Source organism: Amia ocellicauda, chromosome 12, assembly GCF_036373705.1.
Source record: "Amia ocellicauda isolate fAmiCal2 chromosome 12, fAmiCal2.hap1, whole genome shotgun sequence".
NCBI classification, from domain to species: domain Eukaryota; kingdom Metazoa; phylum Chordata; class Actinopteri; order Amiiformes; family Amiidae; genus Amia; species Amia ocellicauda.
The window spans coordinates 29,067,501-29,122,625 of NC_089861.1; the positions used below are offsets into that span (position 1 = coordinate 29,067,501).

The 55,125-nt window shown below is 43.5% G+C and overlaps 1 protein-coding gene and 1 pseudogene across 4 annotated transcripts in view; both read left to right on the plus strand.

The window, feature by feature from the left end:
* The window catches only part of ncam3 (neural cell adhesion molecule 3), a 14,953-nt gene extending 2,422 nt beyond the window's left edge, over positions 1-12,531 (plus strand). The window contains exons 2-16 of one of the 4 annotated variants that reach the window (XM_066719225.1): positions 2,615-2,692; positions 2,824-3,036; positions 3,588-3,731; positions 4,152-4,289; positions 4,412-4,526; positions 4,625-4,779; positions 5,279-5,409; positions 5,656-5,800; positions 6,156-6,320; positions 6,648-6,767; positions 7,959-8,086; positions 8,249-8,426; positions 8,732-8,945; positions 9,764-9,871; positions 10,959-12,531. In XM_066719225.1, the coding sequence (XP_066575322.1) occupies positions 2,615-2,692; positions 2,824-3,036; positions 3,588-3,731; positions 4,152-4,289; positions 4,412-4,526; positions 4,625-4,779; positions 5,279-5,409; positions 5,656-5,800; positions 6,156-6,320; positions 6,648-6,767; positions 7,959-8,086; positions 8,249-8,426; positions 8,732-8,945; positions 9,764-9,871; positions 10,959-11,013 (2,087 nt within the window). In that variant the 3' untranslated portion in view covers positions 11,014-12,531. Of the gene's footprint in view, positions 1-2,614; positions 2,693-2,823; positions 3,037-3,587; positions 3,732-4,151; positions 4,290-4,411; positions 4,527-4,624; positions 4,780-5,278; positions 5,410-5,655; positions 5,801-6,155; positions 6,321-6,647; positions 6,768-7,958; positions 8,087-8,248; positions 8,427-8,728; positions 8,946-9,763; positions 9,876-10,958 lie in introns of those variants that run through there. The other 3 variants (XM_066719227.1, XM_066719228.1, XM_066719226.1) reach the window with 3 other exon arrangements.
* A 19,710-nt stretch (positions 12,532-32,241) lies between these two features.
* On the plus strand, positions 32,242-54,127 carry LOC136764050 (von Willebrand factor A domain-containing protein 7-like; annotated as a pseudogene).
* Positions 54,128-55,125: the final 998 nt, after the last annotated feature.

Consider the following 55,125-nt stretch of genomic DNA (forward strand, 5'->3'; position numbering starts at 1 on the left):
GTTTTTTTTAAGCTATGTTTGTACGTTTTTTAACAATTGTTTTGGGGGAATACAGTTCTGTGCTTCATAGTTCACATTCTCACACACATTATTTTCATCATTAATATGTGTACTCTCAGTTCACATAATTTCTAGATGTTTTTCCTCTTCTCTAAAGATGAAGATTAGTCATGGCTCCTAGGGTTGGGGTCAGTTGTAACACATATTACATTTGACCCCATACATTTTTTGAATGATCTTGTTGGAAAAAAATAAGTTTATTGTATGTGTAAAACAATATATCAATTAAGATTTTAATTTCTGAGTTAAATATATGGTGTATCTATTTTATGAATTCACGCAACTTTTTACATTTGACCCTGGCTACTGTTACACCTGACCCTGGGCATGGGGTCAATTGTAACGTCTGACTCTTTAGGTTTGAAGCAATATTGCGGTCTGCACATTAGCTCTAAAAACATTTAAATGGTGTGAAATCGTAGCAGACAGATGTAAGCTGATTGTTTTAAAAAAAAGTTGTAATGGAGCAAATGATAAAAAATGTTGCAACTGTCTCTGGTTTCCCCTACTTAAGGTTCCATCAACAGTGTAAGTCCACGGGTTTATACTGAATAAATATATCTAAGCTATAGATTTATTATTATTATTATTATTATTATTATTGGAATAAAAGCATGATCTTCATATATTTGTGTGGACGTAGTTGCAAATTATTGTATTTGTATGCAGGCATGAATTATATGACCCTACCAGAACACTGGGAGGAGGTCCATGTAGTTAGGTACAGTAGAGCAGGGGGCAGCAAGTCAGTGTTACTGCTTGTGGATGTCAGTCCCTCTGCTCTTAATTGTTTAATTGAAACCAGTTAAGTGGTTGCAATGTCTAGTAATCTGACTAATCCATCTGTGACAGCGTTCACACATCAAAACTTTGACCCACCGGCTCATATAAAACTGTTCTCAGTGGTGGCTTTAGTTTTTCGACACATGCTTTTCTCTGTGTGTATCTATGTGTCTGTGTGAGAGAGAGGTGTGCGTGTTTGTGTTTGTGTGTGATTCTAAATGTCAGTGTATTTGTTGTGTTTTGATTGTGGTCCAAAGATAAATTGCAGGTTGTGCAAATTAAGTTATACACATTGGCATACAGTACGTATGTCCATCAGGTTTCTCTGGGCTTTTATTTAAAATGCATCAAAGTATTAAATTAGAAATCGAGCAACTAATTAATCACATTCCTCTATGTTGACTTCCTACAAAACTACCTTGTTATACAAAACCTGAAAAAAACAGCCAAGTCTATGTCAGTTAGCTCCTGTGGGGCCCTGTTTTTTAAATTATGAATGTGATTGAGCAGTGTCTCTGATTCCTGATATCAAAGCAAGTCAAGAAATCAAGCTCCCACCTACTGTCTCAGCAATCAAATTACATAATAACTGACCGCTTGCATAGAGCAGGCCTCACAGTCTGCAAAGTGGCCAGCTGTTGATCTCAATACAGGAAGAAATTGAGTGTTCTACAGGAAACAGGTGATAGCCATGGTCCTCTCAAGAGAATCCACATCACCCCCCCCCCCCATAAAACACACCACAGCACATTCAAGTGAAGCCAAGACACATCCTGCTATTTATAGAGGCCTTTCTTTGATAAAGAGATAAAGACAGATAAACACAGAAGTCCCAAAAACAATAGTGTAGGAATTGTTTATAGGTGGGGGAGAGGACGGGGGGGTTGAGTGGTTCTCTATATAGGCTTGTCTGTGGAGTTTTTTTCTTTTTCTTTTGACAGCCTTCTAGAAGGGACTGTGCATTTTTCTGCTGTGTGCTCTGCTTCAGGGAACTCCACAACTGTGCCACAGCTGTCTTCCCAGTCTGCCGCGTTATTCCAGATAGCGAAGTAACGTTATGGGCTGCAGCAAAGTGAACACAGAACAATTCGAAGTGTGCAGACTCCCAGGGATGTTGTAAAACCTTTTGTAAAATAACATTCTATAATGACATGGATATACCAAATACATGCCTGACAAATAACAAATGCCAAAATGACATTTAAATACATTCAAACAACAGTGTTGCCTGACCAGGTCCTGACCCTTTTTGTCTGGCAGGGTTTGCCGTAGCACTCGGATTCATAAAGGGAAATTGACGCCTGCCGTGCTCTGAGCAGTACTGACTCCTGTAGTCATAACATTTGATCACAGGGAATAAAAACACAATGATACTAGAATGTAGAGAGTTTTTTTCTGTATGTGAATGTATGCGTGCATCTATGTGCATGTGCGTCTGTGTGTGTTTGTAAGTTATGGAATCATGCCACTATGAAGCGTGTTCTGAGAACAACCCTGTGGGGCAACAGTAGGGCATAGGCAGGACAGAATCAACCAGGGCTGGCCTGTGTAGCACTGCTGTGGTTTGACTGAAACTGGCACCACCAACAAAGCCAAAGGGAAAATTGCAGCAGTCCAGGGTGGGCTGAACTGGGACCTGGACTGGAAGGATTGCGCAGGACAGAATGAGTGCGAGGAAGTGAAGAATGTATTCTGGAGATGTCTATCAGTGGTGAAGGAATGCTGACTAACACACATTCTCCTCTTCCCTTCTTTCTTTTGTGTCCCACAGCGGCGAGCAAGAAAATCGAGATCATCACCAGCAATGTCAACATGGAGCTTGGCAGCAATGCGCAGCTGCTCTGTCGAGGTGGGTAGCAGCCTCTGTCCTCTTCCAGGCTGTGCTGCAGCTGGCGACACTAGGAAGGAGTCTTGGTCTCTCTGTGGGTGGGCCATCTAAACACTTGTGTGTGTCTTTGTGTGTCCGTTTTCCCTTTCTAGCAAGCGGTGGCGAGGCTGAGATAACATGGATGAAGGATGATGTCGAGTTAGAAGCAGACTCTGACGATCATTACATAGTGAAAAAGCATGACGAAAAATCCTCAGAGCTCATCATAATGGGAGCCACAATAGAAGACAGTGGTGTTTACAGATGCAGTGGGCAGTATGAGGATGGGGATTTCAAACAGGCTTCGGTCGATATCTCCATCATCCGTGAGTGGAGCCCAGCATCTTCCTAACTTCTCTTTTCTTGTTTTCTTGTATGGATCATACGACCATCCCTTTCACCACATTCATCCACCATTCCTCCATCCCTCCAGTATCACTAGCTGCTTCACCCAGTACATGGGATGCACTGCACAATCCATGGAGCACGAGGCAGGGCACACCTTGAATGGGACCCCAGGTCATCGCAGACCTGTATTCAGTCACTCAATCACAGTCACTCTCACACACTCACACACACACATACACACACTCATACACTCACTTTCACTCATTCACACACACACTTACTCACATGACTACACGGTAGTTAATCAACCTAATCAGCCTGTTCCTGTACCCAACTATTTTTCTCCATATGACTCAGGAGCTCATCTACTGATTTTTCTGCTCCCTTGAACTACAGTAACACTGAAGAGAAAATGTAAAGGGAAAAGTCCATTAACCATTAACCAATGACCAAACAGCTTCAATCCTTTCTTATCTTCACGTGTTGATTCATCTTTCTCACACATCATGTCCCCCTTTCTGCCCTGCAGAGAAAGTGAATTTCAAGAACATTCAGAAATATCAAACTTTCACCTCTGGTCAAGTAGCCACCATCTCCTGTGAGGTCGCCGGCATTCCCCAGCCCACCATGACCTGGAGGTTCCACGGCAAGGAAGTGAGCAGAGACACAGACGGTGAGTGAGACACCACACTCTGCTCACTGTCAGCATGAGGGCATGAGACCACAAGAGAGGAGCCCTTGCACTTGACCATCTAACCAAACAACTCTTTGTTAGTGTTGCAATAAAGTGAACTCAGAACAATATGGTTTTGTTTTGTTTGTATTTGGGTTTGACAAATATGGCGTGTTTAAAAAAAATGTTGCAGGAAGATGTTACCCCTGAGTATATATATAGTATTTATACATATTTTACTTCAGCATGTTTTGTTCTTTTAGATGTTTTTCTCTTGAATGTAGTAGGATACGTCTTGTTTTAATAATGTTACTTTACCATTTTTTGACACGAACCCCTGGAAGTCGACCAATTTGTTTCAGCAGAACGTCAAGGTTTGATTTATTTTTTGTTGGTCTTTTTTGTCCTGTGGCCCTGCAGAGCGAGTCACCATACTGCCCGGCCAAGGCCTGAGGATTGTGAACGTGAGCCGTTCAGACCACGGCCCCTGGGAGTGCGTGGGCAAGATCAAGGAGAGGAATGAGGAGAACGTTCTGCAAATCTCTGTGGTGATCAATGGTGAGAAATGGAGACCGGAGATGGGATAAGGGGATAAAATCAGAGATGCCAGTGTGGGTGATGGCAGTGGGGCCCATCTAGTGACTCAACCAATAATAGCCTCTTTTGGCCCCCCTCCCCAGCTCCCATCAAAATCCACTTGCGTGAGACAGAGAAGAACGTAACCGTGGGGCCCACTAATGTGTCCCTCTCCTGTCCGGTCTCTGGATACCCCGCCCCGGAAATCAACTGGACTGGGTATGCAGTGACCTCTTTGTGTCTCCCTCTCTCCCTCTCTCAGACTCAGCACAAGTTAATGTCTGTACTGACTCCCTCCTCTCTCTTTATGCTGCCAGTCCACAAGGCTCTGACTTCAGCCGCTACCAGTACAACTCTGACCGCAGTGAGCTGACAATCCTCTGGGTGGGCAAGAGCGACGAGGGCAATTTCACCTGTACTGCCACGAATACGATCAGCAAGGACAGCGCCACCATCAGGCTGAGGGTGTCAGGTACACTCTAATATGCTGTTCATACCTCATTTAAGGGGGAGAGCACCTTTGGCCTACCTTTGGGCACATTGTCCATTGTAAAATAACATTTGTATAACCGCATTTCCATCGAAATAAATGTTTGTGAGACATGAAGGTGCATGGAATGGAAAATACATTTAAAATAAAGGAATTAAATTAATAAATATATGAAATACACCACATATAGTCATGGAAAAGGATTTAGTTTTTTCACTTGATTGAAAATAAACAGCTCATTCTCTGTATCTGGTTATCTGGGAAAATATTAATCCTTGGGAATGTAGTTTTAGAAATGTGATGTCATAACATTGACAATGTGCCCTGGAGTCTACAGCGCTGTGTCACCACAACATCATGTTGTTCTGTGGTCGCATTAACACCACGCGGCCACAACGTTATTAGCTTCCCTGGGAAGCCTGCACCTGAGTCCCATCTGCTCGTCTCTGTGCCAACTGGGTTCCTCTCCTGTCTGTTGCAGTGAAGCCTGGCATCCAGCTAGAGGAGAAAGCAAAGGCCTTGCCTGGAGAGAACGTGACCGTCACCTGCCTTGTCACTGGTGACCCATCCCCCACAATCCTCTGGAGCAGGAAGAGCTCTGGAGAGCAACTGGTGAGAGGCCCACTCCTGTCTCTGCCTCTGCCTTTGATTGAAGCCTGAAATTATGACAATAATAATAATAATAATAATAATAATAATAATAATAATAATAATAATAATAATAATACACAATACAAAATAAATACAAAGAAATTGGCCAATTGTGTCATATGAAAGACACAAGGATCATATATTACCTACCCATGTTTTCACTCTTGCCTCTCTGACCGTGGGTGCTCTTGCTGTCCCTGTGTGTAGACCAGTGGTGGCCATGTGCAGATCAGCGCGGGCCCCATGTCCTCCACCCTCACTGTGCGTGAGGTGGTGCCCTCCGATGGCGACCTGTACACCTGCACCGCCAGCAGCCCAGTCGGCCAGGACTCCAAAGACTTCAATCTGCAGAGTAAGGGGCCACTCCATAGACACCCACAATGGGGGCAGCTCTGCAGTCTCTACTGTACTCTACCATAATCTCTCCCTTTCCATGTCCCTGTTTCTGTTTGAAATCGAAAAAACATTAAGCTGAGAATATCCAGTTTTTTCAGTTTAAACTCCTGTGACTTCATTGTTTTTTTTCAGTCCAGTGCTTCCAAATGTGAATACATGTTCTTTCATTTCTAACACTTTTTCTTTCTCTCTTCCTCATCTTCCTACTCCCTCCTGTCTCCCCACCCCCTCCTTCTACCTTCTCTCACTCTCTCAATCTCCACCCCACCTCTCTCTCCTATGCTCTCTTTTTCTCTCCACCCCTCCCTCAGCCCTGCCAGGCACTCCAGAGCAGGTGAAACTACATGTGGGCCCCAGTTCAGTGCTGTTCTCGCTGGGCCCCATGGCTGACGGAGGCTCCCCCGTGACCCAGTACCACCTACAGTGGAGGAGCCAGGGGGAGAGCGAGTGGAACAAATGGGTCATCGCAGCCAGCGGTGAGTCTCTGTGTTTCCCTCATGACCAAATAACCTTCATGGCAACTTTGTATTGAGGAAAGTCAATGAGAAACATTAAACTCACTATTGTGCACATGCAAGCAAGAGGACATATGTTTCTGGTGTCTTACTTGTCTTGTATTTGAATACATCTTCACTGCCCTTTTACTTCGCTCTTCACAAACTGTTGGCCTACTGTAGTAAATATGTCTTAGAAACATTGATCATGGTAAAACCACAGTGAAACTTTATAAAAATTCTGACAATCCTATGGTAAATTTACCGGGTTGACAGTTCCACTCATCTGCTTGTGCTATCTGTGTGCAGAGCCCCTGGCCATCACATCTCTCCAGCCCTACTCCACCTACATCGTAAGGCTCTCGGCCGTCAATGTGGTCGGTGAGGGGGGCTTCTCGGCGGAGCAGGAGGTCTGCACATTATCCAAGCGTGAGTATCTCAACCCTCGCCGTCCCCTACCCCAGCTCTGCCCCCAGCTAATGTTGTCACTCTTGTGCATATGTCAAAAGTTGTGTGTCAGTAACTGTTACACCCTGGAGCTCAACTTGACTAATTTGGTTTCAAAGGCATCTGTGAGAGTAGGGCTAGTAATAATAATAATAATAATAATAATAATAATAATAATAATAATAATAATAATACATTATTTTACTTTTCTGCCTTAACCACTGACCTCTCAAACTGAGGTCTTCAGGAGAAATTGGAAGCCTTTAGCCACATACAGGTCATGCTCACCATTAAAATTAGATCCAGAGTGAAAAACTCCATTAATGTGAGGTGCTCTCAATGAGCCCCGCTTTTCCCTCTAAGAATTATGATACCAGGCTAGCTCAGTATTCCTCAAGGGGGGCCACGGCTCCATTGCTGGTTGTCATGTAAAAAACCAACAGTCACGTGGTACTCCATCAGATCCCCTTGATTTCAATGAGAAAATCGGACATGGAGTTAAGAATGCAAAGTACAGCCTTAAAGGAAAGTAGGGAGAGCACTAATGAAGGCCAGAAAGTACCGCACCAAATCATAATCCCATTTGGGCAAAACAAATCTACAGTAACAAACACGGTCATCTGCATTCTGCAAATCCAAAAAGCAAAGAATTTTATAATATGAAAGGCAGTGAGGCAAACTAGGCTTTCAATGCATTTTTCTGTCTTGTCATTTAATTTTTGGGTTTTATTGTCAGTTTTATGCTTTCTGTCTGTCTGTTTGTCTGTCTGTCTGGATGGTTTTGCCATGTGCATCCCACCCACATCTCCCATTCGCCCCATCACTCCCGACCATCCATATGACCTCATCCTTTCATCTCATCCCCCCCACCCTGACGATGTTGTCGCCCATCGCCTCATTCCATTGGCTACCGCAGAAGGTAACCAGTGTGCTTCATTTGGCCTGTGTCTCCACTCACTTCTGTCTCTCTCTCGCTCTCTTTCTGTTAATGTACTGTACGTGTCTGTCCTTACTTCCCCCTTTCTCCTTACCTCCCTCCCTCTCTCTTTCTCCACTTTTCTCACCTCTCCCTCTCTCTCCCTGCTTCCTCTTTTCCCTCTCTCTTTCTGTTTTTGTACCACAGTGTCCAGTGTGTCTGTCCTCACCACTCCCTCTCTTTCCCTCTGTCCCCAGGGGAGCCTGACAGACCACATGTGAAGTCAGATGGGGGCAGGCCAGAGGGCAACTCCTATAGGATCCCCTTTAAGCAGCTGGATGACGGGGGCAGCCCCATCACTCACTACGCTGTGCGCTACAGCATGGTGAGTAGAGCCCCGCCGAGCCACAGCACCTGGTGCAGGCTGTACCCTACTGCAGGTGGTGTGAAGTCGAGGGTCTTTGTTTCTGCGTGCGTCTGGGTCTATCTGCATATATGTCTGGGTTTATCTGCCTGTGTCTGTATTAATCTGCAAATTCCCACACAGGAGTCAGGAGATGAGTCCTGGCACAACCTGACGTTGCTGGCCGATTCCCAGGAGCTGCTGTTGACAGGGCTGGAGTTCGGCCAGAAGTACATGGTGGAGATCAGCGCTGTCAACCCCAGCGGAGCCTCCTCCCCTGCATCCTTAACCTTCACCCTCCCAGAGCCCAGCCCCACACAGGGTGAGTGCGGCCCCCCACCGGCCTGATCCTCTTTCAGATTGTATAGTTTGTTGATGTACCATGATGGCCCCCACGTCCTAGTCACCGAGTGGATGAATGACACCGGGATATCTCGCACACTTCCACTGAACTCTGGCGTCCAAGCCAGTCCTCCCTCCTGACCCTTGGCTGTTAACTGCAAACTCTAACCCCATTCCCTAGCTTTCACCTTTTGTATGCGTCTAAATCTGAAAATTCTACCTCTTTCTCTCCTTCACTACTTCTTCCTCTCCCCCTCTCCACCCTCTCCCTCTCCCTCTCAGCAGCAGTGAGCGCGATCCATCAGAAGTCCGGCGTGGGTACAGGGGCCGTGGTTGGCATCGTCATGGTGATCTTCCTGGTGCTACTGATGGCTGTGGATGCCACCTGTTTCTATACCAACAAATGTGGGATGCTGATGTGCATCGCTGTGAACCTGCTGGGCAAGAAACACCCTGGAGCCAAGGAGCTGGACCCCGAGGAGGCAGAGATCTCTACTGTGTAAGTGTCTGACCATCTGCATGTGTAGGACACTGTGTGAAAGACACTGACTGTCTCTCTCTGTGTCACACTGTCCTTGTCTCTCTCTGTCACACCATCTCTCACACACAGAGCCTATTAATCAAAATTGATAATTTTTTTCTGTGCCGCCACCCACTTAGACTTGGTCACTTTGTCTTTTGAATTGCTCTTCCACATACACCAATCCCCAGACAAAGGACAGGAAAACACTCGTAGTAATATAGGCTATCAAGATAACTGTGGAACACAAGATGGCGCCCTGCAGTGTACTATTGAGACCCATTAAGACGCAGTGATATTGAACTCAGGGAACTATATGCTATAACTGGCAAACCAAATCCCACTACAATCACTCTTAAAGTAAATTAATTAACTGGTTTAAACTGTTCAAACCCTGAGTTCTGGATGCAGCTGTTATTTTAGGTTTCTTTAAGGTAAATATATCTCCATTCTGTTTTACCCCAGCTGAAGGGTCCATATAGACCAGTCCATACATCTCACATTTGCATCTCAAATCAAACAGCACTGGGTGTATGAGTCCATCCAGTCTTTTAAGAGGGGGATCCTGACAGAAACTAGCACAGCAATTAAATACCATATGGGATACATGGATGGAGGAATATTAACCCTTTAAGGGAAAGTGTTCATGTGGTGAATGTAGGGTCTGAGTTCGGTCTTTACTCACAGAAGTGTATGGCCCACTCAGGCAGACCACCACACCCTACCCCTGCCTGCGTTCTCCAGGTGCTGACCCTCTCTGTGTCTGTGTATGTACATGTGCGTCCTTTTCAATACAGTGACGTCAAGCTGAAAGGTTTAAGCGCGCCCGGAAGGAGCGTCCCGAAAACCCAGAATGGGGTGCGGTCCGAGGTGACATGCGACAAAGCGCCCCTCACCAAATTCGAGTAGGTGGCCTGGCAGTGTCCAAGAAGGCAGGGTGGACGCAGTTTCTGTTTCTGTGCTCCACAAAAAATGGACAGGCGGGGTCTGGGACCGCAGGGGAAGGATGGGGGTACTGGGGGCCTCCAGCACTGTAGCCCGAGGGACAAACAGTAGTACCTTGAGGAAAAATCAACTGAGCAGCAACCGAGCTTATAACAGTAATGTTGTGGCAACATTGTAATGATCAGGATTACTGTGGAGCAATATCACCACCATGTGGTCAGTGTGAAATGTTCCCCCAACACTTGCCTCGCATCTAATATGACAGAACTGAAATATGACCAAACCACAACATTGCCATAACAATGTGTTAACTGCATATACAATATATATGTGTGTTTATATATATATATATATATATATATATATATATATATATACAAATAAACCTACAGTAACAGAGAACATGACAACCAGTGATTGACTCACAGTAAGGACATAAACAGATCACCTTACTCTCTGATTGTCATGTTCTCTGTTACTGTTCATCCTCTTTGTCACTCCTTTGAAAGAGCCATGCTGCTACATAGTGCTGTGCTGCCCCTGCAACCCCTCCCCACCACGGAGCAGTGACCCCTGCCAGACATTTTTTGATACCCAGATTTTTAATGCGCTTCTTACAGTGACAGTGGAGAGTAAAGCTGCCACGCCATCACGAGACTTAAAATCCACTTGTGCCATTTGGGGGGGTTATTTCTCAGTAATGCATAGACCACAGTGCAGTGCTTCTGGTGGAGAGTCTGCCTGAATGTCTGTCTGTTTGTCTGTCTGTCTGTCTGTCTGTACAGGGTGGTTTTCTTATTCACAAACCATTTCAGTCGCTCATAGAATAAAACCAGTCAGTACAGATTAATGTAGCGCCCAAGGTTTGTGACCCAACTTGTGGCAAGTCTTCTGAAGTGTTGGTCCCCAGACTGCAGGTGATAAGAAAGTGTACGCAGCTGGATTATCAAGCAAAAAAAATCACCTGGTTCTCGAACAGCAGTTTAATTGCCCAGTGTCCCTTTTTAAGACAGTGTTTTTTTTGGCCCTTTGTTTTTCTCTCTGCAGGAATGTGCCACAGAAGAATGAGCAGCCCAGTGCGCCCTCCTTCACAGAAGCATGATAGATTCCATGGTCTGCCCACAGCCATTTCCACTGGCAGTTGAAATATTTGTAGCATTGGGTTGTCAGTGTCACTGTGGAGACCCAAATTGTGATGCACTCATCCCTCCTTTCGATACGGCATCTGGCGCAGCAAGGACAGCGAATGGGGGGGATGTGGGGCAGGGATGGGAAAAGTCCACTCAATTCAAAAGGGATCTTTTTGAGATACAGGGTTAACATATTTATGAGTCAAGTTTGTTTTGAAAAGAATAGATTTTTTTTGTTGACTTGTTTGTTTTTAAATGTTCTAGAGGATAGTGGGGACATTGGGGGTGTCTGCATTTTCCAGTTGCTGAGATTGTCCTGTGTTTTCTGGAATGTTACCCTTTTGGATTATTTGGAGCTTCTAGGAGTGTTTACTGCACATGTACAATAGAAACAATCAGTCCCGCTTTCACGGCTGCAAACTTATGTTGGAAAACAAATGTAGGAAAAATATTTTCCATCAATTTCCCAAAATCAATGACATTGACTTCAAACTGCTGGTCTTTACTCCCATGTCAGTCGTTGACCAGCTGTGGCATATCGGAGGCACAGAGTGTCCTAGTGAAAGACGCCATAGGAAGTGGTGTCAGAAACGGCTGACAATGCCGACTAAGGCCCCCACTGCTCTTCTTTCAGTTTGTCCAGTTCTGTCCTGATCACACTTCCTGTAATAAAAATGTTGTAATTTCCTGTGAACTTTACCGAAGCAACCTGTATATATCCTGTACATATCCTTCTGCTGAGTCAACCAATCCATTTACCCAGTTTTCAAGTCCATTTCCTGGCATGACTCTCGGATCTGGCCTACTGTACTACTTGTCTCCCACTCCATTGTTACCAGCTTCATGTTAAGAGTATTTTTTTCCAGATTTGTATAAGGATGATTATTTGTTGTGTCTGAGATATGGAAATGTATTTATTTATGTGTAAGTGTATTCAGAGTCAAGTTCTAGGCATTTTACATTATATTTTTTTCTCTTTCCTTTTTCTCATTCATTTCTGCTGTGTTTTAGCATGCAGTATTTTGTTGTACGAGTGATGATTATTAGTGTTGCACACAGGGCCCTGCAGCCTATCACTCAAGCATCATTTTATCTGCCTCTCTGTATATGCAGTTGAATTAAGTCTCAATCTATTGTAGTCTATTAAATTGTATTGTCTATTGTAGATCCAAATTAACAATCCTGTAAGCTGAGTTTCTGTGTTTAATCAGTACCTGTGTTTTTTCTTACTAACTGCTTACTTTGTGTGCGATTTTGCGAGCTGCCCTGCACGCAAATTTGTGTGCTGATGTGTTGATGTGTTACGAGTACATAGCTGAACTTTACATTTGTACAGATGATATTTGTCAGTTTTCAAATGCTGCACTGTACATGGTCTGTATATACACTACTGGTCTGTCACCAGCTACCTTTTGTATAAAACTAAACAAAATGTTCCCTCGTTGTGTAGTACTGATACTGAAATAATAAAGTGCCGGTTTAATATAAAACCAGCCTGTGATTCCATTCCTTATCGCATATGCTAGATAAAGCAGAGAAGGGAAAAGTTTTCTTTGCCAAATTAAATGGTATTGGGAAATATGGTTGCAATACCATTTATGTGCACAAGGGACTGTGTAAACATAATGGAAACCTATCTTCCCATTTAACTCAATGCTTGTGAGGAAAAGTGGGATTATCTGAACTGTTTTGTGTGTGGATTTTACAATCCCGTATGCTTTATAATACAACGGCAGTTACTACTTTCTCCTGAATGCAGGCAAAAGATAAGGCTGCATCAGTCCCTTAAGACACCCCAGTGTCCCTTACAACACACCCCTGTCTCCTAGGACACCCCATTGCCCCCTTGTTAGGACACTTCAATGATTGAATGACTGATGCGCAGATTGTATTTGTATAGACAACTTGTTTCACTGTAGTAAACCTGAGTACTGTTAATTCAAAATCATTAATTAGGCTGACTACTAATATCAGTTCAGACAACTTAAAGATTCAAGTAATGTTAAGTAGTTGATAGTACTCAAGAAAGAAAGTTTAAGCACCACATTACTAGGAAAATACCAGGGAACCAATTGCCTTAACATTTTTACTGAAGAGTTCAAGTTGTTGAAACAAAGAGAGACAACACTCATAAATTAACAGAGTAACAGTTGTTTATTTGTACTTTAAGACAATAAAAATATATATTGTGTTTTAGTCTTGTACTCAAATGTGCTAACTGTAGAAAAATTCTTAATCTACAATGTAAAATGCCGGACATGTTGCCAACCTCAACTAAATTCTATGACAAAAAAGCTGTCTTAATATGTCCTAATCTTTTGCATCATCAGAACTAACTAGTTTTGGTTTTAGTGATTAGTCTCCATGCAACTGGAATTTCTCTTATGTGAAAAATTAGGTTTTTATACACTCCCCACATTTATGCCCCTGCCCCACCCCCACATTCTGAAATGTGGGAGTAGGGGGATACTTGGTCTGAGTAGGAATACAAAATCTCAGAAAATATTGACAATTATGACATATTCTGGAACCAGACAATCTACAGATCAAAACAAGACCATCCATGTTTTGGTAGAAGCAACACACACCTGTAAAGAGCTCAAAATGTCAAGATGGAAAACTCTGTTTACAGTGTACTAATACACAATGATTTTACATAATTGGATCTGCAACTTCTCTGAGTTTAATAGAACTTCAAATAATATATACTGAACAAAACAAGCCTATTTGCAAAGAAATCCGATCGAAACTGAGTGATCTGTCACCGTCTGAATGAGCCACCCCCTCCCCCCCCCCTCCCGGGCTCTGAATGATGGCGGGCGACGCGGAAACTGTAAATCAGATGTGTTTGACAATGAAACACACTGGTACCCAAGAGAATAAGCTTTCAAACGATGTGTGCATTGTAGGAATACAGTGTAACTTCTATGCACAGGAACTGCATGTAACGCTGCCAAATAATGCTTAAGAGGGTGAAGTAACACAGTACACAACTCTGAAATGTAAATTATTTTTCAGTTTTTAGTAACCTAAACTTGTTTTTTTAACCTCTGGCAATTTACCGCTTACCTTTGTACCATTTCAGTTTATTCACTGGACTTGAACTGTTTAAATTTCAATAAGAACTGGAAAAATTGGGGTGTTCTAAAACTTTTGACCGGTAGTGTAGGCACATGGCATATGGAAAATTCTCAAGGTCATCCATCATCAAGTGTCATCTCATATCTAAGGTAAAAGAAACAGACATAACCTATAGGAGGAGGAATCTGTCTGCTGAAGCATTATATATTCAAGCAAAGGAAAATGGAAAAGATAATAAATGGGTAAATATAGATTGGAATAGAAATATAGACTGCAACTTTCAAAGGGCAAAATAACATTTGAGTACAATAATGAAGGCCAATCTGGCACAGCAGAATGTAGAAGGGCCTGAGAACAATGTTGATGCAATAGTATCACAACATGGACTGAGGAGGTTCGTGATATAATGGGGTATCAGTGGAAAGTGTACATTGAGGGGAAGCTGTAACATGTGGTAGTGTAATGCATGCCTAGGATGGTAAAACTGAACATCTGACCACAGGGTTAAATTGAGGATAAGCTGTAGGCTACTGAGGCAATGAAATGGTACAACAAGACAATAATAAGGTGAGCATATAGGATGTTTCAATAGTAATTTAGTGTGGTGGAAAGAATTAGGCATGCGCAGTTCAGATGTATTAGATTAGATCAGTACATTTAGATTTAGAGACTGAACAAAACTATAAAGCATATCATATATAATATTTCACCTACAGCCAGTATGCAAACAAGCTACTGTACAGCAATAAAAACTAAACATATTATTATAATTTTTTTATTTCTTGGCAGACATCCTTATCCAGGGCGACTTACAACATAAGTGCAAACAAGTGCAAAAATACAGAGAACATAACATAACCAAATAATTTGAAACTACCTTTCTCTTCTGCTTGTTTTTCTTCCATTTTTTTTACATTTTTCTGCACCAGAGATTGGAGTGTTCCTGATCTTTTTTTCCAACATTATAATTTGGTCGTGTGGCAATCCTAACTTATATATGTTTTTCTTTTCTGTCTCACCCAAAACATTAGGAGGCATAAGCTATGGAATCGCAGATCTATGGCAGATTTCTAGTGCAAAAACTATGATGTTTGATTCCATGATGCTCTGGACAAAACTCACTCATAAACAAAATCTGTACATTATTTGAAAACTGATAAATTATAATTTTATGAAAATCTATTGAAAATATCTTCGATTTAGCAGCCGGGGGCCCTAAGCGGCCACTTATGTCGCTTGATGCCTAGAAACTGCACTGATTGTTTATTTTCTTTTAAAGTTTACTTCCCCAAGTATGCAGCGAACACAATCAGAAATGAATAAGAACACCAAGAGAACTAGTTTACCACACCTCTTTGTTATTAAAACAAATGTGTTAAATTTTTACAAAATAGTATGAATTAATCATAGTATTATGTATCAGGGATAATCAAGGCATTGTTCCCATTATGTTGGAAAAATCCAGAATTTGTTGTTTCATATTCAAATTGAGCCCAAAATTACTTGAATGGACAAAACAGTGCTCAAAGCCTCCGATCAGCCATAACATTAAGACCACTGGCAGGTGAAGTGAATATCACTGATAATCTCGTTATCATGGCACCTGTCAGTGGGTGGGATATATTAGGCAGCAAGTGAACATTTTGTCCTCAAAGTTGATGTGTTAGAAGCAGGAAAAATGGGCAAGTGTAAGGATCTGAGCGACTTTGACAAGGGCCAAATTGTGATGGCTAGACGACTGGGTCAGAGCATCTCCAGAACTGCAGCTCTTGTGGGGTGTTCCCGGTCTGCGGTGGTCAGTACCTATCAAAAGTGGTCCAAGGAAGGAAAAGCGGTGAACCAGCGACAGGGTCATGGGCGGCCAAGGCTCACTGATGCACGTGGGGAGCAAAGGCTGGCTTGTGTGGTCCGATCCAACAGACGAGCTACTGTAGCTCAAATTGCTGAAAAAGTTAATGCTGGTTCTGATAGAAACGTGTCAGAACACACAGTGCATCGCAGTTTGTTGTGCATGGGGCTGCGTAGCCGCAGACCAGTCAGGGTGCCCATGCTGACCCCTGTCCACTGCCGAAAGCACCTACAATGGGCACATGAGCATCAGAACTGGACCACGGAGCATTGGAAGAAGGTGGCCTGGTCTGATGAATAAAGTTTTCTTTTACATCATGTGGATGGCTGGGTGCGTGTGCGTCACTTACCTGGAGAGCACATGGCACCAGGATGCACTATGGGAAGAAGGCAAGCCGGCTGAGGCAGTGTGATGCTTTGGGCAATGTTCTGCTGGGAAACCTTGGGTCTTGCCATTCATGTGGATGTTACTTTCACACGTACCACCTACCTAAACATTGTTGCAGACCATGTACACCCTTTCATGGAAACGGTATTACCTGATGGCATTGGCCTCTTTCAGCAGGATAATGTGCCCTGCCACAAAGCAAAAATGGTTCAGGAATGGATTGAGGAACACAACAACGAGTTCAAGGCGTTCAAGGCCTCCAAATTCCCCAGATCTCAATCCAATCAAGCATCTGTGGGATGTGCTGGACAAACAAGTCCGATCCATGGAGGACCCACCTCGCAACTTACAGGACTTAAAGGATCTGCTGCTAACGTCTTGGTGCCAGATACCACAGCACACCTTCAGAGGTCTAGTGGAGTCCATGCCTGGACGGGTCAGGGCTGTTTTGGCTTATTGGGGGCCTACAGGTGATATAGAAAGTATACAAAGTGAGGTGAAATGTGATGTTTAAGTAACTGCCAGTAACAGCTGAGGGCTGTTGAGGTAGGCTGAGTGATTGCCACAGCACAAGGTCTCCATAGAACTCCCCAAAGAGTGTGTGTGAAGGGGAGAAAATAGTGAAATGGACAATGTTATGTTCAAGCAGTGAGAAACACACAGTAGTAGTAGTGTAGTAAAACGTCGCACTGACACAACAGACAACACAAGGGCTTCCCGTCAATTGCAATGATGCGCAGTTCGGGAACGACTCGTTCTTTTTGAGCGACTCATTTTGGTGGCCGATGGGACTCGGATCAGTGACGCAGTGAATCGGCTCTTTTGATTCGCTGTGAGCAGCAGCGGCGCTCAGGAGCCGCAGACCCGCCGTCGACGCCCCTTCAGTGACTCTGACTCTCAGTCCGGCGGATTCGTTCGTCCTGACGAGTCGCTGATTGCTATGAAACTGAAGACCGTGTGTGCCATTTGCTTCCCAATTCCCTCTTGCTTAGTGCATAAGAAAGACCTCTGTATGAGCCAAAATGGCGTCAGTTACATCATCCAGACCGAGTATAGACTACTGTCAGAAAACGAGATTAGACGTTTAAGCAAAATATTATATACTGTACATAATGTGTGTGTGTGTATTAAAGTCCGTATTCATTGGGTACATCTGCCAAACAAAGCAAAAATATATAATACATCGCTATGAGGTCTGTTTTTGTATTGTTTTATACACATAAAACATTTGCACAAATTATTATTAATACTTGCAAGTCATCTTGAGGTAAATCAACAAAATGACCTATAATATTATTGAGATTAATAATAATTGAGATACACCTATGCGTAAGACATGTATGTAATGATATTATTATTATTATTATTATTATTATTATTATTATTATTATTTCTTAGCAGACGCCCTTGTCCAAACAATATATTAAATTTAATTAGATTAATCGTGTTGGCTAAAAAATGTTAATGCTTCAAACTGTTGTTATCTACAGGACCTTAAATATATATGTGTCCTGGTTCGGGCTGCATTGTGCGAGTCACTGAATCAGTGAACGAAATGAACAAAATTAATTGATTCACTGAACTGAACTGAATCAAATGAATCGAGTCACTAAAAATAATCGAACAGCCCAGCACTAGTCAATTGGATGGTGCGAACCAGCCCGGCAAACTGGTGCTCTGGGAGGTTGGAGAAGGAACGGGTCATTTAAAGGAAGTGAATGCCAGGAAGCAGGGGCGTTGCTAGACCCTATTTAGGGGGTCTAAAGCCCCCCTGTATTTTCAGTCAGCTCCTCTAAAAGTAACACAACAAAAGAATCCAAGAATGAAGTAGTAACTCTGCAAAAAACTGTCAGCAACCCCCGCCCCCCATCCAGGCCCCGGCTCTTATGCTGGAAAAAAACACCATCATGCTTCATGTTGGGCACTATATATATACATCCCCTATATTAAAATTGATAGTTCAATTATGTATTATTATTAAGTATTATTATGTATTATTAATGACTGGCAATTATAAGGTTAAATTATAAAGGCAAATCATGCCAAATATCACATCATGAGAGCTACAGTTCAGTAACCGCTCACAAACTGCAGGGTTACAATACTACAGGGAAAACTACAGTCTGGCTTTGGATTCAAACTGGATTCGGAAGGAAACATTGAAGAGAAAGGAAATGTTTTCTGTTTCGTTTGCAAGCAATGCTTTTTTTACAAGTGCAGTGTAAGTAGTGTATTGTATCATTTGCAAACAAAAACATGTTTTTTTTTATATAAATTTGTATTTTTTTTACCATTCCCGTTCAGCATTGTTATACGGTATCAATGCCTACTATTTATTGAAGTATTACTGTGTGGCACAACCACTTGACTGTTATGGGTTGTATTTGAAAATATAATCTCATTTGTACATCACAACTTATTAGTCACAAAAACAAAGATGGTCTAAAATTACCAACACTAAAGACTCCAATTGAAAGTAAATGTAGAGTTGCACAAGTCTCTACCTTCTCTGTCATGTTAGTGCCACATACACTACAGCATGAGTTCTCAAACTGTTACTATTGACGACCCCATTTACAAACTGAAAAATTTTCGCAACCCCACTTATACACACACACACACACACACACTTATATATATATATATAGTAACAGTTTAGGAAAGTTACCAACCCTTGTGGGTCCAAACAAGGAGTCAGACACCAAATTCAGGCAAACGTACTCTTTATTTCTACAATGTTCGTTTACGCTCCGCCTTTGCAAAGGTAGAAGGACAACTGCTAATAGGCCTACACAAAAGGTGGGGAGGGCTGTTTCCAGCCCAGATGAGAACACTGTGGGGGAAAGAGAACATTAGACAGGGGGACACACACAGTGGGGGAACATAGGGAAACAAAACCCAACACACAAATAAACATTCCCCAAACCCCAAACACCCCATGCTGTCCTCTTTAATGTCCAGTGGGCTGCCTTTGCACACGGCACACATACTACTGTGCCTGGGCGCTCTTCCCCCCCCACCCCGTGGCCGTTACTAATATATATATATATATATATATATATACACACCGATCAGCCATAACATTATGATCACCTGCCTAATATTGTGTAAGTCGCCCTTTTGCCGCCAAAACAGCCCTGACCTGTCAAGGCATGGACTCCACTAGACCTCTGAAGGTGTGCTGTGGTATCTGGCACCAAGATGTTAGCAGCAGATCCTTTAAATCCTGTAAGTTGCGAGGTTGGGCCTACATGGATCGGACTTGTTTGGCCAGCACATCCCACAGATGCTCGATTGGATTGAGATCTGGGGAATTTGGAGGCCAAGTCAACACCTTGAACTCATGATTCATCAAACCAGGCCACCTTCTTCCATTGCTCCGTGGTCCAGTTCTGATGCTCACGTGCCCATTGTAGGCGCTTTCGGCAGTGGACAGGGGTCAGCATGGGCACCCTGACTGGTCTGCGGCTACGCAGCCCCATACGCAACAAACTGCGACACACTGTGTGTTCTGACACCTTTCTATCAGAACCAGCATTAACTTTTTCAGCAATTTGAGTTACCGTAGCTCGTCTATTGGATCGGACCACATGGTCTTCGCTCCCCACGTGCATCAATGAGCCTTGGCCGCCCATGACCCTGTCACCGGTTCACCGCTTTTCCTTCCTTGGACAAGGATTCATCCTTGGACCACTTTTGATAAGTACTGACCACTGCAGACCGGGAACACCACACAAGAGCTGCAGTTTTGGAGATGCTCTGACCCAGTCGTCTAGCCATCACAATTTGGCCCTTGTCAAAGTCGCTCAGATCCTTAAGCTTGCCCATTTTTCCTGCTTCTAACACATCAACTTTGAGGACAAAATGTACACTTGCTGCCTAATATATCCCACCCATTGACAGGTGCCATGATAATGAGATTATCAGTGTTATTCACTTCACCTGTCAGTGGTCATAATGTTATGGCTGATCGGTGTATATATATATATATATATATATATATATATATATATATATATATATATATATATATATATATATATACACTCACCTAAAGAATTATTAGGAACACCTGTTCAATTTCTCATTAATGCAATTATCTAACCAACCCATCACATGGCAGTTGCTTCAATGCATTTAGGGGTGTGGTCCTGGTCAAGACAATCTCCTGAACTCCAAACTCAATGTCTGAATGGGAAAGAAAGGTGATTTAAGCAATTTTGAGCGTGGCATGGTTGTTGGTGCCAGACGGGCCGGTCTGAGTATTTCACAATCTGCTCAGTTACTGGGATTTTCACGCACAACCATTTCTAGGGTTTACAAAGAATGGTGTGAAAAGGGAAAAACATCCAGTATGCGGCAGTCCTGTGAGCGAAAATGCCTTGTTGATGCTAGAGGTCAGAGGAGAATGGGCCGACTGATTCAAGCTGATAGAAGAGCAACTTTGACTGAAATAACCACTCGTTACAACCGAGGTATGCAGCAAAGCATTTGTGAAGCCACAACATGTACAACCTTGAGGCGGATGGGCTACAACAGCAGAAGACCCCACTGGGTACCACTCATCTGCACTACAAATAGGAAAAAGAGGCTACAATTTGCACAAGCTCACCAAAATTGGACAGTTGAAGACTGGAAAAATGTTGCCTGGTCTGATGAGTCTCAATTTCTGTTGAGACCTTCAGATGGTAGAGTCAGAATTTGGCGTAAACAGAATGAGAACATGGATCCATCATGCCTTGTTACCACTGTGCAGGCTGGTGGTGGTGGTGTAATGGTGTGGGGGATGTTTTCTTGGCACACTTTAGGCCCCTTAGTGCCAATTGGGCATCGTTTAAATGCCACGGCCTACCTGAGCATTGTTTCTGACCATGTCCATCCCTTTATGACCACCATGTACCCATCCTCTGATGGCTACTTCCAGCAGGATAATGCACCATGTCACAAAGGTCGAATCATTTCAAATTGGTTTCTTGAACATGACAATGAGTTCACTGTACTAAACTGGCCCCCACAGTCACCAGATCTCAACCCAATAGAGCATCTTTGGGATGTGGTGGAACGGGAGCTTCGTGCCCTGGATGTGCATCCCACAAATCTCCATCAACTGCAAGATGCTATCCTATCAATATGGGCCAACATTTCTAATGCTTTCAGCACCTTGTTGAATCAATGCCACGTAGAATTAAGGCAGTTCTGAAGGTGAAAGGGGGTCAAACACAGTATTAGTATGGTGTTCCTAATAATCCTTTAGGTGAGTGTATATATATATATATATATATATATATATATATATATGAATGTAACTTGAAAACATCCATGCACTACAGTGTCTTCATTCCCATGACGTGCTGGCCAAAATAAGGCAAAAATATATAAAGAAAATTTAATTTTATAGCTGCACTCTCACTTATTTGGTTTTTAGACAAGACATTTGTATAATAAAAGTATAATTTTATTGAATCACATCATAACACATTTCGACACTACTATGTCTCCATCAGGTAGACTTTACAATTACCTAACAGGTGTCTTTTAACTAACAATTAAGAAGTCAATTAAGAAATCAAACCCACCCTCTCCCAATAATTACATTCTATCAGATGGTCAAGCTATTTTAATTACAGACAAGTGCAAATCAAAATAGGCTAACTCAATTATCAGATATATAATGGCCCTATCACAATATATTAATCATACCATTCTTATAAAAATACTTTCTTACCCAATCATGTCAATAAATCAGGTCAAATACCAATATCCATTGTAATTAAGGCACAGACTGCATACTTTTGATATATTGATTCTAATATTGGAAAGATGATGAAAAAACATTAATATCAATTACATCTCAACAATAATGGCAATTTATTTTCATGTAAACATGATCATATAAACCAGGGGTGGGGAACGCCTGGCCTCCGGGCTGTAAACGCCGCTGAGGCTGTTTGCTCTGGCCCTAGAGTCCATTTGAAAAAAAAAATAATTTCTGTGACATACACTTAAAACTAAAAGCGCCGAGCTAATGTAATAAACATCTCTACTACATTTAGTAGTGCATAAACACGAAAATTAATAAGTTATAAACACATTTATCTAGAATAGCCAAAATCGGGTTATTTTCACAGGTCGTTAAAATACATAATAACTCAAATATAACCCATAATCCTGCCTGCCCTTTACAATGGAGTCAGTCTGGCGTTCCAGTGGCGATCTCTACCTGTCTACAGTCTTTCATGTGCTAGAAAAACACACCCATTGTACAGCATTACAGGTGTTTTCTTACAACTGTCGTCAGATTGAGTGGATACAGTGATTACCCACAAATAAACATGGATTGAAGAGAGCTCGTTTTGGACATGCCGTGTATGTGAACATGTCTGATTCAGGGGCATCAGTGATACTGGCAATGACAGATCACTCGTGGGTTTGTGCCAGTGCTGTGAAAACACTGCGAGTGAAACGCCAGGTACAAATGGCACTGATTGCTTTTACTCCACTGATCAATACGCGATGCTACTGCAATACAGAGTGCAATAGTGCAGCACATCCACCAAAATAATGATTCACGGACATTATCAGAGCAGGAGCATTTATTACGATGCTATATATTCGTGGAGTAAAAGTGTCACCTGGAGAGGCTGTCAAAATGCAGTGTGAGGGACGAGCTCATGCAGGGAAAGTGCAGAAACGTGTCCTGTGTGACTGTACGAGCTGTCAGGTATGCAGGCTAAATATATAGTAAATAGTTTATTGAAATACACTGATTTTATTGACTGTAGCTTAGTATGTTGCAAACAAAGTTTACACATTGTTGAAAATGTTTACATTAGTGTACAATTATGTTTTGATAAATGCAATAGTGATTTTTGAACTATAAAATATTGCTCTTGAGCATTATTCCAATATTTAATTTACACTTGTTTCATTATCTTATTGTATGCCGTTTTTGAGCTTTTTGCTATTGTAGGCTATATAGTTATTTATGTTTTGACTGCAGTGTGTGCGTTTAGAAAAAAGTGATTTGTTCTTGCATTAGAATGTAAGTTTCATCTGTATTAATGTTTTGATGTAGGTGTATTAATTAAGGTTTGGCCATGAATATATTTGTGAACACTCGAATGGCCCTTGATATGAGAAAGGTTCCCCACCCACGATATAAACAAAATAAGATCCAGAGTTTCCTTTAACCCATATGGTTCCATTGTTTTTAAAGTAAAAATCCAAAACGCTTCTCTGTTTAGCAAATGTTTAATGATATTCCCTCCCCTTAATTGAACTGCTATTTTTTTAATTACCACACATTTCAAAGTAGAGGCTGATCCATGATTAATTTCTTTATAGTGTCTGGCTATAACATAATCCATATTGTTATTGCGAATAGCAGCTTCATGTTCTGATACATGTATTTTTAAATTTCTCTTGGTTTGTCCTATATATGCTAGCCCACAAGGACATTTAAGCATATACATTACATGAGTAGAATTACAATTAATACAAATCTGAATTGAGCATTTATGTCCTGAGTGTGGATGTGTAAAATATTTAGTAGTGTATGTATTAGAACAATGAGTGCCACAAGGATAATTCCCTTTTCCCACTCAGCATAGGTGGCCAGGGCATCGAGGAGACAACTCTATCTTTACCATTACTGCCACGCTTCACATACAATCTAGGAGTAGAGGTCATAAAGGATTTTAGTTGAGGATCACATTCCAGCATTTTCCAATGCTTTAAAATTATTATTCAGTTACAAAAGTAATACCTTGTTCCCTTGAAACTCTAGTTTTTGATGCTTCCAAAAGTGTTTCTCTTTTTAAAAACTTTGCTCTATTAAAAGCTGTTTTTAATTCTGTAGATCATTAGCTTTACATTCATAATCAGATTCATTGCTACATATTCTTTTAATGTGTATGAATCGACCATAGGGAAGTGACGTATGGCTAGGACCACGGCCAGGAGCTCTTGGCGTGTTACACAATAATTCCTCTCAGCACGGCTGAGGGACCGGCTGCAATAGGCGACCACCCTCTCTTCGGCTGACCCGCTCTGGGACAGAAATGCCTCCACCCTGGTGTTGCTAGCATCAGTGTCCAGGATGAAGGGTGACCCGGGGTCGAGATAGGTTGTACGGGAGCCTGGGACAGGGCCTCGCGGAGCTGGGTGAAAGCAGAGGTGCAGGCGTTGTCCCACTGAAATTGCTGTCCCTTTTCAGTGAGGCAATGGAGGGGGCTGGCGATTTGAGCAAAGTCCTGGACAAAGCAGCGATAGTAGGAGGCTAGCCCCATAAAGCTCCAGAGTTCAGTGACGGAGGTGGGGGTTGGCCACTTCCGGACGAAGGCCACTTTGTTTGGGTTGGTGGACACCCCTTCTGGTCTAACGACATGTCTCAGGAAGGTGACCTGCCTCTTCAATAACTTGCACTTCTGGGGTTGAGACGGAGGCCCGCCCAACAGATGCTCTCCAGGACACGGCAGAGATTGGCCAGAGCTCAGGGGCGTGTACCAGGAGGTCATCTAGGTATAGGACACACTGCGACCAGGGAATGGGAGACAGCACCTGCTCCATAAGGTGTTCGAACGTGGCAGGCGCATTACACAGACCAAAGGGCATAATGGTGAACTGCCACAAGCCCTGGACTATGGAGAAAGCTGTCTTAGGGCGAGCTTCCTGCATCACTTCCACCTGCCAATAGCTGCTGCGGAGATCAAGGGAGCTGAACCAGGTGGAGCCCGCGATATAGTCCAGTGCGTCATTGATAAGCGGCAGCGGATACAAATCCTTCCAGGTGACCTGGTTCAATTTCTTGTAGTCGACGCAGAATCGCCAGGTGCCATCTTTTTTCTTGACCAGCACCGTCGAGGCTGACCACGAGCTGTCTGATGGCTTGATCACCCACGCAGCGGCCATCTCCTGAATCTTCGCTTCTGCGGCCGCTCTCTTCACCCAGGGCATGCGTCGAGAATACAGATATCTTGCTGGACTAGGCTGGTTCGTGTACTGTCTTGTCCCCAAATATGTCCCCCAAACTCCCCCAGAAGTTTCTCCAGCTGCTCGCCTCTGCCCCTCGCTCAAACCTTCGCTGCTGCGCTGGAGCAGATCTCGGACTGCCTGTTCAGTCTCTTCTGACACTGCAGACAGGGCTCCCTTGGACTTGCCATGATCTGTTCCGGGGGCAATTGGCTGCTTCCCCCAGGGCTGCTTCCGTTGACCATCGCTGGCGTTCTGGCGAGCCAGCGTGGCAGGCTTCAACTTGCAATCATCTGCTTCAGGAGAGGCGGGGGACCCTTTTCTTCGTCTCCTCCGGCGCAAAACTCTCGCAGCTGTAGAGATGGTGGCCTGCCGAGAGGTTCCCTCCTTGCCGGCGCTTGGAAGGAGGGTGACGGTACCGCTAGGGAATGTGAGCCGTGGTGCTTTGAAGTCCAGCTTTGCCCCCAGGTTGGTGAAGAAATCTAGCCCGAGGATGCAGGCCTCATGGATCGGGGCCAGCCAGAAATTGTGCTGGAACCGCCGGATCTTGACTTCGACCCACATCTGCTTACTCCCTTGCATTTGTGTCTTCTGTCCTGTCATGGTCCTCAGGTTCAGCAAGGTCGCTTCCCATGTCGTTTCTGGAACAGCGATGGCACCGGGGCATAGCAGAGAGATGGTGGAGCTGGAGTCAATGAGGCCCCTACGTATTTGTCCCTCTATGGTGCAGGGGAGATACAAGCTGCGACCCTGTCCGATCCGGCCCACTTCTGCAGCGTCATCAAGTGCGACAGTCAAGTCATAGGGAGTGTTGTAACAGGAGGGCTGTCCCTCTTCTATGCCCTCCCGCTGGAGTTTCCCGACGGCTTGCCTGGAGGCTGTGGTTGCAGCGCCCAGCAGACCCGGGCTATGTGTCCTCTTTTCCCACACCCTTGGCAGATAATGTCCCATGTCTTGTCGGCTTGCTCCTCATCATCGCCTGACTCGTCTGTTGCCTCGGTGTGGCGACACGGAAGGGTTCGCTTGGGTTGCGTTCTGGTGGAGCCAAACACTCCTTCTGCATGGGTCGCCAGCAGTAAGGCTTACCTGAGTGTGGTGGGCGCTGCCAGCCCCACATAGCGATGGAGCTCTTCTGGAAATAGCGCCCAGAGGAAGGCCTGGAGGGCAAGTACCGCTTGGACTGAATGTTGGCTTCCTCTTCAATGCCGTCAGCTTCTCGAGCCAGGCGCTAGCTTGATCCCTGGCTCCGAATCGCTGTTGTAGAGCTGCGACGAGGGCCCTGAAGTCTTGTCGCTGATCTTCTGGCACGTCCAGGAGGGCCTGTCGAGCTCTGCCATCTAATGCCATGGCTAGATGTCCGGCCTTCTCTTCTGGGGTCCATTGTCCAGCCCATGCTGCCAGCTGGAATTGGGCCTGGTAAGTCTCCCAGTCCACCGACCCGTTATAACACGCCAACCGGATCCTTGCACCCTCTGGTGGAACCTTCTGCTGCAGTCGTCGGGGCGGGTCTCAGTGTCGCTGATCATCTGAGGTCTCTGTCCCGTGGCCCGGCCGCGCACTCCGTTGCAGTCATCAAAGCGGGTCCCGACGTTTACACTCCTCTGGGACCTCACATTCTGGTGGCACCCTCTGCTGGGGACTTCCAGGCGGGCCCCCTCATCAGTCATTCAGGATCCCGGTCTTCTGGCTGGCTTGCTCCCCAAGGCTGTTCCGAAGAAATATATTGCAGAAGAGCAAAACTACAGCCCCCCTACAAACGCCGTCAGCCTAAACACCGCGCATGCCTAAACACCGTCAGCTCCCCACCACCGCTACTGAGAACTAAACTTCGCCACAGCGTTGAAGATAGGATAGCCCCCCTCAATTTGCCATGTGCCCCCCCTGTGCCACCCCGTTGAACAGTGTGTGTGTGTGTGTATATATATATATATATATATAAATCAAATAATGTGAAACTTGTCATGTTTGACTCTCTCTCCTTTTTTGGACAAGCCGCATTTTTCTTGCCCAGAAATTGCGCAAATATCTAGACCATTATCACACAGTACTGAACTTTACTGGAAGTTGTGGCTTTGCACAGATCTCTTGAATTTCTTCTAAAACATCCCATCACAGAAACAAAATCCCAGAAAGCCAAGGCGTGGCAACCCAAATTGTATACACACCCTCCACACTTGAACTTGAATCAAGTTTCTCTCTCTGAAGTGGAATCTGGGATTAAACAGACACTGGGGAAAAAAACTAAAGCAAGAAAAAATGAAAAATGTATACTTTAATAAAAAAGTGATTCAATTAAATGAATCACGAATGCTCAAATAAAGTGTGTCTATTTGCAACTATATATCTATGGATCATATCATTATAAATAAGTATAGAATGGTAAATAAGAATGTGTGCGATGCAAAATACATTAGTAGAATCAGAACTGAAAGTGAGTTTGAAATGGATTTACGTTCAATTTAAACTGATCCATGGGTCACAATAAGGTACTGTGATTCCTCATGAATGAATATATGAATACACAGGATAAACACATGAATATGTCATGCACTTAATCTGAGTTATTATGTTAATCACATGTATAACAGGGTTAGGGTTAAGTTTTAGGGCTAGGGGTAGGGTTGGGGTTAATGTAAGTGTGGGTTCATTTGCTCAACATCAGAACTCAGATGATGTTCATGATGTATTGATGTTTAAATCCTATGGTATTCATATATTAATTAATGAGGAATTACAGGACCTTATTGTAAAGTGTTAATGATTCATTTTATGAGAAACAAGCAAATGTATTTTGCTGAACTCCTAATCCCTGCTGCAGAGTAATCAGTCTAGAATGTGTTTCTAATGTACGTCACTCCCACCCACCCACCCCTTCATATGATTTTAAAAGCCCCTGTTATTTTGTCATCTTGCTGTATTGAGGATTGGATGGCTTACCAGAACTCTCCCACACAGACACACGGCAAGAACAAAAAACAAAGTCTGCCATCTCCACAACTGCCTCTGGTTTGAATTGTTCTCGTTCTTCCACTTCTTTTACTTCTCCAACTTCTATTGTATTTGTTTGTTGTTGTTGTTTGGGGGGGTCAGATTGGCCTCTTTTATCTATTCTTCTCACCCCAGTCTTATTCCATTCTTTCTCTGTCCTTTTAATCTTCTCCTCCTGTTTCTATCTTCTCTTCATATTATTTATTTTTGTATTGTTTTCCAAGGGCGTTTCCCAGATTCTCTAACAGGATATGCTGCCCTCTTTGGAAAATGTTTCATGGCAGAGTAATAGTGAATACAGAGGGAACCATTCACCAGAAAACAGTTTAGATTTTGGTTTAAGTTGCAATGGTGACGTTGAGGGTTCATAACTATGTTGGATACACCACTGCAACTCCTGGACCCCTGGTTATTGTCCAGACTTTGTATACACTGATTGCATCTGATTATTGTTTTTGAATTTTATAACTTTAGGCTTACTTTAACTGTGTTGTGTATAAAGGGTTGAAAAAACGTAGTGTTTCTGTCCTAATTTGTTTTTCTGTTGGGCCAAGAAATGTTAACATCCGCTTCATTCCGCCTGCAGGTGGAACTCGGGGAATGCCATGGCGACATTCAGCGTAATTTTGGTGATGCTGTTGGTAGTTCAGCCACCAGATGTTGTATCTTTTAGTAACACCAATGTGTCTCCCAAGGAATTCACCCATGCTAAAATCACCCAACGAGCCATCCTGCACAAAACTGCAGAAGTGCTATCCATCTTGGCACAGAAACAGGGCAAAGTCTTCAACCTGGCACCCAAGGTATTATATTACCCAGTGCATAATTAAAAAAAAAGTTGCAGTGCTATCAGTGGGACTGAAACACAATTGATTTAATGGACAGGTGTTGAATTCGTTTTTTATCTTGCACTCTGAAATAGATTTTATTCATATTATTTAATATGTTTGTCCTTTCCCTTTTGGTAGGTGTCATTGTTTCATCCCACACATCCCGCAATTCCCAAGCTCACCACCAGAGGCCATCATAACCAGAATACTAGCTCTCACATTCCCCAGCAATCAGCCACTTAACATTCCTCGGCACCATGTGTGTTTCCTCTATCATCCTCAAACTCCCATTCACTGCCCTCTGCTCCCCTCTACTACACATTTAAACCCCTCTGTGAGTCCTAGTCAATGCTAAGTCTTGTCTCCTCTTCAGTAGGAAGTTTACCTGTTTACCTGTTTACCTGTTTGATCCTCCTGAACATTACTGTTTGCCGGCATTTTCCCTGGCCTCCCCCCCCCCCCTCTCTCTCTCTCTCTCTCTCTCTGCACCTGGGTTGCCCTCCACGGCAGTCCTTCATTACAGTAGGCTTATTTATTTGATATTGTAATGGAGGTGGAAAGGCAGCACCGCCCCTCTTGATTAATATGCGACCATCTCCATAGGGACTGCTGGGAGTAGAGAGAGGTGCCTGTTAATTGTTATGTATTGATTTGTAGCGTAAGGTACACTTTAATTTACAAGTTAATTTAAGTATCACCTTATCAAGAATCCTAGAATCTTGTAGAATCTCTGCAATAATTAGACACAGATACCAATTCCAAAGATATAAATTCTCAAATTTATTAAAAACAAAGATAAAATGTAGCACTACACTAGTTATACAAAAAGGGAAAAACTAATTAAAATTCACTCAAGATCAACAAATCAAAGACAAATCACTTCCGTGACCAAATCAAAGACCATGGAATCGTATATGATGACACACAAAATGTTACACAAAATTACAAACACAGTGACAACAATACCAGTTAGTAAGACAAAGGTGAGTCTCTCATTAGTATTGTTAGTCGGACATTAAATAACTAATGCTGATTACTATTTAAGTCAAATAACTTCTCGTTATATATATCAGTCTCATTTACGTTTGGGTTCCGAGAAAGATCCTATCATTTCTTGTTACCACAATTCTCCCTAATTGATTACTGTTCAATGATTAAGGATAGGCAGGGCAACCTATAAACTACTGTCTATTAACTTGTGTCAATTTCAGGCTAAACAGTTAAACAGGAATGAGAAGATATTTCTCGGCGTTGACAGATTTTATTTCTAAAATTGTCAAACAAAACAGTTTAATGCAGCACTCATTTATATTTAAGAAAATACTAAATTATATTACACATTCTAAAGTTTATGACTCACAGAATAACATTTCTAATTGATTTCTCAAAATGTCATGAATGATAAACTCCAAGCTGTAAAACTCCACTGATCAGATGGGTACAGGTGCATGCACAGTTTCTAAAGTACTTTACTTAATAAAGTTCTTTAAAGAATTATTCGTACGGCTCAATCTCCTTCTCCCAGTTTAACTCTTCTGTTGCCAGCAAAGACTTAGTTGGTTTCTGGTTCCGGTTCTGGCAACAGAGCTACAGGTTGAGCTGTGGCAGAGAGTTACTGGTTCAGGTGAGAGAGAGAGAGAGAGAGAAAGGTGTTGTGCACTGCCTTTAAAATGCCTGTCAGATCAATAGACGATTGGTTCTTGAGTTTGTGAGATTGGATTTTGGTTTCAGTTTGGCCCCCAGTGTCCTATTGGAGGGGGGCTTGATTTATGACTGATGTCAATCCATGCCATCTTTTGGAAATGCCGGTTGGCTTGGGTTCGTAGCTCTGTGTCGGGATTTCGGATCTCATCCAATTCAAAGCTTTTTTATTACCTCTAGGCCCTATTCCCCAGACATTTCACAGCAGGGATTCTAAGCCATTTGGCCCATTCTCGGTGCCATCCTCCCAAGATAGCCACTTTGATATAAAACAGTTCATGTGCCGATGAGCTCAGGAAATAATAACTTTGGGGGAGAGGTGTTCTTTATATCAGAGCTTCAGCTCAGAGCTATGAATGCTCTTATCAAAATACACCCCCACTTAACGCTACAGATTTATGTACTGTACCGTTGTACACTGTTTTTGGATGTCTCCTGTTCCTGTAAGTCTGATTTGTCTTTGGTTACCCGCCTGAGATCGAATAATTGGGCTCTAAATAGCCCCAGCGTTTCGCCTGCAGTTTTAGGTTCTTTCCATTGCTACAAGTGCATGTGAGAAATAAAGAGCATGTTTACGGAAAATTATGTCTGATTCATTGTTTTGTACCCAGAAGGGTTGATAAACCAAAACTGTTACAATATGAAACTGCTTAAATTAACCGTGGATACGTGCTCTGCTTGGGTGAGAATTCAGTCTGCAAACAAAACATTTCAGTTGCGAAACGTTACAGAAAATAGCATGTTTGATCTGTGTGCTATTGTTTTTCAACAATTGTAATGCCCTTTGTTACATTTTACCACTTAGTTCAATTAACTTGTTATAAGATATTGTGAACTGGACATATTTTGTTGTTAATTTATATATACTGCGAATCGTTTTTAGTGTCTGGTCTTGGTCTGACTGCACTAAATAAATGATTTGTATTAAGTAATTATTTAGTATGTCTGTCTACTTTTTTACCATACCACTCTTTTACCAAGGCCACTCCTTGCACTTCACACATTTGGCCTTTTAATTACTCTTCTACTGAAATATTTTAACACGCCATCATGAAAAAAGTAGTTTTAGCAACCCGATGCCATTCAGGTAAGACAATACCTAGTAAATTAGTTTTTTTTTCGTTCATGTTGGTGTGCCACAAGGGTTTTGGTCTTAGCAAAGTGTGCATTAAAAAGTTGCCCTAGAGCAAGGTACTTTACCCAGAATGCTCCAGTATGAATGCTGTATTAATCGGTAATTGTACTTTAAAAAAAATGTATTGTAACAATTGTAAATTGCCCTGGATAAGGGCATCTGATAAGAAATATATTAATATCAATATAATAATTTGTGGTGTTTTTCAAATACTTTCAGGACTGTCCACCCCTGTTCAACAAGATGAGCCCTTCTAATCATGACTGTATCGACAGCCCTCCATCCCTGCCTCACACTCACCTCCTCACAGGAAAGCTGGGATTAGAAAGGCTCACTTTGCTTCTCTTTCCGATCTCAAACAGGATGCTGAAAACCTAACACCAGGAGAGGTCCTGTATGAGTTCTATGGTGAGAAAGTGTCTGCCAGTTCTTACGAGCAAGCCATCAGCAGCATTGTGTCCAGTAACGTGGTGGTGGACATGTGGGGTGCCCTCTCCCGGGAAAAGCATTTCGATGATGAGATGTTCTCACAAGGGAAAGCCCTGATTGTGGATGGAGCGTTCAGCGTGAAAAACATCATCAAGGAGGAAAACATGCTCTCTGCCTGACAAAATCTGGGCACACTTCTACACACACTGCAGGTCAGTGGAACCTCAGCAAGTCACAGAGACTCCTGCTCTGCTCAGGGTGATTAGATAGACAGACAGACAGGCAAATAGATATACAGAGACATAGATCACTTTAAAGTGATCTGCAGAGAAGGTGACAGCACTTGTTCTGAACACTTTAAACTGATTCATGTTTTTATTTGTTTTTCCTCCTAAGGATTTCTACAGCCACAGTAACTGGGTAGAACTGGGACATGAAACTCCCAGCAGCTTCTTAATCCAACATTCTCAACCCCTGAGCAATCTAGCTGGTAAGGTTACTACTGCCAGGACTATAGGGTCCAGATTGGATCACCACGTCCATCAATGAGCCTTGGCCGCCCATGACCCTGTTGCCGGCTCACCGCTTTTCCTTCCTTGGACCACTTTTGATAGGTATTGATCACTGCAGACCAGGAACACCCCACAAGAGCTGCAGTTTTGGAGATGCTCTGACCCAGTCATCTAGCCATCACAATTTGGCCCTTGTCAAAGTCGCTCAGATCCTTATGCTTGTCCATTTTTCCTGCATCTAACACATCAACTTTGAGGACAAAATGTTCACTTGATGTGATTTGTATGTTAATGAGGGAAATAAGTATTTGACCCCTTCGACTTAGTACTTGGTGGCATAACCCTTTTTGTAATCACAGAGGTCAGACGTTTCTTGTAGTTGGCCACCAGGTTTGCACACATCTCAGGAGGGATTTTGTCCCACTCCTCTTTGCAGATCCTCTCCAAGTCATTAAGGTTTCGAGGCTGACGTTTGGCAACTCGAACCTTCAGCTCCCTCCACAGATTTTCTATGGGATTAAGGTCTGGAGACTGGCTAGGCCACTCCAGGACCTTAATGTGCTTCTTCTTGAGTCACTCCTTTGTTGCCTTGGCTGTGTGTTTTGGGTCATTGTCATGCTGGAATACCCATCCACGACCCATTTTCAATGCCCTGGCTGAGGGAAGGAGGTTCTCACCCAAGATTTGACGGTACATGGCCCCGTCCATCGTCCCTTTGATGCGGTGCAGTTGTCCTGTCCCCTTAGCAGAAAAACACCCCCAAAGTATAATGTTTCCACCTCCATGTTTGACGGTGGGGATGGTGTTCTTGGGGTCATTCCTCCTCCTCCAAACACGGCGAGTTGAGTTGATGCTAAAGAGCTCGATTTTGGTCTCATCTGACCACAACACTTTCACCCAGTTCTCCTCTGAATCATTCAGATGTTCATTGGTAAACTTCAGATGGGCCTGTACATGTGCTTTCTTGAGCAGGGGGACCTTGCGGGCGCTGCAGTATTTCAGTCCTTCACGGCGTAGTGTGTTACCAATTGCTTTTTTGGTGACTTTGGTCCCAGCTGCCTTCATTACCATTGAGATCATTACCAAGATCCTCCCGTGTAGTTCTGGGCTGATTCCTCACCATTCTCATGATCATTGAAACTCCACGAGGTGAGATCTTGCATGGAGCCCCAGACCGAGGGAGACTGACAGTTATTTTGTGTTTCTTCCATTTGCGAATAATCGCAAAAAACTGTTGTCACCTTCTCAACAAGCTGCTTGGCGATGGTCTTGAAGCCCATTCCAGCCTTGTGTAGGTCTACAATCTTGTCCCTGACATCCTTGGACAGCTCTTTGGTCTTGGCCATGGTGGAGAGTTTGGAATCTGATTGATTGATTGATTGCTTCTGTGGACAGGTGTCTTTTATACAGGTAATGAGCTGAGATTAGGAGCACTCCCTTTAAGAGAGTGCTCCTAATCTCAGCTCGTTACCTGTATAAAAGACACCTGGGAGCCAGAAATCTTGCTGATTGATAGGGGATCAAATACTTATTTCCCTCATTAACATGCAAATCAATTTATAACTTTTTTGAAATGCGTTTTTCTGGATTTTTTTGTTGTTATTCTGTCTCTCACTGTTAAAATACACCTACCATTAAAATTATAGACTGATCATTTCTTTGTCAGTGGGCAAACGTACAAAATCAGCAGGGGATCAAATACTTTTTTCCCTCACTGTATATATATATATATATTTACCGGATGTGCTAAATCTTCTTGAATCAATACTATTTTACAGTGCATGTGTTATGATATTACTTGTGTTGTTGTTATGTGACAGTAAATAATACTTTAATTTTGGGTCTTTTTTTCATTTTCTGTGGTCTTCATTAAGTCTGTTCTGCAGGTTTGACCCAGACTGGTCAATCCCTTCAGTCTCATCCCCCTTCTTTTGCACCAATCATTTCAGGAAAGAAAGAGAGAACCTGCAGCAACTGTGACAGCGGCATGTGCAAGCAGAACATCCTGCAGGAAATCAGCAAGCAGAGAAAAGTAACATCGGGATACTTCAGCCTTTCCTCTGCCAACAAGCCACCAGGCAAGTCTCCCTGAGTCAGATCCACTCTGAGTCCACTAACCCCCATCCTTATGCCCTTAGAATGTCAGATGAAGTGCAGAGCAGATGTCTAGGTATCCCCAGGGACACTCTGGTGATACTCACATTGAAACATCAGTTGTGAAGTTTGAATCTAAATGTTAAATGTAAATGTAAAATGTAAATTTTGTCAAATGATGTGAATGATGTGAAGCATTCTCTTACGTGAAAAATAGGTTTTTTATACCCCCACCCCACCCTGCATTTACACCCACCCACATGTGAAATATTATTTACTTCACATCAAACACTTGGCAACCAACACAACAGTGAAGAGTACATATGGGATTAATGAGAAGCACATGGATTTGGTGTCCTTTTAAGGGTACCTGAGGGGTTAAATTGTGTTAAACAAAACGATTCCATGATTTCCATGAGTACATTGAGACATTAAACTGCGAACTGAATTAAACTAAATTTCATTAAAAACTGGAAAAATGGAAGTGTTCTAAAACTTTTGACCAGTAGTGTACAACTTATCTTATGATGTATTATATTATAAATTAAACTTTTACTGAATTTCAATGATCTTTCATAATTTTGAGTGTTTTATAGTAACTCGCTTCCGTGAGTATCCCACTCTCTGTATATATAATTCTTCCCCATCTGCACATAATGAGAGTAGAAGTTTTAACTACTTATTTTGGTAGTTTTTACTGACCTGCATTTGCTTTTTTCGTAGGAGACAGTCTCCACTGAGTGGACACTGACCACTAAGTCCACTGACCACATAATGAAAACACAATCAGACAATTTGATGCCCAGACGATGCATGAAAACACAGCTCAAATTACACAGTTTTCTCCAATACCACACAGATGGGTGGGACTGCTTGTGTATGTTAGCTATATATGTATTTTGCTCCAGATATAACATTTACATTTAGATTTAGATTGAACATTTAGATTTAAACTAAACATTTATTTAAAAGCTTTACATTGATTTTGTGACTCAGGGATTAAAAATTAAATATTTATTTAAGAGTTAAAAGTTTATTTTGCAAAGTACATATTGCTTTTTCTAATCTAAATTAATGATCTGGACTCTGGGATAGTTAGCAAACTTGTCAAATTTGCAGATGATACTAAAATAGGTGGCTCAGCAGATACCATCTCGTCAACACAGGCTATTCAAAGGGACTTAGATAACATTCAGTTGTGGGTCGACACCTGGCAGATGAAATTCAATGTGGACATGTGTAAGGTATTACATGCAGGTAACAAAAATGTCCACTTAATTACACTATGGGAGAAATAGAACTAGATGAAGTAACGCATGAGAAAGACCTAGGAGTCTATGTGGACTCCTCACTTTCTCCATCCAAACAATGGGGGAGGAGCAATAAAAAAGGCAAACAGAATGCTGGGGTATATTGTCAAAAGTGTAGAATTTAAAACAAGGGAAGTAATGTTAAGACTGTACAATGCACTAGTTAGACCTCATTAGGATTCTGTGTCCAGTTCTGCGCTACTGAAAGGGAATGTCCTACTGAGAGACTGAGGGAACTGAACCTTTTCACCCTGGAACAGAGGAGACTACGTGGGGACTTGATCCAAGTCTTCAAAATCATGAAAGGCATCGACCACATCAAACCAGAGGAGCTTTTCCAGATCAGCAGGGACACACGCACCCGGGGACACATATGGAAATTGGGTTTCAAGGCATTCAAGATGGAAAACAGGAGACACTTCTTCACACAGAGAGTCGTCACAATCTGGAACAAACTACCCAGTGATGTAGTTGAAGCTGAAAATCTGGGAACATTTAAAAATAGACTGGATAGTATCCTTGGAGCATGATGGGTTGAATGGCCTCCTCTTGTAAACTTTCTTATGTTCTTAGTCAAACGATAAATATTTATTTTTCAAAATGGAGATTTAGCATTTAAGTATTTATAAATGTGGGAAAAACAGCTGAAGTATTTACTAAATCTGGAAAAACACACAATTTAATTTAACTGTTAAAAAAGGCAAGTGCTGTTTTCCATTTGGCGTTTTAAAGTAAGCAACAAACAAAAATTATCAAAAGGCCAGGGCAGGAGAGCTCTGGACACTGACTGACTGACTGACTCCAAGAATTACACAATCCAGACTGGGTACTAGGAAGAGTAGTAGTTCTAGGTTAGGTATCTTGTTCTACTAATCAATGTGACCATTTAATTATGTCCCCATCTCTCCTCTTTTCTCCTTTCCACCAGGAAAGTGTAGTCATGGTGGTGAAGAAGATCTCACTTGCACAAAAATGCTGCTGACCTGGCTGTGGCTGCCAGCGTGGAGCTCCTGGAGGATATCCGCAACGCAGTCGGTGATGACCTCTTCCTGCGGTGAGGGAACCCAAAGTGTCCCACTCATCGATGCAGTAAGATGTTATGGTCAATTATAATGGGACTGAAGGATGGACTGGGCTCATCGCTATCACCATCCTGCTAACACTGGAATCCCAGATGACACCTACAGGGGTTATCCAAGCAAACTCCCTGTACTGTTATTTGTATTAATCACTGAGGGACTCTCCATTGTCTCTCTCTGTCTTTCTTGGTCTCTCTCTCGGATTACGAAGGGACCTCTGTCTCTTGCTCTCTCCCCAACCTATTGTGTGTGTTTATTACAGAGTGATTCTTGTGTCATCATACTGAGCTCTCAACTCTGGCTTCTGGCCCCTCTCTCCCTCAGCTTCCTGAACCTCCAGAGTACCTCGGCGCTGTCGTTCGTCATCAACACCACTGGCAGCATGTCTGAAGACATTGAGGCTGCCAAAACCCGTGCTTTCTCTATCATTGACAGAAAGAGGGACACCCCCTCCACCTACATCCTGGTGCCCTTCAATGACCCAGGTCAGTGACGGACAGTGGGGGCACACTGAGAGTAAGGGTTGGACCTCTGAGCTTCTGATTGTGTCTGTGTGCATCCCTCTCTCTCTCCCCTCCACCTAAACCTCTGTCTCCTTCCTCTTCTCTCTTGCCCATTCCCTTTGCCTCTCTGTGCACACACCCATGTAGAGAAAAGTACAGAAAAATGAAAGAATTTGTTTAAAATAAGAGCAGAGACTCCAGCACTGGAACATGCAAATACATTCTATCTCTGTCTTTAGAATTTGGGCCTGTCTTGAAAACAAACAACCCGGAAAAGTTCAAACAGCAAATCTCAGCCCTGACAGCTACAGGGGGTGGAGATGAACCAGAGATGTGCCTTTCTGCTCTGCAGGTATCAAAGTCCAGTCTCTATATAACAGTACATTACAGTTATTCTCTTTGTGGTACACTACAGTAAGATTATCTTCTGTAATACAGTACAGCACAGCCTCTTTCTCTCTCTCTCTCTCTCTCTCTCTCTCTCTCTCTCTCCCTCTGGTACACTATAGACTACAGTACATGTCTCTGCTTTTGCACAGTACAGTACTGTTCATCTCTGGTACAGTTCAGTAGTTATTGTCTCTTTAGTGTACTCAACACTCTCACTGGTGCACTACAGTACCATACAGTACATTTGTGCCTGCTATTATTATTATTATTTATTTATTTCTTATTATTATTTCTTTGCAGACGTCCTTATCCAGGGAAACTTACAACACAAGTGCAATACAAAGTGCAAGAATACAGTTTAAGTACAAGGCATCAAACATTACAAATTCACATTTACATTAAACAGAGCAATTAACAATATATTACATTTTACAACTTCCAAGTTACACAGGCATGTACAGTAAGTGAGGTCATACATAATGGAAAGTGCTGTCAAGATGTAGGGTCACAGTCAGGGGCTACGGGAAAGGGAGCAAGGAGGAAACAATCAAAAACGTAAGAAGCATAATAAAACTCTGTGAAGTACTATCTAATGGGGTTTAAAAGGACTAATATTACAAGTACTGTCTGAAAAGATGCGTCTTGAGTAAGCGCCAGATGGAGGTCAAGGACTCTGCTGTTTTGACTTCGGTGGGCAGGTCGTTTTGCCATTTAGGGGCCAGGGATGAGAAGGAGCGGGCTCTGGAGGAAGGAGAGTGGAGAGGAGGTAGAGTTAGTCTTCTGGCACTGGAGGAGCGCAGTGGTCTGGAGGGGGCGAGTGTCTGAAGGTAGCTTGGTGCAGTGTGGTCAAGACAGCGGTAGGTGAGGGTCAGTGTCTTGAACTGAATGAGTGCCGGTATCGGGAGCCAGTGGAGGGAGCGGAGCAGTGGAGTTAGCGTGTGCGAATCGAGGCAGAGAGACACCAGACGAGCCGCAGAGTTCTGGATGAGCTGGAGCGGGGGGTAGTAGATGTAGGCAGGCCGGCCAGGAGGGAGTTGCAGTAGTCCGGGCGGGAGAGGAGAGGACTCCTAGATTTTTAGTGGAAGAAGAAGGAGAGAGTGTGGTGGATTCCAAGGGGATCGAGATGGGGAGGTCAGCAGAAGGTGAGGAAGAGTGTGGGAGAAACAGGATCCGATTTGGAGAGGTTGAGCTTTTGGTGGTACAAGTGCATCCAGGCGGAGATAGCAGACAAACAGGAAGAGATGCGAGAGGGGATGAGAGGGTCAGAAGAGGGAAAATCCAGGAAGATCTTGGCATCATCAGCGTAGAAGTGGTAGGAGAAAGCATGGGATGCGATGAGGGGGTCCAGGGAGCGAGTGTAGAGAGAGAACAGGAGGGGGCCCAGGACGGAGCCTTGGGGAATGCCTTTGAGGAGATGTTGGGGGGTGGATGAGGAACCTCGCCATGTCACTTGGTAGGTCCGGTCGCTGAGGTAGGGGGAGAACCAGGTGAGAGCAGTCCCAGAGATTCCAAGGTCAGCGAGGCAGGAGAGGAGGATGGAGTGATTGACAATGTTAAATGCTGCAGAGAGGTCAAGGAGGATGAGGACTGAGGAGAGGGAGGCCGCCCAAGCACAGGGAGTCAGTGACTGCCAGGAGAGGAGATGAAGGGGAGTAGCTCAGGTGCGGTCGCTTGGAGGAGGCGAGAAGGGAGAGGGTCCAGGGCACATGTTATAGGTTTGTGACGTAGGAGGAGAGCGGAAACTTCAGAGTCTGAGAGAAGTGAGAATGAAGAAAAGGAAGCTTGATCGGTGGGAGGTTTGGGTGTGATGGGAGAGGAGGGGGGGACTGTTGAATAGCTTGCAGATGTCTGCAATCTTGAAGGAGAAAAGGAGGCAAAATCATCAGCAGTGAGAGATGAGGGAGGAGGAGGGGGAGCGAGGGCGAAGAGGGAGGAGAAGGTGGAGTAGAGTTTGCGGGGGTTGTTGACAGTGGATTCAAAGAGTGATTGGAAGTAAGATTTCTTGAGGTGAGTGAGGAGGAGAATGTAGACAGTAGAGACCGGTAGAGTTCAAGGGCAGTTGGGAGTTTGGTCCTTCTCCGCTTCTGTTCGGCATCACGCAGACTAGTTCAGGTTGAGTGGAGAACAGCAGAGATCCAAGCCTGAGGAGGGGAGGGACGGGCAGGACGAGACGTGAGAGGACAGAGAGAGTCCAGGGAGGAGGTGAGTGAGGAGAACAAAGAGGAGGTAGCACAGTTGACAGATAGATGGGAAAACAGTCAATGGAAGGTAAGAGGGTGAGGGCAGTGGAGGCAAGGGTGGAGGGGGAGACAGAGATTACGGAGGAAGGTGACAGAGGTAGTGGGTGGAGTGGGGAGGGAGGGGAGGGAAAGGGAGAAAGAGATGAAGTGGTGGTCTGAGATGTCCATGGGTGTCACGGAGAGTGTTGAAGAGGAGCAGCCTTTAAAGAAGATGAGGTCTAGCTGGCGGCCTGCCCTGTGAGTGGGGGGAGACGGGGAGAGAGAGAGAAGTTAAAGGAGTGAAGGAGAGGAAGAAATCCGGCACAGTGGGAGGGATTGGAGAGGTGGATTTTGAAGTCTCCCAGGAGGATGGTATGTGAGGACAGCAAGGGGAGGGAGGAGAGAAAAAGTCGAGTTCATCCAGGAAGGAGGCGAGTGGACTAGGAGGATGGTAGAGAACTAGAAGGACGAGGTGAGAAGGAGAGGTGATTTCCACTGCATGAAATTCAAAGCTGTGGGTCATGATAGAGAAGAGAGAGGGGGGGACAGAGAAGAGGAGAGAAGGGGAGAGCAGGAGCCCTGTTCCTCCTCCCCGCCCGGTATGATGAGGGGAGTGAGACAGGACAAACAGAGAGGATAAGGAAGCAGGAGTGGTTGAGTGGTTGAGGGGAGATCCATGTCTCGGTGAGAGCGAGGAAAGCTGAGTGGCAGTTCCACAGGCCTCTGGAGAGTGGAGTAGAGGGTGCTAAATAAATGCTACATAATCACAGCTTCTGATTTACAGAACACTTCTGATTTACAGAAAGTGCTTGTTGAGTGTGCTACGTAAGTTGCAAAATTCACTAACAAACAGTCGCTGCTCTTACTACAATACAGGTGAAAGGTATATAATTCTTAGCTTAACAAGTAACCACGTAAACAATCAATGTAACTCTTAACTAAACTAAGAAACATGAGAGAAGAAGCGATAATTAACTGTGGCGAGATTGCCCGAGTGTACAATACTGAAGAGTATCTCTGCAATAATACAATCACTTTTTCAACCTTGGTACCTAACAAGGACAGTTAGCTTTTCTCTCATAACATTACCTGTTGGACCGTCTAGTATAGTCTGTCTCTGATGGAGTGTTATACAGTTATCCTTAACTAATCAACTGATTTTGCTATGTGTCCATTCCCAGCTGGCCCTGATCAGCGCCCCCCCCTCCTCAGAGATCTACGTGTTCACTGATGCATCCGCCAAAGACAGCCACCTAAGGAGCACAGTACTGGCCCTCATTGAGAACACCAAGTCCTCTGTGAGTATGGCTCCGTCATATAGTAACAATGCTTTTCCAGGTTACTGCCTTTAGGACATGCCAGTGCTGACTCAATAGGATGAGATCTTTCCCAGTTCTACCCTGCTGGGTAATGCTCTGTGAGTCTGTCTCAGTCCTCGCTCTCTCTCCCCTCTCTTTCCCACCCCTGCCTCTCTGTCTCCATCGCTCTTCTCTCCTCCCCTCTCTCTCACTACTCTTAAATTAACGTATAGTGCCCTTTGCCACAAGTTGCTTCAGCAAGCCTCATACAATAAGGTATGAATTTAGATATAAACATAATTTGTACTACTGATGATGCACAGAAAAAATAATGATAGCACGATATGACACAGCTGTGGTCAAGGAGAGACTAAATGCCAGATGGCAAATGTATCTTCCGGATTTTAAGCACCAGGGCCAGATCTGCTGGCACAATTGTTTTTTATATTTCGGATCCTTTTCTTCCTCTCACTTTCCCTCCTCTCCTAGGTGAATTTCCTGCTGACTAATGCATTGAGCCAGAGGAAAAGAGCCATTCAGTTCCAACAGAATGACCAGACACTGTATGAGGACCTGGCATTGTCCTCAGGGGGACAGATCATAAGGATGACCAAGTCCCAGATTCTCAGTGCCTCCACCATCATCGAGGAATCGTCCACCTCAGCTCTGGTAACTCAATCAGAGAGTGGGGCGGTGTAGGATAGAATACAACCCTATGGGGATTCGAACCGCTGCCTCCAAGTGCCTGCCTGATCTACACAGCTCCACCAGAACAGCGACTAACCCGCTATGCCAAAAGAACCGTCCACTGCCGCCGGGGGGTTTGTACGCCCCACCAATCTAAGAGAGGGATGACATCAGTATAACGAGCTCACACACTATGAGCGCCATTACTCCAGCATATGAATTTTCCCAGGTTGACTTCTGGACCCATTTTGATTATGTAATTTCAATTAAAACAGCAGTTATACAGATGTGCTCAGGCTTACATTTATCAGAATATATGCAAATTAATGCTTTATTTGTATAATATAATTGGAACCTGAAGTCAACCTGGGAAACTTTGAATACTGGAAACAATTTGAGAGAGAGAGGAGGCAGAGCATAGAGATGTTTCCCTTCTTTCATTTATCATTAAACCCTTGAGACTGCAAGGTATTTTGAGAGACAAAGCTTGGACAGTGTAGTGCATGCTGTACTTGATTGTTAGGTAATATGGTGTAATTCCCCATCTCTATCTTCTTCCCTCTCTCCTTTCTCTTACGTCATCTCCATCCTCCCCTTCCTCTCATGTTCCTCCATGTCTCTCTCCCTCCCCTATTTCGTCTCTCCTCCCCTGCATCTCTCTCTCCTTGTCCTTCATTGCCACTCTCTCCTCTCTTTCCATCTCTTTTCCCTACTTCTCTGTCTCTCCCTTACCTCTTTCCCACCCTCTCCTCTCCTCTCTGTTTCCCCTCCCTCTCTGTCCAGGTGACTGTGTTCCAGGACAGAAGTGACCCAGGCAGGACACAGCAGTCCTTCTTCTTCCCAGTGGATGCCTCCCTCAGCAACCTCACTGTCTACCTCTCTGCAGGGGCCACAGCCTTCAGCATCAACAGCCCTTGCGGTAACACCTACAGCTGTCCCTCGCTATATCCCCTCCTTCCTTCAGTGAATACCTGCTTCCTTCTCTCTCTCTCTCTCTCTCTCTCTCTCTCTCTCTCTCTCTCTCTCTCTCTCTCTACCATCTTCTTTATAGGCCACTCATGTCAATGTCTGTCCCAGTCTGGGCGATATAATGAGGGAGAACTCATGCTCTACACTTAAACACTGCTCTGAAATCAAGATCTTGTATTTGCCTCCAATATAAAATACCTTCCTGAGGGCAGAAGCACAGATAAGCCACCTTGTTACACAAAACCTTGAAATTGCTTGAATACTAACTGCAAAAACACAAGCTGTTTTTCAGCCTTGACTGCTTGGCCTTGTGGGTACAAATGTGCCTATGGACTGATGTGCCAAAATGAAGTCTCTTACATACAGCTCACTACACTGTACTCCTGTAGTTGCACTTGATATCACCTACTGTGTATGTATATGCATATACACACTGATCAGCCATAACATTATGACCACCTGCCTAATATTGTGTAGTTCCCCTTTTGCCGCCAGAACAGTCCTGACCCATCGAGGCATGGAGTCCACTAGACCTCTGAATGTGTGCTGTGGTATCTGGCACCAAGACGTTAGCAGCAGATCCTTTAAGTCCTGTAAGTTGTGAGGTGGGGCCTCCATGGATCAGACTTGTTTGTCCAGCATATCCCACAGATGCTCGATTGGATTGAGATCTGGGGAATTTGGAGGCCAAGTCAACACCTTGAACTCGTGATTCATCAGACCAGGCCACCTTCTTCCATTGCTCCGTGGTTCAGTTCTGATGCTCACGTGCCCATTGTAGGCGCTTTCGGCAGTGGACAGGGGTCAGCATGGGCACCCTGACTGGTCTGCGGCTACGCAGCCCCATACGCAACAAAATGTGATGCACTGTGTATTCTGACACCTTTCAATCAGAACCAGCATTCACTTTTTCAGCAATTTGAGCTACAGTAGCTCGTCTGTTGGATCAGACCACACGGGCCAGCCTTCGCTCCCCACATGCATCAGTGAGCCTTGGCCGCCCATGACCCTGTCGCTGGTTCCTTCCTTGGACCACTTTTGATAGGTACTGACCACTGCAGACCGGGAACACCCCACAAGAGCTGCAGTTTTGGAGATGCTCTGACGCGGTCGTTTAGCCATCACAATTTGGCCCTTGTCAAAGTTGAGCCATGATAACGAGATTATCAGTGTTATTCACTTCACCTGTCAGTGGTCATAATGTTATGGCTGATCGGTGTATACAGCTCTGGAAAAAATTAAGAGACCACTGATTTTTTTTTCTTAAATCAGCATCTCTACATGTATGGCAGCCATTCCATTCCAGTGTCTGTTGAATTCCAACACAGGCACACCTCATTGTACTAAATGAGGTACTGATAAGGTGATCACCTGAAGCAAATCTTATTTAACGAGGAAAAGTATAAAAAACACTGCTGTGGTCATCACTATCCTCTTGCAATAGGACCAGCTGGATGGCAAAAACTGTGCTAGTAGTACCTCAAAAGTAATTGGATTAAAAAAATAACTATTGACCATGCCAAAAGAGTTGAAAGGGAAAGTTTTGAGTGAGGAAAACAAGGGTTCAATTCTGGCTTTACTGGCAGAGGTATACAGTGAGCGTCGGGTTGCTTCCATCCTTACAATTTCAAAGACGGCTGTTCATAAGAACAAGGTGAAGCAGCAAACATTGGGGACAACAAAGCTATAGACCTGTAGAGGGCGAAAATGACTCTCCACTGACCGGGATGACCGCCAACTCATTCGAATGCCACTCAACAACTGTAGGATGACATCAAGTGACCTACAAAAAGAATGGCAAACAGCAGCTGGGGTGAAGTGCACGGTGTGGATGGTTCAAAACAGGTTCCTAGGGGCAGGGCTGAAATCGTGCAAAGCTAGAAAATGCTTACATCATCAATGAGAAGCAAAGAAGAGCCAGGCTGAGGTTTGCAAAAGACCATAGGATTGCACCATAGAGGACTGGATTAAGGTAATCTTTTCTGATGAGTCCAATTTTCAGCTTTGCCCAACACCTGGTCATCTAATGGTTAGACGGAGACCTGGAGAGGCCTACAAGCCACAGTGTCTTGTACCCACTGTGAAATTTGGTGGAGGATCAGTGATGATCTGGGGGTGCTTCAGCAAGGCTGGAATTGGGCAGATTTGTCTTTGTGAAGGAACATGAATCAAGCCACGTACAAGGTGTCCTGGAAGAAAACTTGCTTCCTTCTGCTGACAATGTTCCCCAACTCTGAGGATTGGTTTATCCAGCAGGACAATGCTCCATGCCACACAGCCAGGTCAATCAAGGTGTGGATGGAGGACCACCAGATCAAGACCCTGTCATGGCCAGACCAATCTCCAGACCTGAACCCCATTGAAAACCTCTGGAATGTGATCAAGAGGAAGATGGATGGTCACAAACCATCAAACAAATTTTTGCACCAGGATTGGCATAAAGTCACCCAACATCAATGTAAAAGACAAGACACATGAAAGCTATGATTGAAAATCAGGGTTATTCCACCAAATATTGATTTCTGAACTCTTCCTAAGTTAAAACATTAGTATTATGTTGTTTTAAAATGAATATGAACTTTTCTTTGCATTATTCGAGGCTTGACAACACTGCATCTTTTTTGTTATTTTGACCAGTGATATTTTTATTTGGAATTTGGGAGAAATGTTGTCAGTTGTTTATAGAATAAAACAAAAATGTTAATTTTACCCAAACACATACCTATCAATATTAAAACCAGAGAAACTGATAATTTTGCAGTGGCAGATATATAGATATATAAAATGAAAATTTGATTTTACTTTTGTATTATAAAAGTTTCATTTTATTGAATCACTTCTGTCCTGCTGGGATGTACATTTTCATTTTCAAAACATCCCTGCCGACTGTAAAAACACCTTTTGTACAAATGCTAAATCTGATCCGAAGTCAGTGTGTATTTGGGCATTTGCTTTTGTATGATTATTAGTTCTCTTTTATCACCCATACAAATACATGTCTCAATCTTTCAGGCACCACGCAGGACAGCTCTGTGGCCCGGGGTCCTCTGGGCAGGGTGGAGCGCGTAGGCAGCCTGTGGGCCGTCTACCTGGAGCAGGAGCCGGGACAGTGGGAGTTCAACATCATCTCCACCCAGTCCTGCACCATCAAAGTCATAGGTACTGTTCCAGCCAAGCAAATAATTTAGCAATAAAGCCAACACAGATCAGTATGACATTGCGACGACAAATCTGTTGGTGGATTTGCATAGTGAAATAAAGCCATAATATGTAATTTTTTAACTAACATGTATAAAACTGCATTCCAGGGAAATGATACTGACCAATAACAAAATGCAGAGTGTGAAAAGTTAATTTTAAGCAACAAAAATGATCAAAATGCATTAGATACATGCTGGCTTTACAATCCCCTTGTGTTGTGTGATGGATTCTTGCCAATTCTCCTTCAATGCTGATTCGGTTTATGAGGTCACTCTCTTGTTGTGCCTGCAGTACTTTTTTTGAAGGTTTACGCCCTAATCTCTCTCAGTCTTTCTGAGTACTGGTATCCAATTGTTGAAATTATTTTTTGGGAAAGGAGTAGCAGTCAATCAGCTTTATTTTCTAATTAATTCACATGGAGATGCTGTGTCTGTTAGGACTGCAAAAGCCTGTTGAATTACCAGAAGCAAAACTGAAGGCAAAATGCCTCAAGAACAAGCAGGAACTAAAGACAGCTGCAGTGCAGACCTGGCAGAGCATCACCAGGGAAGAAACCCAGCATCTGGTGATGTCTATGGGTTCCAGACTTCAGGCAGTCATTGACTGCAGTGGATTTGCAACCAAGTATTGAAACTCACATTTAATTCATGATTATATTAGTTTGCCCAAATACTTTTGAGCCCCTAAAATTGGGGGAACTACATATAAAAATGGGTGTAATTCCTACACTGTTCACCCAATTTGGATGCAACTACCCTCAAATTAAAGATGAAATTCTACACTTAAAGCATATCTTGGTTGTTTCCTTTCGATTCCATTGTGGTGGCATACAGAGCCAAAATGATGACAATTGTGTCACTGTCCAAATATTTATGTACCTAACTGTATATGTAACCTGGGCCAAGTCTCCGTCAAACTATACCAGACTGTTATCTAGTCTACTATCCTAGAATATAATTGGACTATGCCACCCTTAGTTGATGTTATATATAAGGGAAAATGTATTTAACAAATACTGAAACCACCCCACACAGGTCTCCTTCAGTTAAAAGAAAGAATATAAATGTAGTTCAATAATATGCCCCAATGAGCAATTTTATTCACACAAAAATACAATTAATAAATAGATCAAATAAAACGGGCAAACCTTAAAAACCCTTTAACAAACACACTGGGTTGACATCCAGCAAGGCAACTATAAATCTAATTTAAATTTCAAGTGACAATGCAAGAATGTATCAATGAAAACTACTTTTTAGTTTTAGTTTAGGTTTCCTTTTGTAATTGTGCAGTGAGCAGCAATCTTAATAAAACCAAATTAATAAACAAACATAGAAGTTTAAAGAAAACAAAGCAAACTAATCACAATATGAAAAACGTAAAATATAACCATAAGTGAAACCAAACGCCAGCACAAACAAAACAAAACAAACAACCCAATGGTACCAACGCAGATAAAGAAAACAAATAATGAAAACAACCCCAATAGTAAAAACAGTGATTGGTGCTCGCTTGAATAAAAACACATGCAATTACAATTGAATGCATGTAGTAAACCACCCTCACCACTAATTGGACTAACCAAAAGACCCATTCTGAGCATTCACAGGTATATAACCCAGTAGCATATATGCTGCCACCACCTTTATTATCCCAGGGAGGTCTGGTAATACATTTCTAACAACTAGTCAGAGTGAAGTGGAGTCAATTTCAAAGGGGCATTTCTCAGTCAGTTTTTATTCATAAAAACACAAAACATTCCAATCAAACAAACCTTGAGAAAGAAGACACATATAATATTTTATAATACAACCCCCAATGGTATTTTAGCCAGGCTAAGCACCTAACCCAAACATAATAGAACCAAATAAGTACATAAAAATCAATACCAATAAACAATCAATAAAACAATAAATTATACTGGAATAAAAAAATCCAAGCTAATAAACATCAATAAAAGAAACTACACTATAAACAAAATACAACCTTAAGAAAATAAACACCAATTAACACTAATTTCTTCCATCAAAGTAAATAACCTGGGCAGAATTATTGCTCATCACATATTGGGGGATCATCGACCACATCCCACCCTTCTCACAGACTTAATAAAACCCCAATCAAACATTCACATACATACATTTACAAATATGACAATTCTAATTACACATTATATAAAAAATATACTGGGTAGAGTTGGTGTTATTGCATCAATACCAGGTTAAACTAAGCAGCACAATTAATTAGGAATTGGTCCATATAGGAATATTAAATCAAGGAGGAGAGGGAGAGACCCGATTCCCTTATCTGAGCCAGTCTATCTCAAGATAGAAAGTAACAGACTGTCAGAGGTAACTTATAATCCCTTTTGCACTTGGCTTTCTTCAGAGGGTTAGGTCTTTGTAGCTCCGCTTACCTCGGGCAACCACAGCCAGGATCCAAAATGCACCTCCCAATCGTGCCCTATAAATGGACAAAATTACGATATTGGTGTATAGATGCAATGTAATAGAATACAATACATAAGTGATGCTATATGGGGCCGTTTAGGAAACAATTCAAACTTTTTGTGCACACGCATATGAAATTGAATACTCTCTCTCACACACACACACACACACACACACACACACATATATATATACACATATATATGAAACGCTCGCACAAACACATTTTCTGTGTTTATCAGTGGCAAAATCTCCTGATTAAATCCATTCTGATGTCATGTTGTAACACAATGAAATGTGGAAAAGTCCAGGGGGGGGTGAATACTTTTGAAAGCCACTATATATAACTGAATTATAGTCTCAAATGAATGTATCATTAAAAAACTAAAAAAAAAAACCATTATAATAAACAATACACAATTTTTTGTGTGTACATATATTTATATAGCCTACCTATATACACTCACCTAAAGGATTATTAGGAACACCATACTAATACTGTGTTTGACCCCCTTTCGCCTTCAGAACTGCCTTAATTCTACGTGGCATTGATTCAACAAGGTGCTGAAAGCATTCTTTAGAAATGTTGGCCCATATTGATAGGATAGCATCTTGCAGTTGATGGAGATTTGTGGGATGCACATCCAGGGCACGAAGCTCCCGTTCCACCACATCCCAAAGATGCTCTATTGGGTTGAGATCTGGTGACTGTGGGGGCCAGTTTAGTACAGTGAACTCATTGTCATGTTCAAGAAACCAATTTGAAATGATTCGACCTTTGTGACATGGTGGATTATCCTGCTGGAAGTAGCTATCAGAGGATGGGTACATGGTGGTCATAAAGGGATGGACATGGTCAGAAAAAATGCTCAGGTAGGCCGTGGCATTTAAACGATGCCCAATTGGCACTAAGGGGCCTAAAGTGTGCCAAGAAAACATCCCCCACACCACCACCAGCCTGCACAGTGGTAACAAGGCATGATGGATCCATGTTCTCATTCTGTTTATGCCAAATTCTGACTCTACCATCTGAATGTCTCAACAGAAATCGAGACTCATCAGACCAGGCAACATTTTTCCAGTCTTCAACTGTCCAATTTTGATGAGCTTTTGCAAATTGTAGCCTCTTTTTCCTATTTGTAGTGGAGATAAGTGGTACCCGGTGGGGTCTTCTGCTGTTGTAGCCCAACCGCCTCAAGGTTGTACGTGTTGTGGCTTCACAAATGCTTTGCTGCATACCTCGGTTGTAACGAGTGGTTATTTCAGTCAAAGTTGCTCTTCTATCAGCTTGAATCAGTCGGCCCATTCTCCTCTGACCTCTAGCATCAACAAGGCATTTTCGCCCACAGGACTGCCACATACTGGATGTTTTTCCCTTTTCACACCATTCTTTGTAAACCCTAGAAATGGTTGTGCGTGAAAATCCCAGTAACTGAGCAGATTGTGAAATACTCAGAGCGGCCCGTCTGGCACCAACAACCATGCCACGCTCAAAATTGCTTAAATCACCTTTCTTTCCCATTCAGACATTGAGTTTGGAGTTCAGGAGATTGTCTTGACCAGGACCACACCCCTAAATGCATTGAAGCAACTGCCATGTGATTGGTTGGTTAGATAATTGCATTAATGAGAAATTGAACAGGTGTTCCTAATAATCCTTTAGGTGAGTGTATGTATATGCATTCTATGGCTCTACGATTAGTTAATGGTGGAGAATGATGGGGCAAATTGTTATAGGGACGAATTGATGAGGGGACGAATGGTCTCGGGGACCTATTATCGTGGGGACAAATTGTTGTGGGATGAATTCTCATGTGTCCGTTATTTGCCCGTTTGTGGACCGCCTGTTAACGTGCACGATTTTTGCCATTCTCCTTCAACCTCTCTCATCAACAAGCTGTTAACGGAGAAGGAGTGACGCTGACTGGATGCTTTTTGTTTGTCGCACCATTCTCGATAAACCCTAGATGCAGTCGTGCGTGAAAAGCCCAGGTGGGTGTTTGTTTCTGAGATACTGGAACCGGCGTGCCTGACACCGACGATCATACCACCCTCAAAGTCGCTTAGGTCACTCCTTTTGCCCATTCTAACGATCAATCGAACAGTAACTGAATGCCTCAATGCCTGTCTGCCTGCTTTATATAGCGAGCCACGGCCACGTGACTCCCTGTCGGTAGGAGCAATCCATTTTCGTGAAGGGGGTGCTGTATCTAATAAACTGGCCACTGAGTGTATATAAGAAAAGCAATGATTATACATATTAACCCTTCACCCATACCTCCCACTCCTTCTTCTACCCTCTATCACTGTCTCAGGCTACCTGTTGTCTTGTGATTTGTCATCTGTTCTCTCAGTTTATCTCCAGTCTCTCCCTCTCCCTCCTCTCCTTTGATCTGTCTATTACCAAATATTTCTGTCGTATCTCCTCCTGTTGTCTGTGCTTGAGAGATTCTCTCAGCGTCAGCCACTGGAATTATTCCACACAGAAATACGCTAACCACTGCGGCAAATGTGTGCGGTTCTTCCTCAGGGCAGAGCGTCATCAGCTTCCTGTATGACTTTGTCACACCGTTTGGAGGAGCTCACCCAGGCTACACCACTATCGAAGGACGCCCGCTAGCTGGTAAGACAATACTGTGCATAGAGTCCAGGAGTGCTTTGTTGTCTAATTTAATGTTTCATTGATGCTTGCTTGATCACCCAGTGGCTAATGTTTCACTGTGTTTTCAGCAACCAAAACCTCAGATGAAGTACCAATAAAATGAATTTCTATCCGCATAAAAAAAGTGGTAAAAATAACTGATGGCTGACTAATAACTAGCATCAACACTGTCTGTTCACATCTGTCGCTCTGCCCTCTCCTACTCAACCCTGTCACTCCTCCCCTACTCTTTTCCCAACCCTTGCTCAACTTTTGCTTTTCTTCTCTCCACTCTCCCCTCTGTCTCATATACACCTCTGTCACCTTTCTCTCTCTCTCTCCCCCAGGCAACAATGGAACATTGCTGGTGATGATGACAGGGATGGGGACATCCCATTCTCTGTCAGTGACGGGCGTCACTCTGCAGGGGCTATCGGGCACCACGGTGAACAATGGCAGGGTGACACCCATGGGGGAGCCAGGGCAGTACCTGGTGTTTGTGTCAGAGGTGCCGGGCGGCCAGTTCTCTGTTTTGGTCAGAGGGCTGCTCAATGGCTCTCAAGTCTACCAACGTCAGTCCCGTACCCTGCTAACACCCTCGGACATCATCGTGAGGGTACGGCCACACACCACCTAGGGTTTTGAAATGGCAACCACCACTGTGCTGCCACACTAAAATAAAATAAATCATCAAAGACTGATCACCCATGGTTATTGGCTTTGGTAAGGGAAGGGATGCCAAACTCTTCTCTCTCCGTTTCCCTTTCTCTCTACTTTTCTCAGTCTCTCAAACACACTCTCTTTTTCTGTCTGTCTAACACTGTCTCTTTCTCTGTGTCTCTCACTCACTACAAAGCTCTCTATTTCTACTCCCACAGACGGATCTTAACATCTTTCTGGAACCCGGACAGGATTACATCATCCCCTTCACTGTGGAGACCAAGGTGTTGGGTGACATTTTCTCCATCAGCGTGCGGGACGACAAGAGTTTCATGATAAAAACCACAGAGAGGTGAGGGGAGGGGTGTGGGCATACTTTCCCTGTAGTAAATTCCTTAACCAGCTTTGGAAACATAGTGTCATTTTCAGTTCAGTTCAGTTTATATTTGCTAGAGAGTCACAGAGGGGTATATCTTGCTAGTCGCTGCCCTGCAATGTTTCTGTTTAACAATGCCTTGCTCTGCAGCATCACTGCGGGGAGTAATGGCACAGCCAGAGGCACCTTCGCGCTGTCAGTTCCCGCCACCGTGGCCTCGGGCACAGACCTCACAATCACAGTGGAGGCCCAGTCCACCTCAACTAGCGACTTCAACTACGCAGTGTTGCGGCTCGCCATTGACAAGAGGGTATGAGTCAATCAGTCAGTCAGTGGGCACCAGCATGGCAGCATGAGTGTTTCATAGAGGGGGTGTGGGGTGGGGGGGGGGACTCAGAGGGAAAGAATGAATCTCTGGTGGTGTTTTGCACTGCAGTAAGGTTCAACAGGTTCTGTTTTACTAAGCCAATGACTCCCAGCCCTGGTTCTGGAGGATTTCCAGTGTCTGCTGGCTTGCTGAACTGTCACTTTAGCACCTGTTTAAGAGAATGACTGAGGAGGTGGGAACAAGACAAATCAGGATTTCAATTAAGAGCTCAGCGGACCAAAAACCAGCAGGTACAGGGGCTCCTCCAGCAGACATGGGGTCTTCCCCAGGGCTCAGGCCTAGGAAACCACTGGCCTCGATGAGTCACTCTAACCCATTGAGCAAAAATCCAGCCAGGGAAACAAAACAAACTAAAGATAAACAAGACATAATCTTTAAATTACAGAAAGGCATTTGAATAACTTTTATAACTCTTTCAATTTTCAATAACAGAAAAGCAGGGGGCAGAACAGCCCCCCTTCCCCGAGACCATTCCCCTTCAGTACTCACCCCCGCCCCCATTTTCGCTTCTGATGAGATGTTGCCGTCTGTATGTCTGACCCGCAGGTTGACGACTTCGTGCCCCCAGCCTGTCAGGTGACCCATGTGTCAGAGAACTGCTCCTCCCCCTGCGGCCTGGGGAAGTGGTCCTTGCAGGCCGAGATCCGGGATAATCGCTCAGCAGTGGTGCACATCTTCACCCACCTGGGCAACGGCACTCTGAACACGATGCAGGAGAGCGGAGGAGCCAGTGGGAACATGACGCTGGTCAGCTACAGTGCCTCCTGCTGCGCGCCTGAGGTGGAGATCCTGGTGGTGGACTCCGTGGGGAATGTGGGGGTCTGCTCTCACTCCATCAGGAGCGTCCCCTCCTCCACCTCTGCCCCCTCTGCTGCCCCACTGTGCTCCATAGTCTCCCTGTTGCTCTGCTGTTTGCTGGGCCTTCTCTCACCCTTATGAGGAAAACACAGGGACTGCCCACTGCCCCCAACACAACTTCCACCTCCCTCTCCTCTTACCTTGCTGCCCCCAACCACCCCCACACCCCGCTTGTTCAAAATCAGATAACTCACACTCCATCAGGAGCGACCCCTCCTCCACCACCACCATCTCACTGTGCTTTTATTTTTTTAATTACTGAACATAGCTTAACATTTGTTTAAACCTCTATGCCATATTTCTATGTAAGATGAGTGTTGTGTTTGTTTTGCTAACATTTTATATTTCAATGATTTTAACATTTACATTTAAAATTAATACATTTCTTAAATGTGTGATTTACCTATGTGAGAGTTTCTTTTCCATCATATTTTAATGTAAACTTTAATGTTGACTGGCAGCTTCTGATGAACTGAGAATCTGTAAGTATATATAATTCTAGTTTAAGGTTTGTTTTAGTTTGCTGCCTGTTTTCAGCTTTCGTATTTTTACTTATTATCTATGTCTTATGCATACTGCTGAAATAACCAGCAGAACTGCTTGTAATCCCTGCAGCTGTGGCAGACACAAAACATGTTATTCATACAGTATGTGCTAAACTACCTTCCCCTTCCCTGCCACCCCCGAAACACAAATATATTATGTGTTACACATCCTCGGACAATAACATGCCCATGAGGCATGACGTACACCTGCTTGTGGGAACACTGCAAAACTTTTTCTTTCTCATTATGTTGTTTAACTTCGTATAGTGACTGCCCCATAACTGTTGCAGAAGTTGTTTGTTAGACTGTGAAACTTTCAATAAACTGAAGATAAAACTAACAGACTTCGGTGTCTGTAACTTTTTCTTCCCGAGCGCTCGTCTCCTGCTGAAAAGTCTCCACCGTTGCTGGAAGCGCTGCCTGGGGTGTCTGATTCACTGGGACCTGAAGGGTTGCTTCAACTGAAGCGTTGTACTATAACAACCTAATCATGCATAGCAGTGTCGTACAAAGTGGGGTACACCTATACTGTAT